The sequence below is a fragment of the Molothrus aeneus genome, chromosome 13 (assembly GCF_037042795.1).
Source record: "Molothrus aeneus isolate 106 chromosome 13, BPBGC_Maene_1.0, whole genome shotgun sequence".
Classification (NCBI taxonomy): Eukaryota; Metazoa; Chordata; class Aves; order Passeriformes; family Icteridae; genus Molothrus; species Molothrus aeneus.
In genome coordinates, this window is record NC_089658.1 from 8,217,345 (window position 1) to 8,278,292 (window position 60,948).

At 50.0% G+C, this 60,948-nt stretch overlaps 1 protein-coding gene across 1 annotated transcript; it reads left to right on the forward strand.

Moving 5' to 3' along the window:
* Positions 1 to 40,442: 40,442 nt before the first annotated feature.
* ONECUT1 (one cut homeobox 1) lies at positions 40,443 to 60,434 on the forward strand. Its single transcript, XM_066558623.1, has 2 exons — positions 40,443 to 41,523; positions 54,949 to 60,434. The coding sequence occupies exons 1-2, from the start codon at positions 40,443 to 40,445 to the stop codon at positions 55,239 to 55,241; spliced, it is 1,374 nt and encodes a 457-aa protein (XP_066414720.1). The 3' UTR covers positions 55,242 to 60,434.
* The last annotated feature ends 514 nt before the right edge of the window (positions 60,435 to 60,948 follow it).

Sequence of the window (60,948 nt, forward strand, 5' to 3'; positions counted from 1 at the left end):
GCTATCACATGGGAAACACACTACACAGTAAGCTAAGAAATCTGCTATAATCTTGTATGCTTAGGCTTAGAAACGTGTTTCCCAAAAGAAATGGTGATAGGGAATGACCATTTTAAAACAGATGTTACATGAGCAAGAGGTCAGGTGAAGAACAGGGAGATATTAAAAAAAATAGAGGCAGAGAAAGAAAGAAAGAAAGAAAGATTGGGAAAAGGGAAGAAAGAAAGGAGCAGAAACGCTCCTTTCACTGACATGATAAGGCACAACTGGACAAAATGCACAGCTGAAGACAACATTACAGAGCCAGGAGACAAGAATCATATTTCTTCTTCTCCCTGCAGTGACAAATAAAAGGTTGTTTTGATTTTTGCTGTACAAATGATAGGCTTTACTTCAAAACTGTAGCTGCTGAGTTGTTCTCCACAAAAGTATTTTTTGCTTTTTATCCCAATGGCAATACTAGAGGAAAGAAAATGAAGCGGTTCTGTAATCAGCATATATTTTATTTACCCGTGGATTGTCCTAGGCATTTTGCAGTGGGGGTGGGATTGACTCTCTGAACAGGAGCAATGTCCTTTGGAAGTGGGATTTCAGCAGCATTTAGCCTGGGCAAATCCTTCTCTGTGCTCACCAGGCCTTTACTTTGTGCCAAGGCTGCCACTTGTGCCACTGGGGTTTTTATCCCGTCGGGCACACGCTGGGATGGACCTACTGTGATGTCTTTTTTTTAAGTCCCCAAATTACGATCTCATTTGGTTACCAGCAGAGCACACAGGAGGTCTCTCAGTGTAGCTGGCTTTATTCATGAGTGCCTCTAAATAAGCCAGTGGTTAAAACAAGGACTCAGCCTTTCTGAAGCACTGCTGCCATTGAGATCCCACAAAGACCAACTGCAGAGACACACAGGATGCCTTTAGTTATAAGCAAAGATTTTAATTTTTTAAAAATTAATTTAATTTTAATTTTTTTTTAACTTAGCACCAAACCTATAGGATGAGATTGCAGTCACTTATAGCAGTAACAAGGCTCTTACCTCATTTTTGCCCCTAAAACTCATCACTTATCTGTCTTCTCTTACACTCTGAAATGTTGAAAAGTCAGATCTCAAAGCTGAACAAGTAATAACATGTAAATAAGGATCTAGCAGATCAAATCACTGGTGCAAAGGATAAATATGTCTGAGAGTCCTGCCCATGGATAGTGTGAAAAAAAAGAGTTACTGGATTTCTTTACTTTAAGTAGGTTCATAAGGATGGATTTGGGCACATAATCTTTGAGTTTTTTGTCTGGTTTTAGAATCTTTTACTTGATGTCTCTGCTCTTTGGGTAGGTAGGAATGAGAAAAACCAGTGCTCTTCTTATTCACATTGTTGCAGTAAAAAATAAATCCATGGTGAGGTGGGTATTCAGGTGCTGTGGGAAGGAGGGCTATGTAAATACCTCAGGCAGTGTTTTTTCACCTGGGGTCCATGGGCTGTGATTGAGAGTACTATAAAAGATAAGCAAGGATAGCAAATCTCTTGTCAGTTGGCTTAAATTTTCACTATAAGGGTCCCTACCTCCAGCAGAAGATTTTAGATACATAAACATTGAAGAGATTGAGAATCACTGATATAAAGAGGCTGTCAGACCATTGCAGGCACTGAGAGCAATATATTCAGCCAGCATTATCTCAATCTGAACAATTGAGTCATTTCTTCTAATACTATCGAATTTAATTTCTTAGTCTAAATTAAAACAGGAGTAAAAACTTTGTGTTTTTAATAAAGTTATATTTGAGCTAAGGCTTTGATGATAAATAAGCCATTCACTTATGTACATCTGCCAGAGCATTCATAGGAAGCACTGGGCTTAAATGAGTTGTGACCTTATGAGACAGTCTACTGTTTGGAGACTATATAGGTGACTGCTGGCTTTTGAGTCTTGACCTTTCTGTTTATATTCATCATGAATGTGCAGATACTTTTATTCTTTCTGGGAAAAGGCTGTCAATCTTCACACTAATTTTAATGCCTGTGCAATGCAGAACAGTGGTGGATCTTAGCAATAACAATCACCAACTGACTAAAATTAACTAATTCAGACTGCTATGCTAAATTGAGTATGAGGGGGTTTGTTTCAGGCTCGGCATGGAAGCACAGGTGCAGTGGATAAATAGGGACACATACGGTGCCTAAACACGCTTGTGCTCATTGTGACCTCCCAGCAAAAAAGCTCTGACAAATCACTTGTGACTTTCCAGAGCTTGTCGAGCTGCTGCTCAGTTGATCTGTATTTCTCCAGACTGGAAGTGACAGGAAGAGGCAGTGATACTCGTGAGCTTGAAAGGACTTCAATTCCCATCCCAAAATCAGGGTGCCTTCCAAGGACTGGCCATGTAAACAGCTCCTCACCCCTCTGCTGAGGCCAAGGCTTGTCAGTCTCTGTCCTTCATCACATCTCCTTCCTTACTTCTGCCACAAAAGTTTGCTGCTGTCCAGGGACCATCTCAGGAGGTCTTGCACCATGCCCCTCATTAGCTGGGAGTTTTCTCTTTCCCCCTCTGCCCCCACCAGGGAGGCTCAGGTGGTCTCCTGGAAGTGCAGCCTGGGGCACATTAGCATCCTGACATCACTTCTGCCCCCAAAGGTGCTAAGATAGCCTGCTGCTGGGAGGTCCCAGCTCAAATCACCCAAATAGCAATGCAGAATATGGCCTAAAATTATGATGAGACTCTTCCAAGTGTGGGATACTCAAGTATCCACCAGGCTCTGGAGCAGCCACTCTCTACTGTGCTCTGACACGGGCATAGAAAGAATATTCTTTTGGTAAACTCCAAAAATAGTGTTCTTTAATGATTTTAACCCACTTTAGTGCTGAGTAGAAAAGGAAACTTCTATTAGAGCTTTGGCACACTGAGCAGAAGAGCTTTGTGAGGCCAGATATCTGATTCTGGGTGGCAGAGCTGTCCTGAGCCCTTATTTCCCTATGGCCATGCTTTTTATTCTGGCACCACCTGCCCTTCCCCAAAATCCTTTCCTGCTTTTGCCACCACTCCTGCATTTTCACACTATTTCTCATCCTCACCGAGTGTTTTTCACCTAGATTAAATCTTCATATTTAACTTCTTTATCATGGTTCTTCAGAGAAGCTTCAGCTGGGGAAGCAATTACCTGAACAAAAATAAGAGGAAAAAAAGGGGGTTTCCTTGTCTGCCAACTTGCCAGGAGCCAGGTCAGTGCTAGCAAGGATACACAAAGGTATTTTTCAAGCAAATATTACAGAGGTCTTTCAGTAAAGGCATATTGGCTTAAAAGGGCTCCAACCCTACTAATATCTGAGCTTCTTTCACTCAGAATCGTTCAAATCAATGCAAGTTATATTGCTCCTTTCTCCCATGCTAGCCCAAATAAGCTTTTATTGCCTTCCCTGCCCTGCCAATCTCTGTGATCCCAGGCAGTGCCAGCCCCTCACTGCTGGCAGTGCTTTCCTCCCTGCACAGAGCATTGTGCACCAGCAGCTGCTCTCGCAGGGCGCGGAAAACACCACGGTGAGGCAGCTTCAGAACCGCTTCCTTGCTTGTTCCTGCCACTACCTCTGTCCTTGTTTGCTTTACCAATGGAAAAGGGTAAATTAAATTATAGTAAAATGTCTTCCTAAATATGCTTTCTCACTCCTCCTTCATGTATACAAGCACTGCAGACATAGCAAGAGATTATGTATCCCAAAGGAATTTGGTGCAATATTTTGTAATTCTGATTGAAATGTGTTCTGTCTGGTCCCCATAGTTTAATTTAGAACAATTAAGGTTCAGAGTACATGAGCTTGCAAAGCACATTACAAACAATGGCTGCAGAATAAACTGCAAATCAATCCACACTAAATCACCCTGAAAATCCCTGCGAACACAACAAAGAGGTCTAGATTCACGGTCCTTTAATACAATCTCCTCTGTCTTTGTAGCCATAAGTAGTTCAGCCTCTTCCTTTATGGAAAATTGTCATCATATTGTTTCAGGTTAGGAGATTTTTTGTTTGTTCCTGAAAATCAAACAAGAAGGAGCCATCCCATACATGATTATGCAAGCATGTCAAATCAAACCGCGAGAGAGACGCTGCCGCTGTGCTCCGGTCTCTGCTCCACCTTGCAATGCTTATTTCTAATGATTGCCTTGCTGCTTTTATACAGGATACAGATGAGCAGTGGGCACTAATATAATTAAACCTGATAAGAGGGTGTCCTGAATATCATGCACGTGCATGCACAGCCTGTGTAATAGGGCTAGTACATGTCACACATCAACTTTCTATGATTTTTACATTACCATTATTACTCTGGCTGACACCCATGTTCCTTTCATATGGCAGTAGCTTTTCATTAATAACCTGAAACATTATTTTAAGTGAGGTGAAGTCAGGTTAAAAAGAAAAGTAAAGATCCTCTGGTTTTTGTAAAACTAAGATTTTATTTCCTGTGCGTGCACTCTGAAACCTTGGAAGCAGCAGACAATACGTGATGTTTTTAGCAGAAAATCTCACCGAGCATATCCCTATATTCAGATGAACAGGCACAAATGTGTAGATTGTTTTGCAGTCACATGCAGCAGTGTTTTGTTTTGATTTTGAGTGTGAAAAGAGTGGGTGTCTGGGTCCAGCCAGGGCTCTGCAGAGTCTGCTTTTCAAAGCCTGGACAATAACCCATTCCTCACAATCAAAGTTCAGTGAAGGGAAATGGCTTCCAGGAGAGCACAGGAGCCTGGCCAGCCCCAGAGCAATGGCCCTACGTCACAGAAGGCAAAGCAGGAGCTAGCAGAATAATTGTCTCTGGAAATGACCACAGGGGAGGGCCTGATCCAAAACCCTCACCAGTCAATAAGGCTCCCACTGATGTGGGCTCACATCATCAGTTGTTATAGTGGAAAGATTTTTTTCCAGGACAGTAGTTCTGATTTGAATGTAGTTCTGATTTGAATGTCCTTTGCACAGAGCAACAAATAGAGATACCCAGCCACCAGATGAAGCAGGGGCTGATTAAGGGAGGTGACAAGGTTGGCACAGGGCTGATATATTCATCAGCACTTCTGCAGGGTTCACATCACCTCTGCAAAACCCCACAGGTCTCTCTGTACTTGCCTTGTTCACCACTGCTGATACATGAAGGAGGTAGTAAGACAAAATGCTGTTGCTGGTTTTCCACATCACCATTTTGCTGAGCCCTGCAGCATTTTGTGCAGGGCACTGTCTGTCCCCAGCACGGGCACTGTCCCCTCAGTGTGGGCAGGACACAGCCTGGTGTGCTGTCCCTGCAGAGCAGCACAAGAGCCTGTCACATTGAGGTCACCCACCCCACAGAGGGTTATGGATGTTTGTGCTCCATGCAGTGCTGTCATGCCAGGCCTGCTGGGTGTCTCCAGTGACACCTCCCAGCCTGCAGCACCCTGAGCTGAGTGCAGCCCTGAGCCTCAAATGCCCTCAGCACATGTCAGTCACATCCCCATTGTGTTCAGCCCATTACAGGTTTTACAGTTTCCAGTGAGGGCGATGTGCAGCCTGGCTGAGGCCAATCAATATGCTCCAGGACCATTATCCTATAAAATTCCCACTTATTTAAAGAGGGGGTGGGGGGCACAGACCTTCAGTTCTGATCCAGCTCTGTAAAGTCAATGGCCAAACTTGCATTGATTTTCAGAGGCAAAGAGTTGGCATGTGCTTTAAAATATTCACAAGCCAAGAATAATAGCAACAAGCAGATATGGATGCAGCATCTTTAATCCATATGCTGTGGTCTGTGTGCTACTTCTGCCATAAACAATAAACAATCTGATGTTTGGGGGAAAATAAGGGCACATAAGCAATTGTGCATTTCAGAATCCCTTAAAGCAAGTGCAGTGATTATAAGGGCAAAGCATAAAACCTGAGAGGTGTTTTATTTGCATGTTGTCACACTGGTTTTTGAACCACTTTTTCCCTTCTCCTAGCTAGCGTTCTGCTCAGCCTCGCTGTTGTGCTCATTAGTCTGGTAAAGCTGCACTGCAGGATTCAACTTCTTGTTTCAAGCAAAACGATTTCATTAATCTTGTATTCCATCATTTATTTTATTTTGGGAAACAAAGATGTTTAATCTGAGTACAACAGTGTTTGTTCCCTAACCTAGGAGCCCTGGATTTTAAGTAGAGCTAACAGATAATTTTCAGAGGGGAATTAGCACAGCACTTGTATCTGCAGTGGTGTCTGTGTCATGCCCCTAATACTGCTCTGCCACTGTGCAGAAACAACAGGGAGTGCTGAACTTGTAAAGACCTTTAGGAATCAGGTAACTTCCTCCACAGTATGAAGTTCTTCTGTCAAAGGTTCCCAGCATCTGTGGGGTTAGTGCTGATTTGGGAGGATTGCATTAACTGATTCTCACTGTCACAGTGCCACTGGTGAAAAGGCAGATGATAAAAGACTTTCCTGAAGAAAATGTGCTGCCATTTTCATTTCAAACAACATACTGCTGTGGTTATTGTAGTTTCATGTTCACTGGGACAGCGTGGGTGAAAAAAAAGCATAAGCATTTTGTTTTATAGCTATAGGGGAATTGTTTGGTAACTCCTGGCAAGCCTGTCCTTGGATGCTGGATCATGGGGACAGCTTGAGGGGGGAATGTCCCTTCAGGGGCTCCCCACACCTGTGTTGGTCATATAGGTGGGCATTTCCTTGGAGCTGCTCACATGCAGGGGTTATAGGGACAAACTCCAAACAGGGAGGCAAAAATAAATCAATCTATCCATCTATCTCTCTGGAAAAGTTTCTAAAAACTCTAAAAACCTTCCTGCCTGGCCATGCCATGTACACACCCCCGAGCCTGGGTTCACATTCTGCTCTCCCCATATCTCTGAGTCTGTGCTTTGACTCTGTTCAGGAACACTTTGTTATTTCTCCTGTAAATGCAGCAGTCCTACAGCTTTGTGGTGCTTCAGTATGGAGGAACCATTTCTATCTTAACAGCCAGTGACCCAGGAGGTTTATATATATGGGAGGACACTAACCTTCGGTCTGAGTGTTTCATCCTTGTTCTCAGCTCAAAGAGGGAATTTTATTTTCCTCTAAACATCTGTGAAATACTTCTTGGCCATTTTAGAGACCTCCACGTATGGGACTCGAAAAGACAGTTCTTTCTCTGTCAGTAGTATTTCAGATGTTTTTATACAGAAGGTAACAGGAGATGACTATTTGCTTGTGTCTTTTTTAATTAAATCAGTCCTTGAATGCAGTGCTGGGCCAGTGGGGCCCATCCTGCCTGCTAGGTGAGTGCCTTACTCTCTCAGTGAATAGCTCAGGCTCGTGGCTGCTCTCACTGCCTCCAGGGACCTTTCCAAATTGCATTTCTCAACAGGAGGGGTGAAGAGCAATTTCCCTCCTGGTCCCCTCACAGGCTTTTCCTGTAGAAGAGTACAGTTCAGTAGCCACAACTCCCTATACACAAACCTCTCAGGCAGAAGAGGAGAAACCCAGGTCTCCCTCTGCCTTAACCACAGGGCTTCACTGGGAAAAATAAAGCCAAGGGAATGGCAGCATCTCTCCCCCAGCTCTGTGAAAAGAGAGACCAGACAGCACAGGCAAGGCTGGGGGATATGAACAAAAGCAGAGCAGATGGAAGACCATCCCCTTCTTGGACCTCAGGAGGTGCCAGCCTACTGAGCCTGATCATGCTGGAGGATCTTCTGGCAGCATGAACCTGTGTCCACTTGAACCTTTAATAGAACCTTTAACTTTAAAATACAACCAGGTAGTATTTCTAAAATCAGGAACCTGAATTTCACCTAAACTTAATTTTTGGATCAAACCTTTGACAGTTTCTACAAAATATTATAAAAATTTATTCTTTGTGGTTTGACAGAGTTGCCACATGATTTGAGAGCACTGTTGTGTAGGAATGGACATAAGTGCATGTTTAAAACTTAGGCAAATGCACAGATGCTTTTTTGAACCTGGGGGCCCAAGAGTATGCCATAAAACTTCTCCTGGCTTGACCTGTGCCAGCAGGAACAGAAGGAGGGTCATCTCTTATGCTGTATTCCATTTATTCATTTTGAGTGTTGTTTTCCTTCTCCTTTGAGGTTGCGTTGTAACCAATCAAGTGGAAAATTTCCAAGCCATTAGCGTATCCCAGATAGGAAAGCCATGTCTCCCCATTGCCAAAGAGCAGCAGGACAGGGCACAGTGGCAGCACAGCAGGGTCCCAGTCAGTGGCCAAGAGGAGCCCTGGCCACCACCATGCCCTCACCAAGAGGGACAGGTTCTCATTCAGTCTGCAGGGTTCCTCCCATGCCACATCCAAGGGTGGCAGGGCTGGGGGCTGTCTGGGCTGAGGCTGGGTAGAATGCTAATTTCATGAGGGATTTATTGGAAACAAGACTTCAGATTGAATTATGGTGTAATTATGAACTGGTTTTGTGTGTGCTACAGGACTGGGCAACTTGCCACTGGGCACAATCCACTGTGCATCAAGCAACCGCAGGAGAACCTGGCAGTGCTGCCAGCCCTCCCCTCTCCCTCAATTAAACACTCCCTCTGACTGCCAGTTACACGAATTAAACTGTTTTGGCCTCATTTACAATATCATAAGTGAGGAGCGACAGGCTGAAACCATCAAACACCCTCAGCTTTCAGCAGCCTTATTCCTGCAATGACCATATGCTTGTGCACAGTTGTCTTTCTCAGCTGATCTGATACAGAATTAATTGACACTCAGATTTTAGCTTTAACATACCAGCTGTTAGCTGTAAACCAACAATCAGGGCTGCTCTTTAATCAGAAAATGCACTAGCTACCTTAAGGGTCTAATTTTTTTGACAGCTATGAGTGATTTCTTATGCTTACATGATCCAGGCATAATTTTAGATGAAGCTGAAATGCTGCTAAATGTAAATGGTTTTACTGCTTGTGAAACCAAACACATCCCAGTGTTTTTCTCCTCGGCTGGAGGAGCTCTGGCACTTGGCAGAGAGGCAGAGGAGGAGGCTGGAGGATAAAGGCTGCAGGGCAGGGCACAGACACATTTCCAGCCACTCCTGCCAGCCAGCACCCTGAGCCTGATGCTCCTGTGGATATCTGCAAAACCTCCTTGGACAACTTCTCAGCTGGTATAATAGAGCATGAGTGATTTACCCCAGCTGGAAGAATGGGTTTGAATTTGGCAAATACGTTTAACAACGAATGAGCGCTCCTAAAAAGCAATTGTATCAGAGGATAAGCTAAGCTGTGAGAGCAGAAATTGGACAGCAAATGTGGCTCTCACAGTACTTGGACTTCTCACATGGCCAGCAAGTTTCTAAATTTGGGCATCTAAGTCTCAACATATTTAAAAATAGGATATTTTTTCCTGTTCTGTTTTTGCTGATCTTTCATTCTGCTTAGAATGATATTTTTCCTTGAGTTCTAATAAAATGAGTTAAATAATTAATGCCACAATCCAATAACTGATTATAGAATTTTTTTCAAAATTGCATGTAGCACTGTTCACATACTAAATCTTTTTGATTAATGATTTTTAAAGACAGCTTGTTACATCCATAATATAAAAAGTAGAGAGATTTAAGCTACTGAAGTATAAGTCTAAATGCCTTTTATGAACAGTAATTCATTTTATAAGCTTGATTCTTGATGCGTATGTAGGAAATACTAACATGGAAGAAATAATCTAAAGAAACTGCAGATAGAAGCCTCCTCTTCCATACCCCCCTGAAATCTAGTTTATGTCCATAGGTGAATTGCTGCTGTGAAGCCACTGCAATTTGACTTTGTACAAAAAGGGTCATTGAACAGAAGGTCAGGCAGCTGGCCATTTCCATTTCAAAGATGCTATCAAAAGGGCAAGAGGCAGTTCATCCAGCAGCCCTTTAGCAAACAAGATTTTCTCCTTTCTCATTTATGATATTTTTTTATGCTAAAATAGTTTATAGGCTGCTGAGAGAAGGGCCTTGATTCATTTTCTTTGGAAAGAAAGTGGACTAAGTGGAGCTTGGAAGGGACTTTGGTGCAAGAATGCATAGGAGCTTTTGAGTAATGAGGAGCCATTTGGTGTCCACTTATCAAGAGCCTGGCAGTAAGGCAATAAATCATTACAGGGGACTCTGAGCTTCAGCTGAAGACAATTGGAAAAGGTAGCTCTTTTATTACAAATTATGGCTTATCACCTCCTTAATGGCAGGCCTCAGCTTTATGAATACTTGAGCTTATTAATCAAGATAAAGCAAACAAGTCCAGAAAAGTTTGGGGATGCCGCGTGCCATCACGAGGGGAATCCTGCAAGGTTTGCAGTGCTCCTGACAGCCAGAGGCACAATCCATCCCTCCTGCCACTTGCTGACAGCTCAGATGATACTGGTTCTTCTGGGACTAGGGAATTGCCTCTCACCAATGAGCAGCTAAAATTCACCCATTAGGGGATTAAAAAGAGGCTGTTCCTCCCCCAGTGCTCAGTGTGTTCTTGCAGAGTGGGACAGAGCAGGAGCTCCAACCCTGCCCGGGCCAGCAACCCTCAGGAGAGTGATCCTGCTTGGGGAGGGGGTTGGCAGCTTCATTGTCACTTAAAGGAAAAGAAAAGTATCTTGCTCTCAGGGAAAGAACGCTTAAAACCATTCAGGTCCCATATTTTACTCTACTCACCATTTTGCTTGTCATCTCAGAGAGCTTTTGCACTGCAGCTTCAGGGGCTGTGTTTCACAGATACCAGGGGCAGAAGGCTGTCCCACCAGCATGCTTTGGGACTGAATTACCAGGCTGCTTGTGGGCAGGAGGTGTGGGGGCCCAGCTCCACCAGCCAGCCCTTGGGAGGAGCAAAGCAGTGGAACTAGGAACTATTTTCCAGTGTGGAAATTTCTGAAAAGCGAATTAACCAACCTTTCTCTACAAATCAGTGTGAAAATTTTGGGTTTCATGAATTCCTTTTTTATTGGTGGATAGAACAAAGGATGATTTATGGAGCAAATTTTGCAAGTGGGTCCTTACTGCAAACAGACTCCTGACCTGTGCTTGGGTTTGTACATGCAAAACAACCGATAAGAGCCCAAAACTCTAGTGAATCTTTGGTCATTCTCCCAGCCCTTGCCATGTCAGAGATAAGTGACTGAGCTCACAGCTTCCTCACCACCACAAATATTTTCAGAAACGTGTCAGTGTAAGTTCAAAATATGTCATTGTAAAATGTTTATACAACATTGAGCTGAAAATCTATCGATATATCTGTGCTATACCAATACATCCTGATAATAAGAATGCTTCATCACAGCAGGTCAATATTTATTGGAATAAATCAACCCCTTGCCAATGTGGAAATGAAGGTGTCTGTTACCTGAAATTGGAAGAGTTGTATATTCAATTATAAAAACCAACAAATGAAGGCTTTAGCTATAATACAACATCACTCTGTTGACTTGATGGACCTGCATCAGTTTACATCAGATAAGGCTGGTCTTAAAAGTCTTACTGGAATATCTGGAAAGGACTTGGTCGATCTTTACACAATGTGGTTTTAGAGGGCAGTGCAGCCAGATATGCAGCAGGCAGAGCAGCCCGTGGCACCTGGCAGAGAGGGTGACACTGAGCATCAGCCCAGGGAGCAGCCCTCCCCACAGGGAGTGTACTGCTGGACAAAAGGCAGGGGCTGCAGGGACAGGAGGATCCTGGTCCTCTGGAAAAACCTGTCCCAGCTGCTTGGAGAGCACTGCCACCAGCACATCCCTCTGCTGCCAGAGTCCAGTGAGAGCTGCAGAATGAGTGAGATCAGGGATGGGCTAATGGAGGGCTGGACAGGACTGTGCAGGGAGAAATGAGTAAATATTTTCTGTCATCCCTCCATGTCTTTATCCCTGTTAACCATATTGATTGTGGAAAGTGAAGGTGAAGTATATGGTTTTAAATACAGATGTTGCGAGTCATAATTCAAATAAGGACATTTCAAACATGTCTGAAGCATGGCAGTAGCAATCAGCAGTGCAGGGCTACTTGAAAATATGGTCACTGAAAAACATGAGGTGAATTGCCAGCTAAATAAGAACTAGAGGAGCACCACAGCCTACTGTGTTTTCCAGGTTGGTCAGTTATGGGTTAGCTCATTGTGTTCTTTGGAGAAGGAAGAGCATTTCCCAGTGGCAGATTTCTGCCATGCCCCTGCTCCAGAAGCTCAGCTGCTCTGGCAGTGCCTCCCAGGGCTGCAGAGCCAGCAGCACTGCCTGCCCCCGAGGTGCCCTGCCCTGTGCCTCTAATGACACTGCTCTGCTCCTGGGCAGCAGCAGCAGCTGATGCTCCTATTGTTTCTTTGACAATAATACAGATTTTAGACTTACTAGTCACGGAGGCATTTTTCTTGCTCTCGTCCTAGTGCAGCATAAGCTCCTTTGGCACCCCAGGGACGGGCTCAGGCACAGCTCTGCAGAGGGTTTGGTGCCGCAGCGCTGAACCTGTGACCCCCAGCGCTGCTGTGGGCATGCAAGTGAATGCAGAGGGACCAGAGGTAACTCTGGGGCTCTGCATCCTCCACTCCTCAGCTCTGCTTCAGCATCACAGCTACACCTTGTGCCTTTAGGCTTAGCTCAGTTTCCACTTGCCAGAAGGGGAATGAATTAAAATGTTCAGATCTGCAAATGTAACGAGACCTTAAGGTGCAGCTTCCCCCACCAGACTGAGGAGTGGGCTCCTCTGGGACTGCTCACAGCAATTATAAAATGAACTATGCAAAAAAAACTGTGAAGCAACCCATTAGCTCTCAGTTGGTTTTGAAAATGCTAGAAATTGTCCTCAGGTGTTTCAGGGGGGCCTCCAGTTAGAGCTCATTACCATAAGGGACATATGTTTGGCTTTTAGGTAAACCACTGGCTCGATCAGATTTTAAGGTACTGGGAACATCAGACTGTCACCTTTAAGCATAATAATGTTTTGTTTTTAAATTCAAACATTGTTTTTGTAACCATCAAAGTCAATGAGAGTTTTGTCAATGAGCCCACGCTTATGTAAAAATACTACAGAAGAGGCAATCATTTCAAGGTTTTGTATTTTAAAAGTGTAAAACAAAGAGACCTTCCTTTCTACAAAGCAATAACATGTCAGAGAACTGCAGACTTATAACCCAAGGATCTATACCAAAAACCTGTAAAGGGAAAAGCTAACAAGAGGTTGTAAGAAAAGGTCGATGAAGCTGTACAAAAGGGTAAATATTCTGATGGTTTCCTCTTAAATACATTGATATTAGGTTCAGAAAGAATTCTCCAGGTATGTCTGGTGCTCAGTTTCCCAAGTAAATACTGCTTACTTCTGCTTTTAATCCAATGCAAGGCCATTGGTTAAGGTCTGAGGAGTTTGGGAAAATTCACCTGAAATTTTCAATCTTTTCAGTGTGAATTCATGCAGGTTGCAGAGGTGTAGCAACTGCTATTTCATTATATAAAATGCTAACATTAAACTTGACAGCAATTCCAGGACATAAAACTTCAGCAGAGCTGTGGAAGCTATGGACCACCATAAATGGGGAAAGAGATGTTTGTCTGCAAGGGAGGAAGGATGATGCTTCTGCTGCTGTCACTAGGGCAGCACCTCCTGCCAGCTGTGCTCCTCCAGCACTGGCTCATGGGGCTCACACATCCCACAGTGAGGGATGTAAGGCTGCAGGGGAATATCTGAGGCAGAAACACCTAAAGATGCCTGCACCAAACCTATTGAGGGAGACAGCTGAGCAGAGCACCCCGATTAGACCTTTTGGGTGTAGAAATTATACTCAGTTGACAGCAAGAGATGCCAAAAAGCAGCCACCAAAAAGGGCTGAGGAGTGATTTGGGCTAGCTGAACACCAGAATTAAGCCAAAGGGATGAGTAAGTGCTGCCTCTGAGTAGTGCTTCAAAGAGAGGTTATTAAGAGTCTTGATGAGCTGGGTACAAAAATATTAAGAAAATAAAAGGGACCAGAGACTTCTGATTTAGCTTAAGGTTGAAGGAGGTCCAAGTTTGAGGGTATAAATAACAAAGGTCTAAATCTGTAATATCCTCTGCAATCCTCTTTGTTATCTCATAGCTGAAGAAGCTACTGATAATATTTCACTTGTGCTGAACCAAACCTCACCATATCTATCCCAGTCCTCTCCTCTTTTGCTCTCCAAGAGGCCCTCATTTTCCTGTCTGACTGCTGAGCATCTGAGCAGTTATTCCCACTAACTCTGTCCTCAGGAAAGTGATGAAGCTGTGTTTGCAGTCACAGCTTTGAGCATCCCCCTGGTAGGAATGTCTTTTCCTTGGGTACGCTCACTGCAATCTCCTCTTGCTGCAGGGTGGTGTTGCCATCACTGATCTGGGACTATGCTGTGATTTAGGGGCATTCCAAAGCCCCATAGATGGAGCCAGGCAACTAACATGGGAAAAAATAACTTCAACAGTTTTGCTGCTTTTGCAAGGAGAGAGTGAGGAGAAACATGGCTCACTGATGGAAGTACAAAACAAAGCTGCAGCCTAAAAACCCCACAGAGTTTAGTACAGGTGACATGGGCCAAGGGTTTCCAGCTCCAGGCAGACCCCCCAACCCACAGCCCATGATTGTGAGAGGTGCATATCAGCAGGGACAGCCTGGGAAGGGCATTTGGAAGCTCCTCAGTCCTAGCTGAGCCTGCAGTGTGTCCCCTGCCCACACCTGGCACTGAAAGGGGCAGCCCATGACCCCAGGTCTGTCACCTGCTTGGGCTCAGAGCTTACAGAGCCACAGCAGCACCAGGGGGCACAGAGCTGCTCTGTGGGTCCCAGGGGGGGCCACGATGTGCCAGTGCCACTGCTGCCCTGGGTGCTGGTGGCACTCCCTGGGTGCTGGTGGCACTCCCTGGGGCTGGTGGCACTCCCTGGATGCTGGTGGCACTCCCTGGGGCTGGTGGCACTCCCTGGATGCTGGTGGCACTCCCTGGGGCTGTTGGCACTCCCTGGGGCTGGTGGCACTCCCTGGATGCTGGTGGCACTCCCTGGGGCTGTTGGCACTCCCTGGGGCTGGTGGCACTCCCTGGGGCTGGTGGCACTCCCTGGATGCTGGTGGCACTCCCTGGGGCTGGTGGCACTCCCTGGGGCTGGTGGCACTCCCTGGGGCTGGTGGCACTCCCTGGATGCTGGTGGCACTCCCTGGGTGCTGGTGGCACTCCCTGCTGTGCCTCCCAGCCCCTCTCCCAGCTCCCTGTTTGCAGGATGTGCTGATGGTTCCTGCCCTTCACCCCCCCAAGCAAAGGCAATTCCCCTTTCCCTGACAGGGTCTGACCTGCCCAGAGCCCCGAGGGATGAAGTGAAGGTGTTGGGTGGGCAGGGCAGGGGAGGATGGCTTTGTCACCTGGAGGGACAAAGGGAAGGGAACTGGTTAAAGTGGATTTAAGGCTGAATTTTGCCACCAGACCTGCTTCAGAGGAGCCATAACCTGGTACTTTGTATTCCTGTAAATTCTGTCAGTTTTGAAACTGATGAATTTGAGACTTCCCTAATAATACAGAAAATATTTCCCACGGTGCTAATGACAGCCGTAATATCACAGTTAAAATAAATAATTGGCACTTCTAAAAGCACTATTTTATTTCAACTGTGTTCTTATGATTCAGATATTTCTATGTCTGTTCTATGGAATAGACATATTTTCTTTTGACATCTTTACAAGTTGGGTTCAAAATGTATCATTACGAAATATGGTCAGTTGCATTAAAATTATAATTAAAAAATTACTTTTTACCCTGACATGAAAAATTTAAAGCTGATACCGTGGAACAAAGTACTTTAACCTACTGGGTAAAAGGAAAGCAATGTTTTATTTTAAAAGTGAATTATTTTTCAAGAGTTTATTTTATAATGGTATAATGACATTTGTGGCCCCTTAACCAGAAATATTGGTCCTCACAGTTAATTAGCTCTTAGAGGGAATTTTGCACACCCACATTATGAATTATAATTGCTTGTTTCTGGGTTCACAACGAGGACACCAGAGAGGAAGCAGCACCCCCAACCCCTGTGTGAAGGCCCCTGATTGCCTTAGCAGCAGCACTGGGGGTGGTGGGGGCCCTCCCCACCCTGCTGCTCCCCAAGGCTCCAAGGGCTGGGCAGTTCCTCTCCTCACACAGGATCCCTCTCTGGTTTCAGGGGTAACTCTCTCCACAGCAGCACAGCCAGAGCTGCACCAAATGTGCTCAGTCAGGGCTTTTCCATGATCACCAGTCAGTGAAAAAAATAAGAAAAGAGATTCTGCTTTAAAAAGGTTGCACAAAAAGGTTAATTGTGAAGGGACTCTGTGTGGGAAATGAACATGAGCTTGAGGAGTCTTTCTCCTAGAAACCACGAGGTTATAGAAATTGGAGAGGGTTGGGATGGATGCAACTTCAAAACTGTGACCAGGAAACCCATGTGGGTCAAATGGCCTCAAAGAGGAGAGGCAGCCAGAGCCCAGGGAATGCAGGAAGCCAGAAGAGGGTGCTACGATATCTAATTATCCAGAGAAGTTATTTAAATTAGTTTAAATATTCCTCTGATGGGGCTGTGAACCCTCCATCTGCCAGGCACACAACCCCCTGGCTGCTGCTGTGCATGCAGTTGCCTCTGGGGTGGCTGTGGGACGTGGCGCTGGCTGCTGCAGTTTGTGTGGAGCCTGCACCAGGGGAAGGAGATGCAGGGTAAAGCTGCATCTGAGAGCTGCAGTCTGAGTGGGGAACACATCTCTGGGCCTCATTCCCTGGTCCCCAGGGCCTGCTTCCCTGCAGCTGCAGCCTTTCCTGCACTGGTGGTTCCAGGGTTTGGGGGTGAGGTGTGAGGGCAGGCAGGGGCTGCTGCTCAGCTGCTGGTTTTGCTTGTCCTGGAGTGTTTTCTGCAGCTGGTTATTGCTCACACACATTGCAGGGGTGCTGTGGTGCACTGGCCATAGTCCAGGTAATGTCAGAGATGGCTGCTTTACATCTCATGACCCATTTTAACTCATCTGATTTAAACCTTTACCTGGCCAAGAGTGCCATAAAATGTACTCATATGCCTTGTATTGTTCATTGCTTTAGAAAGTGCCAAATACAGGAGGTGGGACAAGTCCCTTTGCAGGCAGAGAATTATATTTCCCTGCTTCCAGCCAGGAAGGTGCAAGGAAGGACAAAGAGCCCTGGTGCCAGTGATGACATGACACAAAAGCTAAAGTCAGGTGCATTTATAAATAGTTTGTGTAGGTGCAGGTTTAAGGTTTCTCTTCTCTAGGACACTGCAGGGAGAGCTGTTGTCCACTGAGCACCTTGCACTGGGTATCTGGGCTCTACAGCCTATTAGCAGGAAATCTGGCAACTGAAATAAGCATTGAATCAGTCCAATTGCCACTGCTGTTAGTAAGTACCTGTAAGCTGCTGAGAGCACAACCAGGGGTTGAAAAACGTGAGGAGAAGCAATGATGTCCTGTCCTCAGGAGCTTTGCCACAGAGATAAAACAAGTCAGGCACAAGATGCAGCCTAATATTGTTTGCATGCCAGAAGCCTCTGTGCAGTAATTACAGGGATGCCTAGATGTCATAACTATTAAGAGCTGTCAGGGTTTCCATTACAATCCCCCTGTGCCTGGATGAGGCCCAGATGCCCCAAGGCTTGTGCAGGTTGAGGCTGTGAGTCTCAGCTGCATCATTTGGCCACGCTGGTCCCTCCTGGCCACCCACATGTGGCACCTAGGGTAGGAGCCACTCCACACCAAGGAGAGAAAGAAAGGATGTTCCAAATTCTGGTTTAATGCTGCACTCAGTTCTTGCAAACCTTGGAACAAATCCTGACAAGGAGACATTTCCAAAGGACAAGAGTATGATGCTCAAGGTGTCAAATTCAATAAATCCCAGGTGCTCAGTGTGAGAACTCAAGCTGCTTCCATCACACAAGCCAAGTGGCACTCCACAGCAGTTTCCAAATGGAGCTGCTCACAAAGCATCAGTGGAAGCTAATGAGAAATATTTTTAAATCTTATACATTTTCCCTAATTTTTTACAAAATTATGGAGTTTATCATTTTTAAGAGGAAATGTAATCTTCCATCACCATTTTTGGAAATAATTCTAGTGGTGCAAAGTGTTATTGGAACATGGGACACTGTGCAATGTTTTTATGCCAGTTATTATGCAAGCATGAGATTTGGATACGCAGGGTGAAAATAGAGTGGTTTTTCTTGTAGGACATCATGTTTCTGTTCCTATTGTGTTACAGCTCACACTTGAATAAGTGTGATTTAATGCATACTACCTTATAAAGGTAGTCTTTTAATTCATATGTTAAGATGGACTTATAAAAAAATAATCTGGTTTCTTGTTCTTGGTCTGTTTGTTCTTCCTGTGAGCCTAAATACAGCTTTCTGTCCATGGTAATTTACACTGATAGCAAAGCCAGTCAGTAGAATAAGATGTTACAATACTAGGGCAATATGTGGCAAATCAGATGCTATTGAAGATAGAAAATATGTTAAATACCATGGAGACATATACAGAAACTGCAGACCCTTTTTTCCTTTCTGGTCCATAGGGGAGACACAAGCCTGGCACAAACCTGGGGAGTCTCTTCAGCATTGCTCAGAGCATCACATCAGGTCCAGCACTCACATGCAGCCCAGCAGAATTTGTTGTCATCTGAGGGGACCTGCTTTCATTACCTTGGTAAGTCCAAAATTAACAGGAAAATTAGGAGCTCTTAACCAAAAGACTTCAATCTGAAACTGCAAAAATACTAACTGGTTTAGAGAAAACCAAATGTTAGACATCCCTTTTGGATTGTCCAGGGAGAATCACGAGTGGGGGGTTGTTTGTGTCTTGAAATGCCATGTTGTTTTACCTGGAGATTATTTATTTGTCACCAGTCAACAGCTGCCTGAGCAGCATGACTGGCATTTGTGAGCAGTTTGCTGCATCAGGATCTGAGCCCTGGCACTTGCTGGGGCCATTCCTGGTCCAAAGCTGGGAAGTGGGGGCACAGGCACCCTGCATGGTTCCCAGGCTGGAACACTGGGTCTGAGAGCTGTTGGGTGATGCAAGCAGATGTGAGGGCTGGCAGCATTTTCTAGTGCCTGCGCTCTGCAGGCACCATGCAGGGAATTGAGAGGCAAAGACATCCTGCAAGTGTCCATTTCAGCTCAACCTAATTGGCTGTGGCCTTTCAATCAGGCACTTCATGAAGACACTTAGGAGTGTGCCTGCTGCTCTTCTGCATGGGCAAACTGGAGATGATTTGAGGCACAAGTGAAGGAGGGCTGGGCCACCCCACTGCCATCATCAGCCCTCATCAATCACCACGTTCAGCAGCAGGGCTGGAGTGCAGCTAACAAGACCTAGTCAGTTAAAAGCTGCAGCTGAGGGTATCACAAGTGTTAAAACACTCTATTTACTATATGTGAAGGTAAAGCAATCTATATCCCAATGGCTGGAGTCATTTGAGGCTCACAGTTTGCTGACAAATGTGGATGGACAGATATGTAAAGATGATGCGTCATGAGCTCTGCTGATGAGTTTACAGCAGAAGCCTCTGAATTCACATCAAATGTGTCAAAGGGTGACAGAACTACATCACACAAACCCTGGCAGTTTAATTTGGTGTCAGCTATTAGTGTTGACTTTCAGCACTATTGCTGCTCAGTGTTTCTGCCAGCAAGGTGACACAGCCTCCAGATTGCTAAATTTCTTTGTTGTAAGAAATAGGGTTTGCTCACTGCACAGTAGTCCTCTAATAGAGGAAATCCAGAAGGTCAGAAAACTATTTTTCTAGGCTGCAGTGCTCCATTTTCTGACCTAGATTTTTCATTACATTATTTTTGGTTAAGTATTCGATTGTGTCACTACACGAGGAAAATATCTGTGTCTTGGGTTTTTTAATTTTTCTCAGTTGTTAGGAAAGGTCTTATTCATGTTCTGGGCTCTGCTCAGGGATACTGGAATTTACCAGATGTACTGAAGGACTGTGGAAGTGTGGAAGGCTTTGAGTTTTCTAATCAAAACATTTTTCAAGGCAAAATGTTGGTTCAATGTGTTTTGTTTATCAAACACTTCCTTGGAAGATGGTTTGGGAGTCTGTCAGTAGACCCAAAATGGAATCTCCCTTTTTCTATCTCTTCTTAGCAATTGTTGCTAACCTTGCAAAACTTGGAAAAAAAAAAAAAGTAATAAAGTGGAGTAAAAGGGGGACACGTGGGAAAACAAAAGCTATACTGCTTGAGAACAGGAAAGAATTAATGGGAAATGCACCCAAACACAAAACATTTTATATTGTGTCATTTTGAACAGTTTCCTTTATCAACAGAATGGGGTGGGCAAAAAGCACAAAAGCACAGTTGTGTCTCCTAGGAAGATTCCAAATGGTACCCAGCAGTATTTCTATAGAAGTGCCCAGTGTGGGCACAGGCACACCCAGACACTGCTCCAGGAGCTCCTGCTGGGCTCCCGGCAGGGATGGGCTTTGGTGCTCCCAAAGATGGAGATGAGAAAATACAGCTCCCATTGCAGGGAGAGTGTTTAATGCACACTCTCTATCATTCACCAGTGCAAGTTTAAGCAGCACATAAGCCACTTTGACACAGCAATAGATCATTTAAAAACAAAACCCGTGCACTCTGCATCAGGCAGGGGTGGATAGATAGCTCATCACAGGGGGAGAGAGTCTTTCATCAGCTGCCTTTCACTGGGTGATGACAATAATCATTTCAGCAGAGAGTACACAACCCAGAGTGATGAAGGCAGCAGAGCACATCTGGCCTGATCTCTTTAATACCGAATATTTTAAAACCTGAGAACATTTGTCGGCGTGCCTCAACACAATGCCTGAGCCATAGGAGAAGGAGTTACATTTATTAAAAGAAGAGCCAAGAAAAAGGAAGACAAACTGTTTGTGACAGAAAAGCACAGTATGTGCTGCATCTAGTTCTGACCTGCTAGTAACTTCACACTGGGGATGTTATAAGGTCAAACACATTTTACAGCTTTGATCTGATCCAAAACTGACCAAAGTCAATTCATTGCAGTCCCATGTATGTCAGTAAGCTTTGGCTGGGGACTCTGTACTTACATCAACTGTGTGCTGTTCTACACAGCAATATTCAGTCCTGAGATTGTGCTTGTCCTCAGGGTAGAGCAAAATGCTGGATCAAAGTGGCCAGCATCACTCCCGTGGGTACCCAGCTGGGAAATGGATGCAGAGCAGTGAACTTGATTAACCAAGGCCACCCTACAGATTCAGGGCCAAGCCACTTCTGGAAACAGGAAGACTCTAAGCCCTTAGGTAGCATTCAAGTTTATTTGGGTTGTTTCCAGCCCAAAGCAAGCTCCCAGGTCTGGGGGGGCTTTGCCTGGTGTTGTGTTATTTGCTGGCAGCTCGCAGGTCCCATACATGTGCAATCCCATGTGAGAGCTTCACATGGATGCCTCCCAAACACAGCATTCAGGGGTATTTTTGGTCTAGAGCTCAAGAACTGTTTCCTGCTTGTCCACTCCCATTCATACAGCACACATGATAAGGAAATAGAGGCATCATCCATCTTCTGTGCTAGCCTGTAAGGACTAGGAGTATGGGAGGAAAGGCTGTGTGATGGGACACAGGGGTATGTGCTTCCTCTGCCATTCAGGGCCACTGATATTCAGGGGAAAAGAGCCTGTCAAGGGATAGGAGATCATTTCTGAGCCTCTGAAAGAGCCTGAGTGGGTGCCCACACACAGCTACCTTGACTTATTTTTTCTTTCATGTGAGGTACAAACACTGTCAAAAAAAAATCTGTTTGCATTCAGGTCAAATGTAATGGGTATAATTCAGATTCTTGAGGGTCTTCCAGCAAGTAGGAGAACCTCAGTCAGTCTAGAGATAAAGCCCTAAAATAGAGCAAAATTATGTGTTTGTGTTTTTCCAAGATTTTTTACAGTATCATCTATATACAAACCAGCTCTCTGCTCAGCAGCAGGAGTTTTTCATTTTCTCTATTTGACACAGAGACTTTATTAAAAACCCTCTGCACAGTTAAAGATGGATTAAAATGGATTAAAAATGAATTAAAAATTAATTTGTATATTAACATGTTGCTCAGAAAAAAAAAAAAAGAAAGAAAAAGAGATGGACAAGGGTATAATAAACAAGACAATATGAAGAAACAAAGCTAATTGCCAGCCTGGGAGACCCATGCAGCACATTCCTAGTAAGCTGTCTGTCTTAAACCCTCTGGATCAAAAAGTGATTAATCCTACAGACAAATGTAGCCTTGATGGTAGAGATACTCAAAATCCCCTAAACAGAGAGAGGCAGTGTTATACTTACCATTCTGAAGGCCTCAATTAAAGGCTCTTTAACTTCAGCCTTTCCCATTATGTTCCCTGATGTACCAGGAAGCCCCCTCCTCATGGCAACCTAGTCTGAGCCTCAAAAAATGCCTGATGCCAAGGATTTTCTGGAAAATAGCTTTTTTAAAAAAATAAAAGCTGCTTTCCTGTTCAAAAAAATACAGATAGCTTTTTGGCTGTCTCTGCTGGGTTACTTTATTCAGCATATCTCCAATCTGGTTTATAAGGCATTGTGTTAAGTGAGTCCTTTTAGGCTCATCACCGGTGCAATGCACTGAAAGGCTTTAGAAAACACATCACACTAAAAGTATGGGTGCTAGAAAGTGCTCTTGGCACTATTTGGCAAGGGGAGGGGAAGCCTTTATCAAAGCCAGGCAGCAGTTAAACAGTTTGCTGCCCTGCCAAGTGCCAGGCTCCTGCCTCTCGGCACCTGGGCACCTGCAACCAGGCTGTGGGCAAGGGCAGGGCACTGGTGCCTCTCCCCACTGCAATCCTGCCAGGGAAGGTGTTTGCTGGCGGCTCCAGGCACCCTTGGATGCCTCTCAGTTACTCTCAGTGTTAAAGAAATGCTCAGAACAAACTTGCTAATACAGCGAGTGAAACCAGAAATTTGAGGGAAGTCTAAGCGAGCACCTTTATTGATTGAAAAATTAAGATGTGAATTACGTGGCTGTGCTGGGGCCTCTCAGAAACATAAGGCTCAAATGTCCAGGTTCAGGGGACTTGAGTAAACAGGCACAAAAATGGGGAGACTCAAACCCATGTACTGGAGGTCGAGTGAGAAGTAATCAGTGTGAAACAAATGTATCATCCAAATTTTTTGCTCCATGTGCCAGCTGAAACCAGAATTCTGATTCTTACAGAGAAGGTCCTTGCCATGTACAGTGCAAGGCCTGGACTTCCCTGCAGCACTGTGCTATTTCATGTCCCAAACACTGCTCATCTACTGAACCAACCGGAAAAGACAGAGTTCCCAGGGGAGGAGGGCAGGGAGTGAATACCTTCCTGACCCCTACAGTTGCTCATTTTATGCCGTGAAACATGAAATTTGATTACTCTTATCATTAGCTTAGCTCACATAGCTACAAATGTTATTAGTAGCCATAAAATTATTGAGGCCCTTTTAAAATCCATTTTTAAAGAGTGTGTGACATGTATTAGCAGATCTGAAACCCTGATTTCAAATACCCTCACTGGAACATCAGAAACAAAATGTCGAGCTAAGCAACAGTGACAGGGCTTGAGATGTGCTAATGAAGAGCGGTGCCATTGCCTAAGAGAAACATTACACATTATTAACACATTAGCCCACTAAGGCACTGTGCCAGCTGTAATAAGCAACCAATTTGGCATGCTAACTTAGATACACAGGACCATTCAGAAAATCTTCATTCTTTCTTTCCTCCCCGGTGACAAACACGTGGTGCAACCTGTTCCGACCTCACTAATGCCCCAAAAATCTCTGCTTAGCTGGGCCCTGATTCCTGTGCACATTTGGTCACTACACTATTAATACTTTGACACCAATCTTTCTGATGTGAGGTCCAGTTCACAAATTGGCTACATATATTATCTGTGCATGGGAGTGTGGGAGGGATAAATCATATTCATTATTCACATTCATGAAATTCCAAACACATGGGAAGTACTGATGGTGTCCTTGGGGAGCAAGAAACAGCTTGTCAGAGATATCCAAGTAAAAGGGGTGCAAAATCAATTATGAAAGGAGGTGTTTCCTGCTCTAACAAGCTAATTACTGTACATCAAGTCACAAAAGGAAAACTGATGCTTTTTATTTTTTTAATGGAGGTGCTGTCAGATTAAATCAACTTGGAAGGACAACCGGGTTTAATGTATTCCCTCAGCTGATGCTCTCTTTAACACATTTACATATGCAAACATGTTAATATTCTGGCAGGATCCATGAAATAGGGCTGACAGGGCAGAACCTAACAAAACAGTTATGTGACCCTGCTCCTGCAGCTTATTTACGTCATTTACATACGCTGGTAGCTCATGCTGAGAGTGATTGGCCTGGGAGCCAGCACTGTGAAAGCAGGAGCATCCCAACAGGGAAATGACACATCCCTGCTGCTGGAAAGATCCATTTTAGGAGACAAACCAAATGTATAAATTGCTAATGAGCTATCCCTTCCTGTCCAGCACAGCTAGCAAAGCTGCAGATGGTTGATTCCTCCTGGGATAATAGGTGAAGCTGGGGTATTTGTTAGATGGCTTCCAGGTTATCTGCCAGGAGCAAACAGCCATGCCACCGTTCCTTTTCCACAGCAGGGATCAGAGCAAGGAGTGTTTGCTCCCCTCCTCTCCCAGCCTCCTGGGCAGCCTGCACCCATCAGGACACACTGGCTTTTCTCATTGCTTGTCCAGGAGAATGCAATGCTTCTCTGCATCCCTGTATCCATTTCTCCATCTGTCTCTGCCTTTTCTTACAGACCCACAAGCCTGAAAAAGCTTGCAGTCAGCAAAAGCTCCCTGTGCACGCAAACCTTCACGCTGGGCAGCGGTGCTCACCTGTGTTAGGGGTCGAGGCACTAATGTTTCCATTCACTGCTCTCCAAAAGATTAATTGTTTTCATGCAGCCACGTGCACTGGGGGCCAGGGGTTACACCCTGCCCACAATGACAGTGTGCACAGGCAGCACCCAGACAGCAGCGCACACATGAAGGCTCGCACTGCTCAGCACCTGGCTGCTCCGCAGCACCAGGCCTGGGTGGCAGGGAGGGCTGGCACTGCCTGCAGTGCCCAGGAGCCCTGTGCCAGCACCAGCCAGCTCCTGCCCCGTGCCAGGGCTGCACCAAGGAAAGGTCACATCACTGCACACACCTCCAGGACAGGGAACCAAACCCAGCCTCGGGGTCAGTGCCTCATCAGAGTGGGCTTGGCAGAAAGCAGCTCCAGTGCTTTGGCCGCCCCAGAGCCGGCAGCCGGGCCTGGCAGATGAACAGCTTGCAGGGAAGGGTGCAGGCTGTGCTCTGTCCAGCTGCAGCTCTGCCTGCCAGCCTTTGCAGGCTCTGGGGGATGGCTGCACCCAGCTGTGTCAATCTGCTCCCACCTCCAGGCTGAGTGCAGCTGAAAGACGGATCACCTGTTATATATTTTCCTACTTTTAACTATTCCCACATGATGGGAGTTTTCTGGGGTATAGATAATAGGTGCACTCTTGAAGTCTTTATCAAGGCCAGGTTGTCACTGGTCCCTCACACACCAGGTGTACTGGGGAAGATTAGAAGGAGCAATCAGATTTCCATTTGTGCAAAGCAAAGGCAGAAGAAATTTCTACGCTTAGACGTGGTAACAAGCTGCTTCCCATTGTAGTCAACAGGCAAAACCTTCTTTTAAAAGAGCAGGAGCATCTTCCACTGCACACCACGCACCTGCAGAGTCAGCCAGGAGAGAACATTGTGCTTTTCAGGAGGTGTTTCAGCTTGGACACTGCTCCTTCCAAAGAGGAATGTAATCAAACTCCTTACTCAAGCAAAACTGCCGGCATAGCTCCACCTAAATGCAAAGGAAGAAAGGATTCAAAACCTGGTCCAAGATAGGCCAAACACCTGTTTATTTGCCTGTTGTCTTCTCTCCTACAGAGTAAGCATAGGCAATGCTAGGGAAACCATGTCATTCATAAAATGGATTGATATCCTTGAAGCTGTTCAGCTCCTTCTTGAGGAAAATGCACAACCTGTGTCTTACACTCAGATGGATTCACTCACTTGTGGAATTTATCCCTTGATACCATTTTCTGACAGAGGCTTTCCTTCACACACACATCTGCAGACAGCAATTTCCTATTACAGATGCTGCCCATCACCTCCATGTTCCTTTCTTCCACCCACAAGGAATTCAGATGTAGGCAGTTCAGAGCAAACAGGGACAGCCAAGGGAAGTCTGGCCCCAACTTGCCTGTGATTTAGCACAGACCCAGAAGCACCTCATGGAGAGGGCAGAGTCCAGACAGCAGTCCTGGCCAGCACACTGTGTCCAAGGCCAAACAGGCTGTACAACAGAGCCCTTTTCTCCAGACTCCATTTTCCTGGTGCTCCCAGGCAGAGCACAAACAGGAATGGGGATGCTGTTAATGATGAGGGGTGTTCCCCACAGGGAACTGGGGTGGCTGAAACCTCCAAAAATTCACCCCAGAGCAGCTTGCATCCTTGCAGGCAGATGGGAGCTGATGCTGTCAGATGCACTATGCCAGGGCAAGGGGGAAGGGGGGAATGAAGAAATGGGAGCTGCAGGGTGTGTGTGTCAAACCCTGCCTTGCCACACAGGGTCCCCTGGCTCTTTCATGGCTGGAGTAGATGCCTTGGGCCTCTGGGAGCTCTCTAAAGAGCCTGCACTGGCCTCACTTGCTGAGATGCACTCTCCAGTGAAGTCTGTCCCCTTGATAAAAGAGAAAATGAAGAAGATAGAGACATCTGCTGGGAAGCTGTCAGGTTTATTAGATACATGCGGGCTTGGGGACGGAGCACCTAGAGGATCTCAAGGAATCTGAGCTCAAAGAAATAAAGGCAACTTCAAAAGGCACGACCAGACCAGCAGAATCACTTAACAACAGTAATTTTTTGCTGGAAATACAATTGAAAACACCTGAGAATCAAATCGGGATTCAGCCTATCCCCCTGGCTGGAATTGCAGCTGCTATTGATTCTGGGCACTAGATCTTAGGAAAGCTCCTCTGTAAACTCCTGACATTGGCCATTACAAGTGATCCCAGATGTGAAAGGATTTATGGGATCCCCACACCTTAAAGTATGCACAGATTAAAGACTGTGCTAGTTCTAAAGCTAGAGGGAGATAGGGCTTGCTCCCCCTCCTCTGCTCAGTGCTGGGTGTCACAGAGGTGCCACTGGCTGCTGGGGCCAGAGGGGCTCGGCCTGGGGACCATGGGGCCATGGCAGCTCATGGGGATGGAAAAACACATCTACAAACACTCCACAGCAACCCATGTGAGATGACTTACTGTCTCTGTCAGGAAATCTGGTACCAATCCCAAGTCAGGGATTTGCTGTTAATGATCCTTACCCGGAGCCCTTTGACACGACTTGAACTGCCTTGCCAGGGCACAGAGGAGGGACAGGCAGACACACCTTCGTCACTGGCTGGAGGAGAGCAGGTTCTGCCAGGTTCCTGCCTGCTCCACACCAGCGTTGCAGCTTTTCCTTTCAGTTTCATCTCACAACTCTCATCCAGGGATCCCAAGGCAGAAATGGGGAGGCTGAAGGATGGAAACAGGACTTGTAGACTTTGCAAAGAATAAAGCAACCTGGTCCACCTTCCACCCATCCCGGTACCCCTAATACCAGGGAAAAAATTATATTGACTCAAGTCAGGAGGAGATCAGCCCCTTTGTGCTGCCAAAATGGATGAGGCTGTTCACAGTGGTAAATACCAGGTCAGCTGCATTCAGAGAAGGCAGTTTTTCTTCTGTGGCAAAAGACATGAGTATCTCCTCACTGTGTATACCTGTCAGTATCACTGCAAACTGAAGCAGCATCACCAGAAGGCAGGTTGGTCCTTTATGATTTTCTTGTTATTTTTCTTTAACAAAACAATAGTCTTTAAGTAAAGAAATTAAAATCTACCTGATTGCAAAGCTGAGCATGTGGCAGTTGGTGGGGTTTGATTTTGAGCAGTGAATAGAGCAAAGCAAGCTGCCAGCTTGTGTTCACACACATCTCTGAATCGTCTGTGAGGTCTCAAAACTAATGATCAATATGTTGTCTGTTGTGGTAAACAGACATTTTTAAAAGATTCTTGCTTCATAGTCCACAGAAGAATTTGATTTCCATGCCTATTAAATAATGATAGATTTTATGACAGCAAATGTAAGATCTGTCATGTGACTGGGATCAACTTTTGCTGGTAATCCAATATCTGACCCTACAGCAAACATCTCCAGTGCAGCACCCATGCTGCTTTTACACCCTCATGGGCTGCACTGTCCCTTCTCCCAGCACCTCACCAGCCTGCTGCCAGCTTCTCCTAGGCAAGGGAGAACAAGAGAGCACAAAAATACACCAGCATTCCCTGCATTTCTAAATAGCTGAGGGAGGACGCTGTGAGGGAAGCCACACAGGTTTGAAGGTTCATTGCAGGCAAGGCATCATCTGTTCTTGTGTATTTTAATGTAGGGATTGATGTCATGTTCCTGTGCATGCTCAACTAATAACACCCATGGCTGTTCTCATGTTTTCTGGACACATCTAGCACAGTTTTTGCCTTTGTCTGATGCCATGCTCTGTGCTGGGCCAGGGGCTGTCAGGAGGGATGTGAGCTCACAGGGGTACATTGTGTCTGCCCCAGGGAGGTACCAAAGCACCTGGGCACTCTTCTTTAGAGGAGAACTTCACTTTTTGCCAGCACAAGTAACAGATATCTTGAGCTTCTCACTAACAAATTAACAGAGCTCAGGAACAGAAAGGCAGCTTCCCAGGACCTACCATCATATGAGTGAGCTGCTGCCACACAAATGCCTTAAAAATGCCAGCCCAAGCCCCAGATGAGCTGTTTGGAGCTCCACAAATCCCTGCACTACTCTGGGTGACATTTTCTTTTGCTTCCATAGCCTCTACAGTGAATAACTTGCAAGACTGTTACAGACAAGAGTTCCAAAGAGCTGCTTAAGGCCTTCAGAAAAACAAAGCTCTGCAATCATTAACAAACACTTGTGATGTGTTACCATGTTGAAAGAGAAAATTACTACACTTCAGCAGCAAACAGTAAGTATATCAAACATGAAAATCTACCAAACATACCAAATGCTGATGTCATGAGAGGTATACAATCTGTCCTTGAAATGAAGGACATAGAGGGGTTCACTTGCTAGGTATAATCCCACTGAAATTATAAATATCGTGAGTTTTCATGAGACAGAGGAATTTGTTTTCATTGAAAGAGAATGAAAACTCATTCTTCATTGTCTTGATTCAAAGTTTCAAAGTCAGGAATCTCTCCATCTCTGAATACATGTGAAATCTGCTCCAGGCAGAGCAGCCCAGTGTCAGGTGATGTGGCCAGAGACCTCTGATTTGGGGCACCGTGTCAGAATCCTCCTAGGCAGAAGCCACAGCTCGATCTCTGCCTCAGCTGAGCTTCTTAACACACGCAAAACAAGGAGGAAGGCTATCAGGGAGACTCTGCAAAAGGAGTCAAACGTGACAAGACCCCCTTTTGTACCCTCAGGGCTCCCCTGAGGGAGGAAGGGGCAGGGAATGAGATGCTCAGATTGCCCTAGCCACTTCTGGGGCAAACATTTACTTTAGATTAAGTGGCATGTAAAGAAGAGAGGAGCCCTCTCTGGCTGGCTGCTAGGGTTGATAGTTAAATATTTATAATGTCCAAATTAGCATAGTGGAAACTCAATTCATCAATTTGTTCTGGTGCGTTTGTAAGAAGGAGCGGGGGTGTGGGGCCCGGCAGGAGGCGCAGCCGTGGGTGGGCAGGGCGCGTGTGCCGGCTCCGCGGCCCGGCTCCTGCTGCCGCTGACTTGTTGCCCTGCCTCGCCCTTTCCACGGGGTCAGGGAAGCGGCCGGCTGCGGGCAGGGCTGCAGGGATCCCCGCTCTCCCCCAGACCCACCTGCCCGAGGGGGGCAGCCCCAGAGCTGTGGGGAGCAGCCTGGTCAGGCAGCACCAGCCTGGGGCTACCCGGGTGGGGGCTGGAGGAGGGAGGGGGCTGCCCTGGAAGGGTTAAGGCTTTTCAGGCCAAAATCCCCCAACAGAAGGCAGGGTCAGCCTCGGAGCTGAAATCTAAGTGCTAATGACTGATGCCCTTCACCCCTCGGCTGCCTCCAAAGGCGAGTGCCCTGGATGAGCCGGGGCCGGAGAGCATTTAACATTTGAACTTCTCCCGGCCGGCGAGGCAGCAGGCCGTTGTGCGCGGGGTCGCTGACCCCCAGCCCCGCTCCCCCCAGCCCCTCAGCTGCCTCCCAGCCCTAATTGAATGACAGATGGTCAGCGGCAGGGAGAGGGCAGGAGCGCCGGGGGCATGGGGCCCTGCTCCTGCCCACGCAGCCCCCTCGCCGGCCGGCCCCGAGGCTGCCTGGCACCCCGAGCCGCAGGCACGCACCTGGGGGACGCGGGGCATGCCCAGGGAATCAGGGCAGGGACAGCTCAGGCCAGCCTGATTCCAGCCAGCACCTCGCCAGTCCTTCTCATCCCTCTGCCACACGACAAAATAGCTGTAAATCCGGGCAGACCTGAGCAGTGCAGAGCGCCCAAGGCCTCCCGCTGCTCCTGGCAGTGTCAGGACAGAGGAAGGAGCTGGGCTGGGCTGCCGGGGCTCCGTGGGGACATGGGGCAGCCACAGGAAGCCTGGCCAGGTCAGGCACAGCTGTGGGCGGCCCCTTCCCCTGGCTGCGCCCCCGCGGCTGCCCTCGCTCCCCTCCGTGCCTCTACCCGCGGTTCTGAACGTGTCCTGCCCTGCGAGGAGGATGCCACAGGTGACAGGAAGGGCCTCGCTGCAGCCACCGCGGGCTCTGTGGAAATGCTCGGTGGTGCCAGCGTGCCCCTGCCCCGTGCCCTTAGCCGTGCCAGCTGCCCCGCAGGCGGGGCTGGGAGCCCGGGCTGGGCGCTGGGGAGCAGAGGCTGTGCAAGCGCAGCCCCCGCTGCAGCCCGCTGTCCCTTTAACGGAGAGCCGTGATTCCCACAATTACTGGGATTACAAGGAAAGGGTTATCGATTTGCAGCCTGCACTGTGTGATCAGCGCCCGGGCGCCCCCCCCCCCCCCCTCACAGCCCACCTCTCCTACTGTAAGCACGAAACCATTTATAAATGTTTTATTTCACTGATCGCCTCACCCTTGCTGCATAATAATAACCCCAGCAGCACGGCGATATATTCTCTCCACTCCCCCTCTCCCTGTGCCCGCAGCCTGCAAAAGGCACCAACGTGATATGCAGCAGCCCCTGATTTGTGTGTATGTTTTAATTACCGCCGGAGAAACCTGTACACAAGCATAAAAAAGGGTGAGGGAAAGGGAGAGCAGGCCCAGACGGCGGAGGCAATGGCAGCCTAATGCACCGCTGGCTGACAGCGACTTCCGCTCAGGCACCTTCTCCAGATCGAACCCTTCGATTGTAACTGAAACAATTTGCATACTGATTCCTCTCATAGCCTCCCGATCCATAACCAGCCAGGCAGCTATTCAAATGCAAGTAGCATCCCTAAATGCAAGGCTAGACTGACCAAAATGCGCTGTCCTACAAGCAGGAGGAGAAGAAAAACCCCTTGATTATTATTTCTATTTTTGTTCCTTTTAACCTTTAAAGGGTTTAGCTGGAAGCTGTTGGCTTATGGCTGGGGATGTAAGGGAAAGAATTGATCCTGAACTGGACTTAAAGATGGAGCAAAATGGGGCGCTGAAGAGATTTTTCGTTGTGGTTTTTTCTTTTTTCTTTTTCCTATTTTTATTTTTACCTGAGCCACAAACTGAGGCTCTTTGGAGGGAAAGAGGGTCCATCGTCTCTCCCATCCCCTTTCTCCACCAAAACCATCTCAGCAGACCCAGGGAATACACAAATTGCTGCCTGTGCCTCTGCCTCTGGTGCCTGTTGGGCTGATGAAGATCATGTAATTCTGGCTGTAAATTCTTGCGTTTAAGTTGGTGCAATAAAAGATCTCTCCTACACCTTGTGAGGGTTTGGTGCTTTATTTTTTTAACGGGACTGGCGTGGCAGCCGCGGCGGTTGCCTTTTTTTTTTTTTTTTTCCATTTTTTTTCCTTCTTCTTCTTTTTCTTCCTCTCGTTCTCATTTGAAATTATGCAGATAGATTTTTTTTTTTTTTTACTTTGAGTTTTCTCCTCCTAGGGACAAATCTAGGAGGCGAGCCCGCAGCGGATGGCCGTCCCGGCGGCGTGCGGCGGACGGCGGGGTAAGCGTGCCCAGCGGGGCACGGCGCGGGCGGAGGGGCCGGCGGGCGGGGCGGGGCGGGGCGCGCCGGGGCGGCCGCGGCCGCGCAGCGACAGCGGAGCGGGCCCGAGCGGCGCCCGCGGCCTCCTCCGCGCCCGCGGAGCGGGGTGCGCGCAGCGAGGGGAGGGAGCCTCGTCCGGAGCCTCCGCGCCTGCAGAGCGGCCCTCGCTCCTTGCGCGGGGGCCGGGCGTAGGCACCGGGCAGCTCCGCACCCGCTCCGCCGCCGCGCAGCCCCGCGCAGGCTGCGGCCGCTGCCCGCCGGCGCGTCCGAAAGCGGGAGCGGTCCCGGAGCACCGGCAGCCTCCATGTTTGGGGCTGTTCCTTGCTAAATTCACCGTGAATGTGCCCGAAATCGATGACGATAATTTTCTGCTAATAAGGGCCCCGCTTTTATTTCAGCTGGGCTAAGCAGCGCTGCGACGGCCATTGCGGGTCGGGGGATCGATTGCGAGCAGGTTCCTCCGCAGGTTCGTGCGCTGCACAGCCCAGTCGCACGGATTCCCGAGCGTGTGCCTGCCGGGTCGCTGTACGCGGGAATAAACCATAGACATGCGTAGATATTTTATTATTTAGCGGCAGCCGAGGGAAAGTTTTTAGGATGCCGTGGAGCTGGCTGATTCCTCGTCCCTCTAAAATTCCCATTTGCTTCGGGCTACGACCTGTTATTTGACCTTTAGACACCCCGGAAGATAGCTGGGTTTTTCTTTCGAAATAGAAATAAGCCGACGTGGTGAGATGACATGGCCAAGGGGAGCCGGGCCCGGCCCGGGCCGGCCGGGGCTCGCCTGCCCTCGCAGGGTGCACGACCAGGGAGAGCTTTCGGGCGGGGGCCGGGGCTGAGCCCAGGGTGACATGCGTTCATTTTGATTTCATTTGAAGACATTTGATGGTTGTAGATCTTTCTCTGGTTTGTTGCATCACCACAGCTCACTCCTTAAAACAGTAATTCAAGATGTAAGTAAAAGTGTTTTCATTTTTATTGATCCTGCTAACATCTTTCATTACCCAACACGTAACCACAACAAATGATTGCTTATTTGATACGCAGAATTTTATCGACGCTCTCCCAGGCCGGGGCGCGGATCCTAAATCCCGGCAGCGTTAGGCGCGCTGCCGCGTAGCGGCCAGGACGGGAGGGCGGGCGCTGCCCGAGCCCCCGGCCCTGCCCGGCCCGGCCCGGAGCGCTCCCCCCGCCCTGGCCCTGCCAAGGAGAGGGCAGCAGGGCTCGGGGGGAAGGCAGCGCACCCCCAGCTTGCGCCGGGCCCTGCGGAGCGGCCGGGGCTCGGGGGCTGCCCGCCGCCCCTGCCCGCTGCCTTCGTTCCCTCGCAGCCAAACCCAACAAGTAGCGGGAGCAGAAGCGGCCGCGCCGCCGGCCCCGCACCGCCTCGGCCGCCACACGCCCGGCAGCGCCGGCAGCCAGGCGGCCCTTCGCTCTCCTCTCCTCCCTCCCATTTCTTAAAAATACACTAATTGAATATTTTTAAAGGGGAATTTTGTTTCAAAAAATACAAATAGAAATCACCAAATCTTTGGGGCTAATAGAGAACACCGAACGATTTGAAACCGCAGATCCTGTTTTATTTACATGACCCCTTTCAGCTAACGGCGTGAAAGGTTTTTCAGCCAGCAAACAAATGCTACTATTTTAACTCTCTTTGAGAATATCATTTTTGCTCTTAATACTAGAATAGAAGGCAGGTTTATGAGGGAGAGGCTCGAAGAATTGGTTTCTATGCAAGAGACCCACAGTGAAATTAAACTAGGTGGATTCTTTATTAAATGATTTTCGGTCTTCTGTGGTTTTATGAAAATAAAAGGGAGCACTTTGTCATTTTTAACAATGTAAGTAGCCAATAAATCTAATTTTCACATTGATTTCTGTAGGAATTAAGTGATATCTACACTATCTGCTGTGAATTGTTTTTGGAAACAAGTGCGAGTTTCTCCTGGCGGAAGCTTTTTTAAAAATAGTAATTACAAAAAATATATATTTTAAAAGTATTTCTTAAACCATTAGGTTTTTAAAGTACGGGGGAAATTATCTATGAGATTGATCATGTATATCTGAGACGGCATCTAGACAAAGAATTTTATAAAATGCGCTAGGACAGGCAAAGGAAGAGCATTGCATGGAAAAATGTCTAATACGAATAATTACAGAGGCGAAGATTTTACAGAACCTACGGTCTGGCGTCCGCGGAAGGGGAGAAAAGGATTAAAAAAAAAGTGACGGACTATATTCGCTCATACATGTAACTAATAAAGATCTCAGCTGAGAACCCAGGGCGCTGCGAGCAGCGCTGCCAGATTAAAACGTGTCCCTGCCTTAATTGCTAACTCGGCGCCACGTGCTGCCTGCGCGGCCAGGTGCCCTTCCCGGGGCCTGGCACAGCATCGCCTCCGTGCACCCGCGGGGATTGAACAGCACCTTTCCCTGAATAATGACCCAGAAGAATAGTGTTCCCCAAAGCGCTATTGATCCCCATTGTGCTCCCGTCCGTGGGTTCGGACAGCCCGCGCCGCTGTGACCCCAAGGATCACTTCTGTTTCGGGGTACCCGTGGGGGCGAGGCGCGGTGGAGAGGGCAGGAGCCCCCACGGCCCTCCTGGCTCGGCCCGGTGAGGGGAGGGAGCCCCGGGGCAGCGGCTCCCCGCCGTGGGACGGGCCGGACCCCGCCGGCGGCTGCTGCCCGCGAACCCCCGCTCCGCGGGCAAGGCTCGGCCCGGCCCCGCGGGTCCGCGGAGCGCCGTGGGCGGTGGCTCCAGGGGAGGAGGAGCGCGGCTCCTTCCCTCTCTCCTCCCTCCCGTTCCCCCCAGGTCTGCCCGGCCCTGCCGGGAGCCTCCGCGGGCCATCGGCCGGGCGCAGCCGGCGGCGGTGCCCGTGAGGAGCGCGTCCTTTGCGCCCCGGGAGTGTTTTCCTGCGGGTTTCCCGGGGCATCCTCGCAGGATCTACAGCCCAGGGTTGCCGCCCGCCGTGCCGCCACCGCGTGTTTCGTGCGTGGATTGTGCGTGGATCATGTGCGTGGACCGCACATGCCCCTGGGCCGGGGGCCGCCCCGGCGAGGGGCAGCGCCCCGCCGGTCCCAGCCTGCCTCCGAGAAGGCGGCAGTGTAGAGTTCAAACGCATCAAACTATCAGAAGTCATTTATCCGGTTTCATAAATAATGTTCTTATTATCTGCAGCCCCCTTAATTCATGCTCCTGTCCTCTTGATTGCGGGGTTTCAGCAGATAAAAAGTTTATAAGTTGGTCGGGTTCTTGTTTTCCTTTTTCCATCATTAACATCATTAATATAAGCTATCAATAACCCTGTCGTTTGGAGCATAGCTTCACAGTATTGATTTGCGCAGCTATTCATCTCTGCCATAGAAGACACGGAATAATTTTCGCATTACAGTAGCTTGGATTTGCTTTTAATTCATATTTAAAGCTGCAACTGGCTCTGTGGAGCTCTCTGCGAAAGACTGGAGGCGCCTAATTAATAATAAGTTAGAAACGAAGGAAGGCACCAGCGGATAAATAATTAATACAGACATCTCTGTCTCTTTGAGTATTGCTACTTTAAAAATTTAGACTTACCAGGGCCATACTGTAAGTCTGCAAGTTATATTGAGGAGATGATTTAAGAAAGCTATTTTTTTTCCTGAAATACAATGCTAAATTATTTACGGTGTTTTGCAATCTTCCATAAGTTCCTTCATTAACAAGCGCTGCGGTTTGCTCCGGGGGGTGCGGGAGAGCGCGGCTGCAGAGGGACCGCGGCGGCTCGGCCGGGCAGCGCCCGGGGCTCGCTCGGTGCCCTTTCCCAGCTCCGCGTCCTTCGGCCGGCCAGACCCCACCACGGGGGCTCCAGAGGGGAGAAGGGAAGAGCCCAGCGCCCTTAGGCGGGTGGCAGGGGCCGGCTGGGAGCGAGTTCAGCCACCGCGCTGCCGACCCTGGGTTCCACGAGGCTCCCCTCGGGCAGAAGTCCGGGCCCGGGGGAGAGGGGGAAAGGCGGGACCCCCCCGGGCGGGCACCCGCAGCGAGCCCCCGCCGCGCCGCAGCTTCCCCTGAAAGCCAGGCCCTCCCCCACCTGCCCCGGCCGGCGCAGCCCTCTGTTCTCTGCCTGCCCCCGACAGATGTATATGTTTTTGTCGCCAAGCAAGTTTCCAAGAAGCTCGACAGGGGAAAGTCTGGAAAAGTTAATCCCCCCCGGCAGCTGTTGGCTTTGGGAGCCTTCGAGCGTCACCTTTGACACGCTCCCCGTGCGAGGGGACCCGGTGCCGCAAGCTGTCACCGCACAGGAGGCGCGGAGGGCGCGGGCGGAGGCAGCCCCCTCACACGCCATTAAAAGAAAATCAAAGTGGAAAAGTATAATACAAATAAAAATAAATTAAAGGGGAAAAAAAAAAGAAAGAAAAGAAAGGAAAAGGGAAAAAAAGAGAGAGAGAGAAGAAAAGAAAAAGGGAAGAAAACCAATTGTGTCCGATCGGTTGCAGCGCGCTGTGGTCGCTGCCCCGGTCGGGCCGCCACGTCGGGCGGGCCCCGGTGCCCGCGCGGTGTTTGCTGGCGTCAGGCGGGAGATTACGGCCGTTTCATGGTGTCATTAGCTCGGATTTAAAAAGCACACACACGCCAGGCAATTCAAACAAGCAAAGTTGCGTTTTAAGTCCGCTCCGAGTATCTGCTGATCAAATAAAGACTTAAGGGCGGTAACGATTATTCTGTTAAATATATGGTACTTGACTGCACAAGCAGTAATTGATTAGCGCACCGAAATGAGCTCTCTCCGGCGCTCGTCCTTCGCCAGTGGGGCGGGAAGCTCCGCGGGGGAACCGCGCCGGGCTCCGCGACGAAGGGAGCCCACGCACGGCACCCCCGACGGCGGAGAAGGGAGGCTGCGGAGAGTGTGCCGGCCTCGTCTGCCCCGTCCCGGGCTTCTGCGAGCCCATCCGGGGCTCCCGGGGCACCCTGCAGCTGAGACAGGACCGGGGTGGTCGGGCCCGAGGTGCTGCTCTGTCCTCCGCGCCGGCGGCTTTTGCGCACCAGAGCCGCTTCGTCGTTGGGTCACCCCAGAGTAACGGAAAAAATATTTTAAAAATAAAAGATGCATGCAGGGCTGGGGGGAGCTGGGTGCGTTTATACGGCCACTCTTTTCTAAGGTTAGATATTGAACATCGACGGAGGCCGGCGTGTCACAGGACTCTCCAAATTGTTTGCGGTCGGGTTTATACTCATTTCTTGAAGAAAAATTGGATGTTGCAATTTCCTACAAACTCGAGGAAGTAACATATTCGCTGTGACGTTTGCTTTGATAACTAATCGCTAAATACACGGAGATTAAATATTTTTAATTAAACTGTAAATTGTGTACAGATATTGATAATGAAGAAGCTGACAATGTTTCGATTAGATCTGTGACATCACCTGCGTTGGCTTGGGAAACAATCACAGCTGTTCACTTCGGTCTCAAAACGTTCTCGATTATTTTATTTTATTACTGTATTTTATTGTATTTTATTTTTGTATTCTATTGTATTTTATTTTATTTCATCCTAAATATTTTCTGAGGTCATTTATTAGGTTTCAGGTTTATTTTTTCTTCTTTGGCAGATATACATTTCTTTATCTGTTCCTCGCTATCAGAAATGGAGATACCGTCAGCGTTAACGTTACAAAAATTTAGAGTTGTGGAGGCGTTTAGGACTGGGGGTGGCTAGGGTGGTAGGAACAGTACGGGATCTGTACGTGGGATTTTTTTAGCACAAAATAAAATACGGGGAACTCCTTGTGCCCAGGGAAAATAAATGGTAGTGAGCAATTGATTTCTTTCGGAGAGGGGGTTCAGCAGCTCAGAATTCTTAAAAGTGTTTGTATGTATGTGTGTATGTGTGTTAATTTCGGGAAATACATACAACCGCTGTGGAAATTCTGAATTTACAGAGGCGAAAAGTATACTCGCTTGCAGGGCCATACTCGCAACACACACAGAGATGATCGTTGAGATTCTAAAAGTTTCCTGCGAGCCTCCCAGCGCCTGGTGATTTTTGAGCTCCGAGCGCAGGCACACGCAGGCTGTGCACCTGCAGCCTCGCTCGGGGCCGGTCCCGGTGCAGCCCCCACGCCGGGCTCCCGGGGCACGGTCCCGTGAGCGCCCACGAGTGCGAGAGGCACCGGGGGCTCCCGCTCAGCTCCGGGTCCCGCTGCGGGGCGGGGGTGCGGGAGGACGGGCCAGACGCTTCGGTGCGAGGCACGGTCCGCACCCCGCGGCGGGGCCGCACCTACTCCCGCGGGCAGCAGGGACGGAGCGGGGCCAGGCCTGGCTCCGGCCATGGGGCTCCGACCGAGGCCCCGAGGCCGCTGGTGCGGTACTTCGGGCTCAAAGCGCGGGGCGAGGGCTCTCGCTGCCTCGGTGAACCGGAGAACAGTGAGACCCCACGGGACCCCGAGCCGTGCCCATCTCCTCGCACCCGAGGGGACTCTCGGCAGGCCCTGTCCGTAAAGTTATGGCAATAACTCCGAGAAAAGTAACCCCAAGGGCTGATTTCAGCTCGCTGCCAGGGGGACTCTGCCCCAGGAGCGGCTCCTGTCTCTGTCCCTGCGTTCCCCGGAGGCCGCTGGCAGCGACTGCTCACTCCTAGCAGGGAAGGGGTCTCGGAGCTCTCAGCGGAGCGCAGGAGGGTGACTCCAGCCCCGCACGGGTCCCGCGGGACGCAGCAGCTCGGCCCCGCTCTGCGTGCCGCCGGTGCGGGCTTTGCCAGGACAGGTGCTCAGCTCCTATTCCCCGCTCCATGGAAAAGACACCGGGAGCCCGGCCTGAGCCCCATCCGCTCGCTGTCCCCGGGCCCGGCCGGGGTGATGGGGACAGGTTGCTCCGCAGGGTGCCGAGGGCGACCGCGGTCCCCGACAGCAGTGCGGGGGGAAGCGGCGGCGGCCTTTGTGCGCTGCCTGCCCGGTGCCGCCCGGCTGCGGCCCCGCGGCTCTCCCGCGGCTCGGCTCGGCTCGGCCCGTCCCTCCCGCCGCTCGGCGCCGCGCACACGCTGCACTCTGCCCGGCGTGGTTCGTTATTGTTAATGGGCGAACAATAGGCACATCTGCCCTTTCTTCCAGCATAAAGGCACCTTAGCTAACGAGGGGGGCCGGCGGGTGAGCTCGCTTGTTCTTTCTCCTCCGCCTCCTTTTCTTTCTTTTTGAAGAAAAAATAAAAGAAAACCAGCGGCATGTCCGGCTGCTGGGCGCCTCGGGACATATGCTCGCCTTGCACTGCCGGGCACGCCCGGGGTCCCCGGCGGGGGCTGCAGGGGGGCGTCCCTCCCCATGGCACCGCCCGGCCGGACCCGCGGCACCCACGGCAGGGCTGCTGGAGGGGTGCGGGAGCTGCGCCGCGGGGCCGGCCCCTGGACGCGGCGCCGTGCGGCTCCCACCGCCCATCCCCAGGCGGGGCAACGGGAAGTTTCCCCGCAGGGCACCTGAGAGGAGCGATACCGGGGACGGCGTGGGGTAGATACGGCGGGGAGTGCGGGGGACACAGGGGGCACAGCCCGCGGGCGCCGCGGGGCAGGGCGGTCCGGTGTCACCTCCGGAAGCTCCCGGTGAGGAGGCTCCGCGGTCACGGAAAACGCGGAGTCACCGAAGGGGCGGGGCGGGTGTCCCTGGCCGGCAGTGGGGGCGGGCTCTGGGCCCTTTGTGCCCGGGGCGGGGGCGGCGGGCCCGGGGCAGCAGCGGCGGCACCGCCGGCTCTGAGCGCCGCCGCGCGGGGCTCGCCCGCTTAATAGCGGCGCTGACGTCACGGGGCGGGGCGGGGCGGGCGGGGGCGCCGCGCGCATGCGCGGTGCGGGCGGCGGCGGCGCTGCAGCACGGAGCGGAGCCGGAGCGCGGGGCAGAGACAGAGACAGAGCCATGGCTGGGGATGGCGAGGGACGCGGCCACACACCCGCCGCGGCCGCGGCTGCGGGGCCCGGCCTGAGGGAGCGGCGGCCCTAGGAACGGCCCGGCGGCGCCAGCCAGCAGCGGGAAAAAACAAATAAATACATTGCCACGAAATAAAAATTAAAAAGAAAAAAAAAAAAAAACCGAACCAACCGAAACCGGGAAAGCCAGCAGCCCCGGGAGCAACAGCAGCAGCAGCACCGCCACCACCAGCCCGCAGCGCTCGCCCGCCGCCGCCGGCCCGCGGGAGCAACCGGCCGCCGCCAAGAGCTCCGGGACGCCCCGCCGCCCACCAGATAGATGTGCGGTCCCGCCGCCCGCACGGCCGACGATGAACGCGCAGCTGGCGATGGAGAACATCGGCGATCTGCACGGGGTGAGCCATGAGCCGGTGCCCGCCGCCGCCGACCTGATGAGCGGCAGCCCCCACCACCGGAGCGCGGTGGCCCACCGCGGCAGCCACCTGCCGGCCCACCCGCGCTCCATGGGCATGGCGTCCATCCTCGACGGCGGCGACTACCACCACCACCACCGGCCGCCCGAGCACGCCCTGACCGGCCCCCTGCACCCCACCATGACCATGGCCTGCGAGACACCCCCCGGCATGAGCATGAGCAGCACCTACACCACGTTAACCCCTCTGCAGCCTCTACCTCCCATCTCGACGGTCTCGGACAAGTTCCCTCACCACCACCACCACCATCACCACCATCACCATCCCCACCAGCGGATACCGGGCAACGTGAGCGGCAGCTTCACGCTCATGCGGGACGAGAGGGGTCTGGCGTCTATGAACAATCTCTACACCCCCTACCACAAGGATGTTACCGGCATGGGGCAGAGCCTCTCTCCGTTGTCTGGATCGGGCCTGGGGAGCATCCACAACTCCCAGCAAGGGCTGCCCCACTACGCTCATCCCAGTGCCACCATGCCCGCCGAGAAAATGCTCACCCCAAACGGATTTGAAGCCCACCACCCTGCCATGTTAGCCAGGCATGGCGACCAACACCTCACCCCCACCTCCGCTGGCATGGTGCCTATCAACGGGATCCCACACCACCCCCATGCCCACCTGAATGCCCAGAGCCACGGGCAGATCCTGGGCTCTGCCAGGGAGCAAAACCCTTCTGTAACTGGTTCGCAGGTCAACAGTGGAAGTAATTCAGGGCAAATGGAAGAAATCAATACCAAAGAAGTAGCTCAGAGGATCACCACCGAGCTCAAGCGGTACAGCATCCCCCAGGCTATCTTCGCCCAGAGGGTGCTGTGCCGCTCTCAAGGGACGCTCTCAGACCTGCTGAGGAACCCCAAGCCCTGGAGCAAGCTCAAATCCGGCCGGGAGACCTTCCGCAGAATGTGGAAGTGGCTCCAGGAGCCGGAGTTTCAGCGGATGTCTGCTCTGCGGCTTGCAGGTGAGCCCGCTGCGGGGTGTTCGGGGCACGGCAGCGGCAGAGCGGGGCCTCGGGCCTGGGCAGGCCGCCCCGGTCCCTGCCCGTCCCTGAAGAGCAGCACCGATCCCCCGCTCCGCCACTCCATTTCTCTCCCTTCCCCTCTCCCTCTCCCTGCTCAGTGCACCGGCACCGTCCGGCTCCTCCGCGCCGCGCTGAGACAAAGCCGAGCCGGGGCTCAGGGCTCGGGGCTCGGGCAGCGCAGTGCGGCGCCCCGGCTCTCCCCGTTCCCCGGGCCAGGCTCGCCTGCCGCGGGCAGGAGGACGCCCAGCGCGCCCGGTAACGGGACGCCGCCGAAAGCCGCTCCGGCCGGCGGCAGCGCTGCCCGGAGCGCGGAGGGCGAGGCGGAAATGCTTGAACTGGCGGTTGAACCGGGCCCACGGACGGGGTACGGGGCAGCCCCGGTAATGCGCCGCCGAGAGGAGTCGGTGCCTCTGCTTTGTGTGGGGGGCGGTGGGCTCAGGTCGCGGCGAGGCTCGGGGCCCGCGTCCCGCTGGGGCTGGGTGAGCTGGGACAGGCGTTTTGTTCGAATGAGCCGAGCCCGGCGGGTGAGCGGTGCCTGAGAAATGCTGGTGGCTAAAATCGTTTGATTTAATTTTTTAAATCTTTTTAACTGGTTGTAGTTATCATTAGGCCGCGCACTTTGAGTTTCGCGTGGATGTCTCTGCGTGACACAAGCCGGCCGTGTCGCGGCTCCGCTGCCCCGCAGGCTCGCCCCGCTGCCGGTGCTCGCTGCCCGGGGTGCTCCCGAGCTGGTCCCGTATTGTCTGCTCAGAGATGGCCGTCCCGGTCCGGACCTGTGCTCTGCCGCCTCCCCAAACCCTCCCGTCTGCGCTCCGGGTGCAGAGCCCTGCTTTACTACACCGCGAGTGAGGGTTTGTTAATTAAGTGATAGGTCTCCATTAATTTGTCCCTGGAGAACGCAAGACAGTCAATCCGAGTTGGAGCCAGGGTCACTGATCCGTTTCACGGACAAAAATAAGGGAAGGGCCAAATCTTTCTCCTTTCAAAAGCACAACGGGTCTTGCGCTTTCGACTACCGAGACGGTGAGAGCCTGCGAGCGTTCCCCGAGTGTGCAGGGACGCGGCTGGGCCACCACCGTGCTCCGTGCCTGTTTTCAGTCAACCACCTTGTTCCAGAAACCTGAAGCTGAGCTAGGAAGGGTCCGGGGCAGGGCCTCTCTCCCCGCTGTAGCTGGCCCTTAGGTGCCCGCCGGTGGGAGGACGTTGCTCTCTTTGGCTTCCACTCCTGCGGAGTCGGTTTCAAAGGTCTGAGCTCTCAGAAATTGCCCTTTCCGCCTTCCCTTTCTCAGCAGCCACCCCACCAGCGAAAAACCCTCGTCTTGCTGGTGCTACCCAGGAGAGGAGGATGGAGTTTGTGTTTCCAATATCCCCGTAACGATTGCTAAGGCGAACTTTCTTCGATTTGGAGCGTGTTTTTACGACAATTTGGTCGACCTGAATCTCCGCTCATTTGCATAGATCGATACTGGAAACAACCCCTCGATTCGGAGCCTGCTGGCATCCCTTCCCTGGCGCTGCCGGCCGGGGAGCTCTGCCAGCCTCGGCTGCTGCAGGCCGGGAGGGAGGGAGGGAAGGAAGGAGGCGGCCGTGCTCTGCCCAGCTGCCGGGTCCGGAGGGTCCCATTGTTCGCTGCTGCCCCCAGACCGCCCCTTCTTCCAGCCACCTCAGCGCTGCCCTCTCATAAACGGATCCCGGTAATCCCGTTAGAGAGACAAAGCCTCATTATTCCGCCTTCCCTTTCCGATGAAACCCCAAAGCTGGCACCTTACAGAAACAGCTTCCCCGGGGCCGAGAGGGGCTGGCAGCGCGGGGGGGTCGGGATGTACCGCCCGCACCGGGGTGTCCGCGTGTCCCTCCCGGCCGGGCCGGGCCCGCAGAGCTCTCCCCGCGTACCGGGGGCTCCGGGCCCGCAGAGCTCTCCCCGCGTACCGGGAGCTCCGGGCCCGCAGAGCTCTCCCCGCGTACCGGGGGCTCCGGACCCGCAGAGCTCTCCCCGCGTACCGGGGGCTCCGGACCCGCAGAGCTCTCCCCGCGTACCGGGGGCTCCGGACCCGCAGAGCTCTCCCCGCGTACCGGGGGCTCCGGGCCGGGCCCGCAGAGCTCTCCCCGCGTACCGGGGGCTCCGGGCCGGGCCCGCAGAGCTCTCCCCGCGTACCGGGGGCTCCGGGCCGGGCCCGCAGAGCTCTCCCCGCGTACCGGGGGCTCCGGGCCTCGCCGGGCGCTGCCCACCCGGGCGCCGGCAGCACGTGGGCATTTGCATAGAGCTGCGTCCCTGTCAGTGGGGCGGTCCCGGGGCCCCCGCCCCGCCCCGCGCAGCCTGCGCGCTCTTCCGCGCCGCGCTGCCGGCGACCGGCTGTAAATGCATAAAGTATCGATTTTATTTTGTGCAGGTTTTAAATGTGTGATGATCTTACTAAGTGGTAAAAATCTGCCCCGATTGATATTGATGTATGAACATCAATTCAAAATAACATAAATTACTGCGGCCGACGCAAATTAAATTTCACGTCCAAATTATAACTCACTCCCGGGCGTTTAGAGAATTATCAGGTAGATAAATACCCAGAGCCGCCTTCATTTCTTCCCTTTCTGATTTCCTGCAGACAACAACCGGGAGGCAGTGAGGGGGATGCAGCCTGCTTATTTTAGGCCTCGCGGTCTCGCCTTGCACTTTATCTTGAGTATTTGCCCCTTCCAGCCGTCCCTGGGGAATTCCTACCTCCCAGATTACAGAAGCTCCGACAAATAGAAGAAAAATTGGTAGTTACATGGAAGCAGGATTGAGGTCTTGACACTTCCTGGGCTGTCTCTTGAAATGTAAGCACAACTGCTAATTGCAAAGCTGACCTCTTCCAGCCTCCATCTTATTCATCCCATCTCCTTTCTCTTCTCTGTTCTTTTTTCCTTTGTCTGTCCCACTCTCTCTCTCCTCTCTATCACTGAATATTTATCTATTTGACTGTCTCTCTGTTAGTCTTCCCTCCCTCTCCCTCGCCTTCATTGACATTTGGAAGGGCTGTGAAGGGACGCCGAAAAAATAAATACAATTAAAAGAAAAAGTACATCCCTTCTGCAGCCTGCTGGGATTTAAGGCTGAATTCATTTCAGTTTGTTGGATTTTTTTTTCCGTGTGTGTGAGAAAGAGGAAACAGGAGAGGATAAAGGAAGAAAAAACCCCGACTTTGTCTTGTTCAGGAAAAAATAATCTGCTTCGAGCCATTCATTGTTGGAACTGCGACTGCCCGCCGGCCTCGCTCGGGCCCGCCGCTCGGGAGGAAGGGTAGCGCCGGGGAAAACGCGGCAGAGACAAATTTTGTGAAGGCGCCAGAGGAGTGTAAGGGAGCCCGAGGTTGCTTAGAACCTACTGTCGGAGTGGGTCCTTCGCCGATGGGCGCCCTCGGAGCGGGCCCGTCCCGAAGGTTCCCCCGTGGGGGCTCCCCGAGCACGTCAGCAGAGAGAGGCGCCCTGGGGAACCCGCGCTCGCCCGCGGCTCTCAGGAGGGGACAGGCCCGTCCCTCCAAAGCTGCTCCATGTTTGCCCGCGACCTGACTGCTATTTTTCATAGCTGCACCTCTTTTCCTCCACTCCTCTTATCCTTTCTCCCTCCCAGTGTGAATCCTGGCTAAGCTGAAGCCTTGGGAAGCCGGCGAGAAATTCTCGCCAAATTAACTGTAAAGAAATCGATGGAGTAATCAGAGCGTTTTCCACATTAAATATGAAATCTAATGACGCCGTTTGCACCTCTCGCCCGCCGCCGCCCCCGAGCGCACCGGGAAGGTCTGGGCCGCCCCGGCCCCGGTGGCCTCATTAGGGGCTGTTTAATATTTACCCTGCGGGCACTTTGCATAAAGGCGTTTGCATCAGGGAGGCGGGGGGCATCGACCGGGGCCTTCACCGGTGACACTCCGAGCGCGGAGCGGGCCCGGGGGAGAGGCCCTGCCCCTCCCGACCCTGCGGGCCGCCCGGACGGGGACGGCCCGGGCCTGGCTCGGCGCACCTCGGGCCGTGACAGCGGCCGCTCCGCTGCTGCCGGTGCGGGCTTGGGCCGAGGCAAGAGGCCCGGAGGGATCGGAGGGTGGGAGAGCACCCGGAGCAGTCGTGCCCGGTGCACAGCCGGGGCAGCGCTGGGGCGCACTTGTTTGCCGGCCGTGTCCTTCGGCGGGATTGATTTACAGCCGCGTTTGCCCTTCGTTAATGTTTGCCCAGCGGGAGGAGGAGCGGGGCCGGGCGAGCCGCGTTCCTCCGCACCGGCCCGGGCCCGCCCCGCGCCCGTCCTGGCAGAGCCCCCGCCCCTCAGCGCGGCTCGGCCCCGCTGTTTGTTCGTGCGTGCGTTCGCCTGCTGTTTGTTTGTTTTAATTACCGCCGCGTGGCGGGGCGGCACCCGGGGGCCGTGCCCGCTCCCACCCTCGCTGCCGTTTGAATCAAACAGCCTCGAAACAGGACGGCTCCCGCCCGTGGGCGCCGCCGGGGCCGCCCCGGGTCACGCAGCCGGGCTGCGGGCGCGGTGCCCGCCCCGACCGGTGGGACCGTCCGCAGCCCTCGCTGATCGCCCCTCGGTTCCCGGGCGTTCTGCGCCATCTACTGACCGCCAGCGGGCGGGAGCGGCCCCGCCGGCCCGGGCACCCGCCCGCACCGGGCAGCGGCGGCGGCTCCGGGGAGCGCTGCGAGCGGAGGGCCCCCGCCGCCGCCGGGCTGGCCCCGCGCGGTCCGAGTGAGGCCCTGCTGGACTTCAGCACCACGAACAGCGACCGCCGGCAGGGCCCGGCCCCAGCTCCGCCTCCGCCCGGGCGAGCCCCGCTCCCGGGCCGGCCCCCTCCCGGTTCATGGACGAGGCCGCCCGGGCGCAGGTGCTTGCTGAACCTCCCCACGGCTGCCGGCCCCGATGGGGAGCAGCATCGCATCGATTATACGTAGCTGCAGCCGGCAATTAGTGGCGCGGTGCTGCGGCGAGCGCCGGGCCGAGCGCACGGGCTGCCCGCGGCGGGGGCGGCTGGGCTCCGGCAGGGCAGAGCCCCGAGGGCACCTGTTTTGGGCATGAGTGCCTTCGAGCTGCGTGGCGAGAGGGGAAGCGAGCTTCCCTCAGCACGGTAACTCAGCCAGAGGGGCCGGGATGCCCCAGGAGGAGAGGAGAGGTGCGTGGCACCAGGACTGTGCCCGCCGCAGGTGACACCGGTAGGGAGCCCGGGCTCCTGCCGGTGCGCAGCTGGGTTCTGGCGTGTGCGATCTGCCTTCTACATAGCCAGGAAGGAATGTGATAATCAGATTGAGACAAAATCATCTGGAATTCCATAGGCCAGGTACGCTTCGGTGCCTGGCTTTGCCTGTACCGCCATTAAGCCACCGCTCCGGCTCTGCCTCAGGCAGCCCTCACCTGCCCGTGTAGCCGAAGGGTCCGCATAAACTCCACACGAGAGACGAGAACTCCGGGAGTTCTAAGGTGACTGAAGCGTAGGAGCTGTTGCTGAGGTGCTGGTGAATCTCACCTGACGACTACAGGCATCGAGGGGAGTTTTTCCTGAGGACCGACCGGGACCCAGCATGGCCGCGTGTCGGGCGCTTCCATGATCAAATCGATAAATGTAGATTCGCATTTCTGACACAAATCTACCTGGATTAATCATACACGGACAGAGAAGTGACCGATGCTGACAGACTCTCTTTGGAAACGCAGCTGACTTGAGCCGTTTTGCTTAAGAAGAAGTCAGTTTTATGACGCTGAAAGATTAATTTGAAGGAACTATTTATTAACGGAACAGTAGTTTTCATTTCCCCCCCCCCCCCCTCATTTTAGGGCGATAGAGAGCCTCAGTGGTGACATTTTCCGTGCAGCCCAAACGGAATTAAAGCTCGATGGACGGCTGCTGTTCCGCAGGGCTGCGGGCAGCACCGCGGGGCGCAGAGCGCGGCGCCGGCTGGTGGAGCTAGAAATGCCGCTGCTTCCCATAGAGGAAAGCCGTGAATCGGATGGCACGGGGGGCTCTTCCTTAACACTTGGGTGCAGAAAGCCACTGAAATGAGCCCGGGCTCGGGTTTTGGATGTTTTTAGGGTGCAGAATTCTGCACTCGCTGTCACGTGCATTAGAAACCAGTCGATAAGAACTGAGCCACAGGCGGGAGAGTTGCCCGCAACCCCATTGCCCCCGTTTACCCCCCGCACAGACAGGCTGCCAAACGGCTTCCTTAATGTCCTCCCCAACCGGAGGAACTTCTTTATGCCGTCACTGACTCATTTCTCCTTTATTTGAAACATATCTCGTTATTTTGAAAATATTGGAATTGACGGAGAACTTAAAAATTGGAGCCGGGGAAGCGGCAGCCGGCAGGCCGGTCCTTAGGAGCGGAACCAGAGAAATGACCTGGGTTTTTCAGTGAACCTGGCCATACTCAATGTTTCAGTGAAGCTTTTGCGTCGTTTCCAGCGCTCAGAAACTCAATTTTCGGCTGCTGTAGCAAAGTCTCCGCCTGGGGATGTGGGAGGGGGCGGAATGTGCCGGAGTCAGCACCCGAGCGCCTCGGAGGCCCGGGGGGGGTTCGCTCCCACAGCTCGGAGCCGGGGCCAGCGGGCCGGGTGCGGCTCCGCAGCGGGGTCTGTCCCGCGGGGCGGGGCTGCCGGGGCGGCAGATGAGGAGGGTGTGAAGGGGCACGGCCAGGTGCGCAGCGGGCGGTGCTGCCCGGCCCGGGTGGGCCGGCCCGCGTAGGCGGGGCGCGGCGCATAAGCGGAGCAGAGCACGGCATGGCACGGCACGAGCGGGCGGCGTTTTCCAGCCTGCGCTATGCGGAGTGCAGCGGAACGGAGCGGCTGGCTCTCCCCAGCGGGATGCCGTGCCGCGGAGCGGTAGCGCGGGTGAGGAGCCCACGGCGTGCTGTGATGCCTTAGGGACGGAACCCGCGGTGCGGCGCAGTGGGACGCGATGCGGAGGGACGTGATGCGGTGCAGTGGGGTGTGATGCCATGCCGCGGGATGCGGTGCGGGCCACGCGGTGGGTTGTGATGGGATGCGGTGCGGCCTCCGCGGTGCGGTGCGGTGCGGTGGGATGTGGTACAGTCCCCGCCATGGGGTGCCGTGGGATGTGATGCGGTGCCGTGGGATGCGGCGCGGAGCTCCGCGGCGCGGTGGGATGTGATGCGGCGCAGCGGGATGCGGTGCGGAGCTCCGCACGGTGGGATACGGTGTGATGCGGTGCGGTGGGATGTGATGCGATGCGGTGCTGTGTGGTGCCGCGCGGCGGGATGCGGTGCGGAGCTCCGCGGTGTGGTGGGATACGGCGGGATGCGGAGCCGCGGGATGCGGAGCCGAGCCCCGCTTGCCCTGCGCTCCTCCCGCGGCGCTCCCGTGACGGGGAGCGGGCGCCCCCCCGCGGCCGGGGCCCGGCGGTGCCGCTGCGGCGCGGGGCGGGGGCCGGGCCCGGCTGACGCGGGTGAAATATTGATGTAGTCGCAAAAATCGTTCATTAAGGCAATTTAATCTTTGCTATTAAATGTCCTTTCAATTCATTTGGGGTAATTAAGATGCAGTTTAAGTGATTAAATTCTAATTACTTATGCTACGCTACGAAATATTTGTCACAGTAATATGGTTAACTAAAGAGCTAGCTAAAGAATTTTAACATTTGCTTTAAATGATATCGCAGGGAAATCAGGTGCTTTCCCCTGATTGATCCACTTAGCAACACATTGTGTAACGGTGATGTCAGTTTGCTGAAGTGGTTACAGATCCATCAACACCGAGTTTGTGTAAACCCCTGAATCCCCAACTGCTGAGTCAGCACTCCTCAGTCAGATTCACTTCATTATTCCAGGGACAGCAAATTAAGGTCACTCATTTTAATACAGTGCCCAGGAGTGAGATGTTTACCGTTCTGGCTCAGCTGGGATCTGTATGTTGGTGGGGTGATGTCATCCTGTGAGCTTCCCATACACAAAGGTATTTTCATCTCTTTTGATGCTATGAAACAACAAAAGACTATTCCCTGGATTTGATGGCAGAGAAATGGGACACAGATCAAAAGATCTCTGGGCATATGGAAACACCTACACCCTGAATAAGCATAAATGCAAATCACTAGAGAAACAAGTGCCAAATGCTGAATAATGCCCGGATTAAAAAGAAATCATTTAGTGTGGGCTCAGACATTTCAGAGAAGACCATGCCCTTTTCAGTTAAAAGGACAAAGCTTTGGGGAGCAACCTGTGTCACCCAGGTAGGCTTTCATCCCTGAAAAGCTGTGCAGGGTCTTACCCCACAGTGGGCTGGAGCTGAAGGGAATGCTCTCCCAAGCCTCAGTGCTGTCTGTGACCTGCTGCAGCAGGAGCTCATGGCCACGAGCTGCCTCCATGAGTGGATCCTGTCTCACAGAACGTCTTTCCAGGGGGATTCCACTTCCCAAGCACCTTTGAGGAACCTGGGGCAGTGCAGGGGACCACTAAACTCTGATGTATCAGAGTGAATGTCACCCAGCAGTTGTGGTTATTATTCAGGTCTAACAGATTTGCTTGGGTTTAGTTCATGTGGGCACATCTAACCCTCAGGTAGCCTGTGTCTCCTATGCCCTTTTATTTTGTTTTCTTATGCCCCCAAATATGAAGTTTTTGATAATTGGGAAAGGTCTGTTGTTCGTGTGTGTCTCTGCAAGCCCCAGAGGTGTTATTCACGTGATAAGGATGTAACTTATCACACTTTATTTGTGTTATTGGCTCCATGAATTTACCATAAGCTTTTGGCTACCTGTTTCCACTGAGCTGTTGTAGCCAGTGTGATTAGAACTATCTGTGATGGCCAAAGTCCTCCAGCAGTTTCAGCCTCCTGTGGAAGCAGAAAAACTGCTGCTTTCTCCACCAGAATTTAGAGCCTCCTACAGAAGAATATCCTTCAGGATATTCTCCAGTCAATACCAGTGAAATTTTCACTCTCCACACATGTTGTTGGATACTGTGTGATGTTTCAAAACTAGAAGAAGATGATTTGGAAAGGGATTCCTGGGTGGATGCACTTCAGACTGTAGCTGAGCTTTCTAGACCTGACACAGCAGAGATTAGAAAATACATGTAAAGAGAGACTTCTGAAAGGGCTTTTTATGTCTTTAAGACAGTCCTGTACATATGAGGTTGGGGTAACCAAAAGGCTTTTGCAGGAGGAGGGGTAAAAGACATAATCTCATACTTGGTGGCCATCAAGTAATAGTGGCTTGTGGCCTGGCTGTGCCTGTGAGGGCACAGCTCTCTGGGGCCTGGGACCCCAAATCCACCATCTGCCTTGGTGTCTGCACCCCTCCATGCCCTGTCAGAGCTTGCTCTGTGCTGGCACCACAGTGGGCCAGCAGCTGAGCAATGCCTCTCTCAGGGAGAGTTGTCCCCTGACACCAAAAGTAGCCACAGGGCTTGGGGCAGGACTTGCCCAAGTAAAATTCTCCATTGTTGTTCCCTCTGCTTCAGTGACTGTCTTCCAGAAAAGCAACCAGCAGAACTTGTGGTGATATTTTATTTTGTTCACAAACCAAACCAGAACCCATGGGAAATTAGGTTTATTGAGAGCATCACCAGTTTTATTCTTTGCTTCTGTTTTTTAGAAAGGAAAACTGGAGTTTGCCAGAAACAGCTAGGCACATATGTGCACACCAAGTGCTCCTGAAAATTGATGTAGAGTAATCAGGGTTTTTTCCTTCAATTTTAAAAAGAAATCCATCCTCTAGGGATGAAACATTAGATCAAGCATCAGGGTTAACACCTGAGCTTACTATAATCTTGACTTTTACACTGACTGAATAAAGCTGTATCACAGACAGGCAAAACATCCTCTTCACTGTCTCAACCTAAAGATGCAATTAGTGCATTTTCATCAGGGACAGGGTCCTGTTCACACTCCTGACAGGGCAGAACTGATCCCACTGTGCTGCACCCAGCTGGGGCAGTGTCAGCAGGCAGTGGAGCTGCAGAGCTGGGGGCCCATTTCTGCTCCATGCCCAGACACCTGGGCCTCCCTGGCATGCACAGACCTTACAGGGCCTGGCAAGCTTGCCTGACCAAATCCCTCGGGTGACTTAGAAGGAACAAAGGGAGGCAAAAATAGATTGATGGGTTGTGTCAGGAGAATTGCAAGTGTCAAAAATATCTGTTGCTCAGGGCAGAGGAAGATGGAAGTGACTGGGAGAGGCCAGAGTTCAGGACTGGATTTATAAGGCTCCTTCTGGCACTGATAATATTACATTGTCATATCTGCACGCGTGTTGCCAGAGTCAGGGTGACTCTTCCTTTATCCTCTGCTTTTCTTTTTTCTTAACAAGATTTTCTTAAAGGCTTTTTCAAAAGGCATCACATGGAGCATCGCTCAGCTGGGGCACCCTGGAGACAAAGAGCAGGGCTCCTGCAGCAGGCAGTGAGGGCTGGGTGCCCGCAGGTGTGTGCTGGGGGAGGTGCACCCCTCCAGGGAGCACAGCACCCTACAAAGCACCCAAATCCAGTGTGTGTGCTCTGGGAGAGGGTCCTCTCACAGTGCTCAAGGGCAGGGGCACAAGAAGGACATCAGTGCAAATTACTGTTATTATCTTCTGCTGTGTAAGATAAAAGAGAGATGGAGTGTGTGATAAATCGCTGTGAAGACAGGCTCTGGTGTTTTTCCAAAAAAACCATTTCAGTTGACATCTCTGACCTCAGTGGACATTAGAGGAAGCCCTGGCACTAGGGTGTGCTGCTCTGCCTGGGCATGATGTGGCTCAGGCTGCTGTCAGAGAGCCTGGCAGCCCCACCTTGCCAGGCCAATCTCTGTGCCTGCTCTGCATCTACTCTCCTGTTGGAACAGATTTTATCCCGTGGTGTGCATTTGTTCTCTGGCAAGCTGGAAGCTACAATTTATTATTAAAATTGATTGGCTCCAGTGCAGGGAAAACGATCGCAAGGAAACCCTATTACAGTTTTTCATTATCACTATTATTTATTTTTAAGTGCTATTAATATTCCTGAGCCTGGACAAGGCAGAAGATGAGAGGTGGTATCCACTCCTGCTGTTCACAACCTGAGCCTGGCAGTGCAAGGGCTCTTGGAACAATTGAGTGCATTGGGAAATTTTTGCCCTCAATCTGCCTCTGGCAAATGTTAATGGAAGTAAAGCTGAAAATATTTGCAAAAAAAGTAAAATAGGCTTATTTATATCATAGACTGGATAGGTTTTATTTTTTTTTCTCCCTAGTAATGAGCTATTTTCTTACCTCTGTGATGTCACTGGCATTAATTAAGAGGCTTTTGATACAATTAAAGTTGAGGAACAAGGTATGTTGTAACTCTTGGGACACTGTCCATGGAAATAATTGTTCAGGAGTACTACATTTCAGGAAATGAGCACAAGTTCAGGAAGACAATGCGTCATGCAAGCTAGTTTCCCAATAGATGGTTGTTTTTTTGTTATTCCCTGCTATTTCAGAAAGCTCACGTAGCAGCTTGTGATTGAAGCCCCAGAGGCTCCCATCACTAATTGAGCTGGCTCTGCACCTACTGCTGTGGCTGTCATTTGTGATGTGATGATTCACACTGAAGCATTGCACAGCACTGACTTGGATCACGCTAGCTGTGCCATTAGGATTTTGTGACAAATTATGATCTGGATGGAGTATCTAGGCAGAAGATGGAATTTGTGTAGCCTTTGAAAAAGGGAGGTGTAAAGCAGCATGAGCAGAAATGAGGCACAGCAAATGTTGTCTGCACCTGGTTTGTCCTCTTTTCTGCCTGAGCCTGTTAGCAGGGGCAGTCAGAGCTGGAGGTTGAGGCTGTTGTAAAGCTGAGCTCCAGCAGCTGCTTTCCCAGGAATTTCTGATTATCAAATGGTCAGACATATATAAAAGACTGAGATGCTGTTGGTATCCTCATTCTGAATATGTGGCAGTAAATAACAGACTATTCTTGCAAAAGCATCTTTAACCCTTGGTTTGCCCATGTCACCCTCCAGTGGGGATGTAGATTATTTCAGCAGGAACCAATCCCCACAGTGAATTCAGCAGTTTGGCTTCAGTAGGGGCTCGTGAGCATCAGGAAACCTTTAGCCCAGAAGCTCCACGGTGTTTTAGAGGTCAGGATGTAACTTCAAAGTGTTCTGCAAAGGTTTTCAGATAAAAATACTTGTAGGAGACATGAGCTTGGCAGGCCAGTCTATTTGATTGATGTGTGATTTCTCAGGAAAGAGTATGTGGCTGGAATTTATACTGCTAGGGACCTTTTCAAAAGCCTCTCCTCAGAGGGGACTGAGCCACCAGTGTCTTGGTCCGTGCCTGGGCCAGCACAAGGAGCCTTCACAGCTCCTGGCTCCTGATCTGTGCAGTTCCCATTTCTCAGGTACAAAAGGTGGATGACTGTTTTTATACCTCCCATGATCATTGAAACCCTCATGCCAGGGCCAGCTCTTGGTAGTAGTACCAGCTGTAGAAAGGACCTTTGCAAAGTAATTTGCTGTTTTCATTCCAATAATCATGGTGTAAGTAGAGATACTGCACAAAATTCTTCATGTAGTCAGTACTGATCTCCACAGGAGCCAGGACTAGACAGATCCAGAGAAAGAACAGTCATATTGCCTTCAGAAACACATCTCTCAATCAGAATTAAAGGACATTGTTAGAGAATGAAGGGAAACAGCTTCAGAGCATTTGGAAAGTGAGACAGAGGAATCGAATCTGGCCTCCCAAGGAAGCTTTTATCCTAGCAAAATGCTAAGATGAGATGGCAGACAGTCGAAGGCTGACAGAGGGATCTGGGAGTCTCCTTCACATCCCGTCAGATCCTGCCTGGAAGATGCTCTGGGAGGCAGATTTCAAATTGCAAGTACCCTTTATTAATGTAGAGCAAAGTAACATTCTGAAAGGGAAAAAAGGGATGATAGATGAAATGAGGAGCAATTCTATAAAGAAGATTTCTATACAAAACATGTTTTATTTTGTTCAGAATACATTTGGCCTGTAAGACCGTAGTAGTACACTGCTTCCTCATAGTTCATTAATTCTCAGTCAACAAAAAGCTACAGAAATAGATTGAAAGCAGCTAATAATTGTGGAAAGTATGACCAAGGTTAACTTTAGCATTCCCTCAAATTACACTCCACCTCCTAAAAATATTAAATGGCTAAATTCTCAGCACTAATGGGTAGTATCAAAATGTAAGTTCTTAGTATAAGCATTTGCTGAGTTTTAACAGACAACAACAAAGGTATTTTTAACTTTTATTCCTTATACTTGTAATAGTTTATAATGAGTTAGAGATGTAAAGGTCCCACATCCTGTCCAAATTCAGAAGCTGACACGAACAGTCCTTTTTTCCTAATTTGGCCTGCACTGTGCTCCCACCCACTCCTCTGGCAGCCCCCTCTAACTGTGCTCCCCTTTCTTGCAGCGTGCAAGAGGAAAGAACAGGAGCACGGCAAGGATAGAGGGAATACACCCAAAAAGCCTCGGCTGGTCTTCACCGACGTCCAGCGTCGAACTCTACATGCAATATTCAAGGAAAATAAGCGTCCGTCCAAAGAATTACAAATCACCATTTCCCAGCAGCTTGGGTTGGAGCTGAGCACCGTCAGCAACTTTTTCATGAATGCACGGAGGAGGAGTCTGGATAAGTGGCAAGACGAGGGCAGCTCCAATTCAGGCAACTCATCTTCTTCATCAAGCACTTGTACCAAAGCATGAAGGAATAACCACGAACTGAAACCTCGGTGGAAAAGCTTTAAAAAATAAATAAATAAATAAAATAAAGACAGACCAGGACCTCAAAATAGCAGGTTTATACTTAAAACTATTTGAAAAAAAAATATTTATAAGTCCAAAGAAACCAAAGACTTATTTCACCTGCATTATGACTTTGTTCTAAGACACACACTTTAGTAGGATGACGACTTGCAAAAAAAACAGAGAGGAAGAAGGAAGCAAAATGGAGGGAACGGAACGGAAAGCAAAGAGAAGAGGAACAGACCACTGGTCTCACACCTTTGCCCATTATCATCTTCACCATACTTGGCTGTGTAGTGGTTTGGAGCATAGTGATTTCCTGTCATTGAGCAGACATCTCTTTGGATACAGCTCTTCACGGCCACAGCAGTTGCCATGGAGGTGTCAGTGTGTCCGTCCTGCGTGCACCCAGTGGGCAGGGACTTAGGGCTGGTCTCCAGAGAGGGCTGTGCCAGGGCACGGCCCCCAGAGCGTGGAGTCGTCTGAATTCCTTGGAACGGTAGTGTGATTTTTGCTGTTTCACAGTTTGAACTTGGCTGGTGCAATGCCTCGAAACAAGTTCAAACTAGGCAAAGAAATTTTGAATGGTACCTAAACCAGTGCATTCTCTTTGTTTGTTAAGGAATGTTCAGATTTAAAAAAGGAAAACTATTCCATCCATAAAAAAATCGACTAGCTACCAAAGAACACATTTAATAATTGTATTGCAGGTATTTTATTGCAATGATTTTAATATTCCAAAGCTATTTTTACACAAATACTATGTAGAGTTATAGGTATAAACTAATCTAACTGTATAACACATAAAACTTGTAATCAAGACTGTTATTTGCAATTAGTAAAACCACATTATCGTTTCTTTCTGTGATTGGCAAGAAAGAATGTCACCCGAGGAGATCACAGGAACCGAGAGCGGGATGCTGCTTCCATTGAACTCAGTGAGCCCTTTCCTCACTGACTCCAACGGGAGCACAAGAGGGAGCTGCGCGTGGCACCGTGCGCGTGGCACCGTGCGCGTGGCACCGTCCCCAGGCGCTGTCCCGGCTGGAGCCCAGTGCAGCTGTGCTCCAGCGTGGCTCAGCTCTGCCATCTAGCCTGCGAACAGGAGACCTGAGGCACTCAGGATGCAAAAATGAAAGGGATTGAGGGATGCAAAACCACAGGGCTCAGCGTCTGATCAATACTCATTGACATTAGTGAGCTTTTTTTTACCTATCGACTTTACCAGGCAAAGGAATAGTAACAGCTTTGACGGCTCGTGGTCCTTTCCTACTGGAAGCAGTGGCACAACATCAGTTAATGCGGGAGGAGCTCCAAGGGGAGCTCCAGGAGTGCTTTTGGAAGGAGGAATTGTGATCTCTCTGAAGGCAAGAGCAAAATTCCCGTGACACCGAGATACAGCCCAGTGTTTTGTGGCTTTGTATCTATGTGTGGCAGGCTGAGCTTTTGGCCTGTGCATTCTTTCTTGCTCATCTCTTAGTCAGGATAATGCATGAAATAGTTTGAAGTTTGTCGCTGAAAAGCTTTAAACGCTCTGTTGCTAACAGACCCATAGGAGAGAAATCATCCGGTTCCTACTCTGATAAAATTAAAGAGAAAAGCGTGAAATATCTGCATATTAAATTTTAATGTAAGGGGAAAATAGACTTTAAAAATCATACATGTGCCTGTTAGATTTCTAACTGGTATTTCAAATTACTGTAGTAATTATGCTAGGTATATTAAATTCCAAAAAAAGCAAATATGCAGGTATAGGCCCAATGCAAGGACTAGAAATAGGTAATCTAACTTCCAACCTTTTTGTTTTTAAGGAAAAAAAAAAAAAAGACAAAGGAAAATTCAAGGTAAACTAGAATCCAAACACTATAAACAGTAGCAGATACTGGTTTGGGGGATGAAGCCCACTCAAAATACCAGTGACACCAAAGTAGAGCAACTTTTGCAGCACCAGTTGTTTCCCAAGAGGGCAGGGTCTAGTCAAGGTTCAGGGTATACAGTTTATTTCCACCCAGTGTTTAGAGTACAGGTGAAATATCTCTTTATTAAAATAAAGTTAAATAAACCAAATATTTTTGGGACTGAATATTTCTCCGTATTTCAGTATGTTAAACCCACTTCAAGGCTGACAAGGCAATTATCTATGAAAATGGCACCTAATCTGGACTTTTTTGAGTCTCTAGCTTACCTTAAATTTTAGCAAGCTTTCTTTTGAAGTGTTCCATCCCCATGGAGACATAATTGACATGGAAACATTGATAAGCTCACATAGAAAGTACCTTATGAATGCAGTCTCATTAGTGTAAGGTTAGTAAAGGACAGTGATAACTAAAGGTTTAGTTTTTTCCAGCAAAACACTGCTTTGTGACGTACCTATAGTTTAGAGAATAAAGCCTTATTTATTTAAAACTTGAGAATTTAAAAATGCAGGGAAATTCAAAGTACATTGCCGCATTTTTAGTATTTCCATTGTATTGTCTTTATAGACTACTTGCTGAAACCAAAGAGAACTTTCATACCAGCATTAAATTTGCACCCAATATGCAATTTCAGGATCTCTGATACACACACATGCAAGCCCCTAAACAGGACTGTGTATATGTACATGCACACACATTTTGATGGGGTGTATGTATGTATGTATACACGTGCACACACATGTCCACACACACTAAAACTAATGCACAAGTTGTAGATTTTAAGTGTTTTGGGTTTTTTACATGTCTGTTTAAGTAGATATAAACCTTTTGGTTTTCTCTAAGCCATTAGGAACAAACCACTCTTCCCATGAGCAATATGCGCCTCATACTCTGAATAGGCAAAGAACACAATTTCCTACAATTTCCTTCAAAACACGAAGCAAATAACTCTGGAACTGCTCAGTGTAGCTGGAAAGCTGTGTTACCTCTGAGCAGACTGCCCAGCCACACCGACTGAAGCATGGACAGGTTACCTGGTGCTCCCTTGCTCTGACTGGTGCCATCACCCAACAGGGCATCCTTGAAGGGGAGTTTCCTCTGATGCTGCATTTAACATTACCCAGGAAACCTGTCTCTGCCTGTCAGTGTTAGTCTTTCAGCTCATTTCATTCCTGACAAAATGGAAATTAGTTTCAAATTCGACAAGAGGATCTAAAACTCTGCCAGGAAGGAATAGGAGAGGGAGCAGAACCCAAAACAGTCTGGGAGCATCAGGAGATGGGGTTTCAGTCAAAGGTGACTCCAAGGGCAGGAGGGCATTAGGAACATGCATTCAGCAAACAGGCTGCATCCAAACATGACCGCAGTGACCCACAGGGGGAGGCTGGCCAAGAGGTGAACTGTCCTCATCCATCCCCATTGTAAATGGCATCATTAGATTTCTAGGAAAAAAACAAAACAAACTTAAAAAAAAAAAAAAAAAGTCCTCCTTCAGCCTGCCCCACAGTGCTCCTTCAGCCCTGTGTGCTCTCCAGGGCTGCAGCCTCCTCTCCTTACTCAGGTAAAGCAAACCCCACCAGAGCCAGCCGGACACGGAGCTTCTGCTCGGGAAGTTGCTCCTGCACCCCCCAGGCCAGGAGCAAATTCCCAGGCAGCCAGGGTGGCCTGGCATGAGAGCAGCCCCAGGGCTGCCCTGGGCACTGTGCTTCTCCTGGGATGTCAGGAAGAGGCCGGTGGTGGTGGGCACTGCCCCGGGGCTGCTGCTGCCCAGAGGGCTCACAAACACTGCTGAGCTTATACCAAAGAGTCTTAGGACACCTCTCCTCACCTGAGTTGTAAACAGGACATTTTTACCCCAAAAAACGTTCCTTCTTTCTACTACTCTTCCTCCTATCCTCCTCCTCTTCCTCCTCCTTTGTACATAGGGATGAAAACTATGCATTTAGCAAACAAAGAGAAAGCACTTACCCTTTTCTATCTCACTGCGTTTGGGTGCATTCAAAGGCCCAGGGGCTAATTTTGAGACTTTGCTTAGCCTCCTGGTTTATTATTGTGGTGTGGTTAGCTTTACAATACATTTGGTAACTATTTGCTAAAGACAAAGAAGCAAAAGGTAAGGAATAGCTACTTCCACGTGTTAAAAAAAAAAGAAAAAAAAAAGAAAAAAAAAGTGTGTAAAGATCTACTATTTATAGTGTGAACCAAAGACGCTACCTCACTCGATTTCCATTGGTGATTTTAATCACATTGATGATACCAAAGAATACCAAAGATTTTTCATGCACGGCCTTGGTCTGGAAAGGGAACTCATCCTCCTTCTTACCCCCATCCCCTGAACCCCTTCCTCACCTTCACTCAGTGTGTAACCTTGTCTTCATTCTTAGTGGTAATGCTAATAACCTTATGAATACTTCTCTTGCTACAACTGCTACTACTGACGATGATAAGGATAATAATAATAATAATCATCATAATAATAAAGCTCTTGGCAAACATGTTGCAAACTTTGTAAACTCATAGGACGAGTGCCTTGCTTGAACCAAAGTGTTAAACCGCTGTTGACCTCTTTATCTCTCACCTTATACTCTTTGAATACCTCAGCCTGTTAGAAAGGCCACTAATGAAAAAAAGGAATAATTCTTCACCGTGGTGCTTTTTGCCGTGCAACCATGCAATGAAACTTTCTTTGATACCAAAGGAAAATGTTTTTTTCCACTTTCTTGCTGACAAACCAAAGGTTCCCTCTCCTTTCCCCCAAAGCAGCTTGAGTCCCTGAGCCCAGACAGGCCGTGCATCGCTTTTACCAATTCCTCCAAATACCTCATAGTAATAAATCTTTAGGGTTATGTTGTATAGAGAGTCTATGTGATAAGGCAGAACTTACTAGTTTGATAATTGTTAAGGTTACTGAAAAAAAAGCTTTATAATTCTTATTTATTTTGTAGGGGTTGTTTTGTTTGTATATTCCTTTTATATTGTTTGGTTTGGGTTTGGGTTTCTTCTTTTTTTCCTTTTTTTTGGCAGAACTTCTCTGTTATACTCAAGGAAGATCTTATTCCTGGGAATGTTTCAAAGTGGGTAAAGATTGCTGTTTGCAATGAATGCAAGAAAGGGAAACATGGCTTCAATTACTTTTGTTTCAGCTAGGATGCTTTGTGTTTGCTAGTCGGTGTTCTTTTCACAGGGTAAAAAAAAATATTCTCTGCTGTGATAAATGGTTCCTATTTTTTCTCTATAATGTGCTGTGACTTTTAATTTAATTACATTTTGTATACGCTTATTTAATCACTGCTTTAATTTATGACTATGTAGTTAAAAAAAAAAATTGTATATAGTAGATTCAAAAATGGCCAAAGCTTTATGTTACAATCTTTTCATTCTTGATGCTGAGATGAACTGAAGGAGAGTGCTTCTCTTGACTGCAGGGTGTATCTTCAGCCTTGTCTTGGCATGCACTTCCACCCGTGTTACAAACACTGCCAGGTTACCCCCCAGGCCTCCCTTCCCCCCAACTTGTACATGCCAAAATGAGTGTTTCAAGGTAGTACTTTTGTCACTTAGAAAGCAGAAAGGCATTATTAGCGTGTTTTTTCTTTAATTTATTTGTCTTTTTCTAGAAAGATTGCTTTGTGGGTGAGACCCGCACATCCAAAGAATTTAAAAGTCGTTTAATGTTTAAAAAGCACTGGCATTTGTGAGAGATTTTGCTGAGTTTTTATTTTCCTTCGCCATTCGCACGGGTAGCGCAAGCA

Bases quoted from the DNA above. Each gene is read 5' to 3' on its own strand.
- ONECUT1 (XM_066558623.1), top strand. From the start codon at position 40,443: ATGAACGCGCAGCTGGCGATGGAGAACATCGGCGATCTGCACGGGGTG. The intron at 41,524-54,948 runs GTGAGCCCGCTG...CCTTTCTTGCAG, and splicing joins GTCTGCTCTGCGGCTTGCAG to CGTGCAAGAGGAAAGAACAG.